A 63,537-nucleotide genomic window follows, 5' to 3' on the forward strand; every position below is an offset into this window, starting at 1 on the left:
CCATTTCCATTAACATCACATTTTTCACTCTTCTTTACGTAGTTTATCTTTTTTACGTAGTTTAGCCATATATTAATCATGCTTTGAGATTCCAGAACTTCAATATTTTATATGGAACTTTAGTTATATTTGTATAATTAATAAAACAGGCTCAACACATCAAGAATACGAAATACTTTGGATTGTCATTTTAGTGGTTGAAAAGTGCTCGAAGTCCTTTTTAAGTCATTTTTAGCTTTAAGTTATTTATATTTTAGGGTTTCGTCTTAGTTTTAAATTAATGCTTAACTTTATTTCGAATATGTCACGTTTTTTTTTATTATCAATTTAGGATGTGAAACTATAAACAATAATAAAGACTAAAATAATATTTATAAATATGCAAAAAATAGATAATATTTACGATAAATTGTACAACACTAATGTATATACACTATGGAGGATGGGTCCCACATGTAGTATGCCGGAGACTATCCCTAGGCCTAAGGCTCATACCATCCCCATTGCCTTCGCCATCGTCTCCATCGCCCTTTTTCCTCTTAATAACCGGGCGCTCCAAGCCATGATCATCTCCTCTTCCCCTAGCCCTTGCGCCCTTAACTAGAACGTGCTTCTTCTTGGGATCTGTTCCCGCTGGCACGCTCAGAACCTCAGGCTAAGCTGGGTCTGAAAACTCGACCTCCTCCTCGTCGGGAGTCGCCACCGCAGGCGCCGAAGGATGAACCTGAAATGTATATAAATATTAGTACCATTTCTTATTTATATTGAATACATTAACGTTATTTATTTAATCAAACGTGTGTGTCAACGGGCGCCTGAGTCGGCTCCTGAGATGGGTCTGTAGGCTCCTGAGATGGGTGTGGTGGTGAATATGAGGTAGTCTCCTGGACGACATGCTGTTCGAAGTCCAAGCAAATGTTATAAAAAAAAAAATTACCTTATATTGAATAAAATTAGTTTTAAGTAAAAAACTTACATGCGCCTCGGTAGTCTCATGAGAAGACACCTCTACCTCGGCAGGCTGATGAGAATGCTCCTGAATGGGCAGCTCCTGTGGACCCCCTGGCGTTGAATCCTAAAATATGAAAAAAATGAAATAATAAGTAGCATACATATTTAAAATAAGTACTTTAAATTATCAAATATGTATATTAAATATTGACCTTATATTGAATAAAACTAATTTTAATTAAAAGCATACATGTGGCTCGACAGTCACATGGGAAGACATCGCTCGCTCAGCAGGCCCATGAGAAAATGCCTGAGTGGGTGGCTCTGGTGGACCCGCTGGCGCCGAATCCTAAAATATAAAATAGTACTAAATATCCTACATCCCTAGGGGGACGCAAAGTTGGGTTGTCGATCAATCGGCGTGTGATCTGATGAAACCAGCGCATGTAATGTTCAATGGGAGTCAAATGGCCGACCACCGCTCAAGTGCCCAACCTGTTCTCCCAACAGTGGAGCTGGACATACATGAAAGCCAAAAAATCATCATCAACGGCAGCCCGATCGTCCCGCTGGTAGTGTCGGAACTCATGACGGACATTAGGGGGTATACTCTGTGTATGCCCAAACTGTCGTAAGACACGCTCGGGCATGTGATCCTCTACGGTGTCCAGGTGTATCAATGGACACCGCGACCTCCAAACCCCCTGACCTGCCCTAAGAAGGGGGGCAAACCATCTAATATAGCAGCGTACGGCGTCCATATAAATAGTTGCATAACATATAAATACAAATCAGTTATCACCAAGTAGAAAAGACGTTTAATTAAATTATTAATGTAAATTTAAATAGTTTTACCGCATCGTCCGTCATGTGATCAAGCTGGTCAATGGAAAAATATTGTGGTGCGTATCGACATCCCGGTCAAAACCCGTTGTCCACCTCCTCGCATAAGGCATGTCAATCTCGAGGTGATGCCTAGGTACGGGCTGAAAAGGCAGCATCCTCTCCCACGCCCATATCTGTAAGCGATATTAGAAAAATACGATATTTTAGTCGTCCTTTCAAGAGGTTTGTTGACATTAAAGGAACACACACTTAAATATTACCTGGAGAAAAGCAAAAAATCCACACACATCTCTGACGGCACCAATAGACGCTCGGCACAGGCATCTGTAAAGATACGCCAGAACAGCACCGCCCCAGCTGTATTCTTCCAAGCGGTCTAGATGCTCCAAGAAAACCAAGTAACGTAAACTGACAAAGGCACCCGATGAATTCGGGAACAAGATAATAAGCAGGTACAAACGGGCATGACGATCAACATCGTCCTGCAGGGTGCCGTCGTCAACCGGATCCAGACCCTCCAAATAAGTGCAGAGTGCACTAAGCTAAACCCGACTCTGTCCCGATGTCACACCCCAATCCCGATAGGGCGTGACGGGCACCCGACCCTTACTTAGAGCCGAGCGAACCCGTTGAATCTCATTGTACTCATAATCCTTAAGTCATGAACTAAAATGCATAGTGAAAGCTTTTAACAAAAACATTCTTTTCATTTTTATCAAATCAAGCAAAATCTGTAATCGTATGAAATTTGTGACATAATGCATAATGATACATCGGCTTAAATAGCCGCTTACAAGAATGACATACTATATACGTGACTCTGTCTGCAAAGTCTCTAACATAAATCATTATACCATGACATGGATACTCCGACTCAGCAACACTCCTGAAAGAAATGGAGCTCGCCAATCCCGCTGGAACATCTTCTAGCCATGCCCTCTATTCATCTGTATACACCTGCGTGACATGAAACGCAGCGCCCACAAGAAGGGGCGTCAGTACGAATAATGTACTGAGTATGTAAGGCATGAATAACAACATAACATAAACATGAAAGTAACAAGGAATAAGAGAGGTAACTTGTACATCTGAGTGCCTCGTAGGGCGGATGTCATGCATGCTTAACCTTTTAAAAAAAACATTTCAATACGTATACATAGTAACATGCCCGACCATTAAGGCGCGGTGTCATATATGTAATATCATGCCCGACCATTAAGGCTCGGTGTTATCAGCATTAGCCTGCGTCCAGGCCTCCCGCGTCCGGGGCAATATCATAACATGCCCACTGCAGTGGTGTGCACATCTATGTGCCTGCCCGGCCGACTATAGCGCGGCGCGGTGTGAGAAAATACATACATAAATATATATAAAGCATGCATAAGAGCCCAATCAAAAGCCACAACTATATTGGAGTGACGTAAGGTCGGTAGCCTCCGATTGTATTATGGAATAACCATCGTCGCTTTGTCTCACCTTGAAGAAACAATTATTATAAGGTGAGACTATCAATGAAGAATAGCATTAAGAGAAAACATAGAATAAGATCATAAATCTCATAAGGCATCAATTCATATACTTTGAAAGATTTAGAAATAAAGTCACCATTCATGAATAGATTGAGAAATCAATAAATAGCTCGACATTCTCATATCGTCATTGAAATCGTAAACTTGAAACCTTTAAACATGAGATCGTTCTCATCATAGTCATCATAATAATATTCTCATTTGTGACATCATCGTTGTCATGGAAAATATATTCATCGTCTTTATCATAAGAGCTCACATAATCACAAACTTTGGTTTAAAACATATGAATATTTTGGAAAACGCTTATGGATTATCAGGAAGGAAATCATGCCTTTGAAAGAAAGAGACGAGTCTTAACATACCTGGAACAAAGTTCTCGACTTCTAACTTACTTCCCGTCTTGCACCTCTCTTAAGAATTATTCGTAGCCTCGTAATCTACATATATAACCATTCATAATATCATTAGAATCATCATCATACGCTCGTCTCGAGACTTTAATTAAAATCCTTTTTGATTCTGTCGAAATTCGGGCAGCATCTCCTCTGTTTATATGCCTAGCCCAAAATTCCAATTCAACAACCAACAACATCGACAGCAATACCAATAGTAGCAACATCATTTCCAACACCAACATATGCCATACAACAGCCCACACGACGTTTCCTAAATTTCTCAACTAACCCACTTGTGATACGACTATTTAAAAATCTTTATTTCCGTAAAGAAGTTGAAATTAATACTAACAACATCAATAACAACATCCTCAACATCCTACAAGACAAATATGTGTATTTTCATCCAAATTTCTCTTCAAATCTCAATTCACAAATTAACAACATCAATACAACAAACTATCACCTTATTCTTGCAATTATTTCTTAATTCATATTGATAGAGAAAGAGATTCAACAATTCATACCTTGTTTTTCATGAAGGTAGCCAAATCTTCAACATTTACTTGTTTCCAAGCCACTCCAACACCAAATGAAATCATCATCGCGTCTACGTGTTGTTCGGACTTCGATTAGTACTCCAAGACTTTAAAATTTGCCCAAAATTCTCACTTTTATGTGAGATTTAAAAGCCCTTTAGTTGGCTGAAACTTTTGGAAGTTTTTGGAAGGTTTTTATGATGAAAAATGGGGTTTTAACCCCTTTTATAATAAGTTGGGTCGGGTACTGTAGCTACAGTACTATAGCAGTACTGTAGTAGTGTTGTTTCTGCGCGACAGTTCAGTTTGTAACGTCTATAATTCTCTACTCCGAGGTCCTATCATCGAGCGGTTTGCTGCATTACAAACTAAACTCGACGAACTTCATTTTAGGCTTTTGAAACGCTTTAAAACTCCAAATATACATGGAGATATACCCCTCCAAAGTTGACTAAAATCCTTTCAGCATTTCTCAAATTTTCGTCGAATTTATTTTCTTCAATTTGCTCGATCTCGAAATATTCCGAAACTCTCCATACATGATATTTATCATTTATTATACATGATAATGACCATGTTCTTGTGTTTCAAAATACTCTTTCCCGATTACGACTTACGAGATCGTAATTCACCCTTTTTCTTCGTTGTTTCGTACTTTCCATGGCATGTGCTTTTCAAAACATCATGGGACGTCTCTGACACTCCATTACTACGGTGAGGTAAATGTCATACTCATGCTCTGAAAATGCGGGGTGTAACACCCGATACTGGGCCGCGGCATCAGGCACGAAGTGGGTGAGCCTAGTCAACTCTGTCACCCACGTCTGACCAGGAGGAGGCTCGTACCGAGTGTACAGTGGCTCTCCATCAACCCGCAATCCAAAGAGGACCTCTACATCCTGAAGTGTAATCGTGGCCTCACCAGTGCGAAGATGGAAGGTATGTGTCTCTGGCCTCCACCGCTCAACCATGGCCGTGATGAGCGCCCAATCATGCTGTACCCGACCAACGGACACGCAACGGTAGATGCCGCCCCGAAATAATATCTCCAACACGCGAGGGTGTGGGGGGTGCTTGCGTAAAAGAGCCTACACTCTCTGCAATCTACGGGGACGGAGCCTAGTAGATATCCCTATAGTACCGGCCCATAATAACTCTGACCTATGATTGTCTTGCAAAGACAATACTGATTTATCAGCGGGCCCCGAGTGAACAGCGGGCCTCGGGTGATCATCGGGCCCCGGGTGATCATCAGGCCCAGGGGGAACATTCGAATCCATGAAAGAGTCCGGTCTGTACAAACTAAATTAGTCATTATTCTTGAAATGAAGATAAATTATATTAACTAATCGAAATGTAGCAGTAATATTTGTTTGGAACTCTATTTTGAATATGTGATACATTTTTAGTTGACCAAATAGCCAACACAACTACGATAAAATTAAACTAAAAGAGTATATTCGTCGACCACATATTTTCCTATAAACTTTACATTTTTTTCGTTAGCTTATGTATTTATGAAAAGAAGAACTTTAACTATTATTTTTAAGATAATTTTTTTATTTAACATATGTATTCACGCTTTTAAAATTGTATAGATTAACATTTCATAATCGTTTACAACTTGTTTGGATGGTTGTTACCTATTGTATTATATTATGTTGTTAGTTTAAATAAAATGTTTGCTTTGATTGCTACTTTAATTTTATTGGTATGTAACGACGAAAGGTTCTATTTTATGTAACTACTGATTTGGTCTGATACAATACAACACAATACGATAAATGTCAAAACAATACATAACAACCATCCAAACAAAGTGTTAACAATATAATAATTCATTACCAATCAACTTCTTTCAATTCATAAAGAATATTTAACAAATACTCAATTAACAAAATAATAATTCATTAACAATTCATAAATAATTAACCAAATTAACAACTCATAAACATATAACAAATTAACAATGCATAAACATTTAACAAATTAACAATTCATAAACATTTAACAAATAATGAATTAAACAAAAAAAAAAAAAGGGAACAGTGGCTTAAGCCACTGCTCAGCCCGATCAAACCAAAAAAAAAAATGAAATTTGATTTTTTTTTTTTTGAAAATTAACGACGATTAAATGTTAAACATGCATGCAATATAATGTATACAACAAAATAATAACAAAAGTTTATAATAGAAAACTTAATCGAAGATTTTTTGTAGAGTTATTTTAATCGAGTTGTACGCCGCTTTTTCTCAAAATTAGAACTTAGAATCTTGCTCCTTGACTTGAATACACCGAGAATCTAAACTTTCCGGATGAAATTTAATAGAAAACGATGTTTTTAAGACGTGGGGACCACCTTGGCTCGCCTCAAATGGCGTTTTGAATTTTTTTTTGCCACTGGAGGGGACCAGTGGTGGAACCCGATCGGGTTATAATTGAGTAATATAGCGCAGTATTTTACCGCGCTATAAGAGAGAGACAAACTCCTATAACACAGTAAAATAATGCGTTATAGGTGAGAGAAACTTTTGGTTAGCGCAGTATTTTACTGCGTTATAGCACTTAACGGCTCCGTCTCCGTCAAGTGCTATAGCGCAGTAAAATACTGCGCTAAAGGTACTTTGGTAATTATTTTTTTTGTTGGGGTATTTTTGTTCAAAATGTTTTTTTTGAAGGCATTTTGGTTCCGGACTCGGAAATGGGTTGGGCATCTAGGATTAGAACTCGTGGCAGTCCGTTTAAATTAGGGGTAAATTTAGACCATAGTATAATGGTAAGGGCATAATTGGCGTAATAGTATAACGAAAGGTATTGATAAACTATTTCTCAAAGTTCAGAGATAATTAGGGAGACAATATGCTTGTCAACAAGTTAAAGGATAAGAATTAGGATTAGGGTTGGTTAGGATATAACTTAGCAAAAGGTAAGGGAGGAGTTTCGAGTGCACGACTTCTAGGTAGTGGTGTACATGAACCGGATTGGTTCGGATTTTTTAAATACCAAACCAATTGCGTCGGGTTTTTAAATTTATAAACCAAACCAAATCAATAAAATTTGGGTTTTTCAACTTCGAATTTTTTCGGGTTATTAGGTTTTTACGGGTTTTTTCCCGAAAAAATCTTCATACAAAACATATGACTTTTACTTCAAATATTTCTTTAGTCCTGATAAGATACAACTATATAACTAAGGTGTTTCTTAAGAAAATAACACAAAATGTGAGATGGGTGATGACATCGTATTAAAATGTTCAACACAAGATAATAAAATCGGTTAAAATAAATATTGCTAATTAATAAGCCATAAAGAAAATGACTTTAATCTAAATACTAAGTTATGCTAAAATAAGTACGGCTATAAGTATTAATTACATGACAAAGAAAAAAAATTAAGCTATGTATTTTTACGCTCTAAACTAATTATGCAAAACTAAATAATTGATATCCAACATTACTGTCATTCCTAGTGTTAGAATTGAATTTCTTTTGTTACCATTAGTGTTGAGTTGGTTTTGATTTGGACTTTATTTGAGTTACTAACATCCATGGGATATAATACTTATTGGCATTCAAAATTCAAAATTCAAGTTTAAACTAATATGATCAAAAGACAAAAAACTATGAAAAAATTTAAGAAATATTTACAAATTACATTACAAATAAATATTTTTATGTATAAAGTATTTTAAAAATCGAATACACGTAATGTCAGGCCAGTTTGGTTCGGTTTGATTTTTTTAGCTAAAACCAAATCAAACCAATTATGGTCGGGTTTTTTTTTTTTCAACTCCAAACTAAGTCAAACCAAACCACTAGTCGGATTTTTTTTTCAGTTTGACTCGATTTATTGGTTTGATGCGGTTTGTCGGTTTACTTTGTACACCCCTACTTCTAGGATGTCATGGTACGTATGATACAAAATTGAAAATTTCGGTTCGCTAATATCAAAAAGTTCAAAATAGCTATTCCGAGTTAAATGTGGAGAAAGACATCTTGATATTTTAATATTTACCCTACATTAATAACTCTAAAATTATCATTCTGCATTAAGTGTATAAAAATAGCATCACAATTACAATATAACTAATTTCAGAATTGTTGATTTCAGAATAAAAATTTAGTCAAACACAAGATAAAATAATCAAAAAAGAGGATGCAACAAATCTACTTTTTATAGTTCACCATATAAGCGCAAAATTCCAGTTAGAGCTATTTTATACTAGTTATGGAAAAGGATCAAAATTATCCTTTATCTTTGAGTTAAGAATCAAGTAATCATTTCCTTTTAACATCGAGCACTAATAGTCTTCCATGTTTCAAGAATTGGTGCACTTCCAAACAACCGTCTACTTTTTAACGGAGACTTTTCTTTGCACGTGAGAAAATTTCTCCCCAGAACTCAGTTTTCCTTGTCCCTTCACATTCCTTGTCAAACCATGCTTCTGATTTGTCTCTTCCCCTTCTTCTTCAAATCAACCCCTCTAACCAAAAATTTATTCTGAATTTCATTAAAAATTAAAAATCGATTATTGGAGGCAACTATGTTTAAGGCGCAGTAGTGCCAGAGAATCAAGTCCTACTTATGGTGATTTTTTTATTTTATTTTTTTGTTACTTGATCATTGTTATTATTTTGGCTGAATTCATCGATAGACCATCGAACTTGTCCGTGAAATTTATTTAGATCCCCAACTGAGACTCCTACCAAAGTCTGAACTCTCTAAAAGCACTTTTAATGTGCCACTTGGACACAATTATTGAGGTGGCAAAGTGAGTGAATTACACTGCTTCAAAAGGGCTGAGATGCCAATTGTTTGTCCTTTTTTTCCCCTTTATTTTTCTTCTACTCTCTTATCCACAAGACCCCTTTCTTCTCCAGCGAACTCACCCGGAGCTCCGGAGACCACAATTAAAAAAAAAAAAAAAACAGAAACTAGAAAACAGAGAAAATGATTCTAAAGAAGAGATTATAGAGAGGTATTCACATTTTGAGAAGAGAAAAGGCACGTACAATTTTGAGTTGAAATCCTTGGATAAAATTGAATCTTTTTTCTTTTTTACTTTTCATGCTCGGGGAAGAAGAAAGGGAGTAACCAAGTTGTTTAGCTTGGATTATCATGGTGAAACTGTCGGGTTGGGAGTAACCAACTTGCTTGATTTGACCCATTTCTTCAACTACACCGATAAAAAGGGAAGTGATTGGGGTGGAAGAGGTATGACATTGTTGATGGGTTATAGGAGGGGTTATAAAAACATGAGAAATGAGAGGAGTGGATTTGAGAAAGAGGGTTGGGTGGGATAGAGTTTACGTCGGGCCGGCGGCAGCCATCACTGGCCGGTGGGATGGGGAAGATGAAAGGTGGGGACGGGGTGGGGTGTAAGAAAATAGGATTTTACTTCTTCTTTTTTCTGAAATAATTTTCTTATCAGTTAAATAAGTTTTATATTAGTTTTCTTTTTCTTAATTCAAGATTTATTAATTACTTTGGACCCACATGTCACATGTCATTGTTCCATTCGTTTTCTGCCACATCATCTGCGTGTGAGTTACACGCCCTTTATTTTTTGAATGGATTATAGTTTGGTGTTAAATTGGTACACATTTGTGGGGGTTGGAGGGTTCAGATAGTAAGAGTCTCAGTTGGGGATCCAAATGGATTTTACGGATAAGTTCGAGGGTCTATCGATGACTTTAGCCTTATTGTTTTTGAGAACTTATGCATTTTTTACATATGAAACAAAAACGTGGTACTTTGTAGGAAGATTAATACAAAAATTTGAAGTAATACACACACACATACCTGTTAGAGAATAAGAATGGCATGAGATAAAAGGAGAGGGAGAGACGAAAGTGACAAGCTAGAACAAGACTCTGTCGTCGTTGGAAAGATTGAAAAACTAGAATAAAATCCCCTGCTATGAGTACACTACTTTATGAATATTTTATATGGTTATGAGCATTAAATTTCCTTATTCTGGCTGCAACATTGTATTTGGTTATTAGGCTGAAGCATTTTTTGCTGTCTTTTGTATTTTATTTTATTTTTTTTACATATTTTTGTTAACTACAACACCTTATGTGATATACTTGTTCTTTAATTTCAGACCCGATAGTCGAGGATTTGTTTGTCAGTACGAAAATATATCATGGAGATGTCATGAAACGTATTCCAAACAAGCATTACATCGGTGGAAGCATAGACTATATTGATTGCATTAATATGGATGCGTTGAATCTTCAGGAGTTCAAAAAGATGGCGAAGATTTGTGGGTATACATCTGATTCAATAACTTTTTAGCATAAGTGTGGAAAGTCTGGTAAAAGATGGAGATTGGTCTCTACAAAATTTGTAGCCTGTGCAGTTAGCAAAAATATCCCAAAAGACTATGTGATTGAGATTTACTTCGAGCACCGGGATTCTTATATTAAAATGGACAATGGGGATACACCAAGTCAAGCAACAATTGAAGATAATGACAAAGAACAACTTGTACATGAAAATTCATCGGGTGGCGATTTTAGTGACATGGAGGCTGATTTTTTCTAATGATGATTTAGTCAATAACCATGGAAAGGAAAAGCAAATCACTTTGGGTGAAAGCGAGCTTCTTAGTGTTGAAGTAAAGAGAAAGATGGCAGTTGCAGAGGAGTATTCTGATTGTTGTGATTCTAGTGACACAAGGAGTTTGCATAGTGATTCTGAAACTGAGAGTCACACGTATCCTCAATTCAATCCAAATACTGATGGAAATAATCCAATATTAGCTATAGAGTTGACTTTTGCAAGCAAAGGAGAGTTTAAGAAGGTTGTAACAACGCATGAGATAAGAAGAGGAAAGTATATCAAGTGGAACAAGACAGAGAAAGAATCAAGGCGAAGTGTGTACATGAACAGTGCCAATGAAAGTGATGGTAACAATAAAATATTTTTCATTGCTTACGCCGTTGTTGAGAAAGAAAACAAAGAGACATGGACTTAGTGCGTGACTTATTTGACTGATGATTTAGATATACACGAGGAGGAGGCTGGTTTGACCTTTATGTCCGATAAACAAAAAGGTCTTATTTAAGCTTTTAATGATATTTTATCATATATTAGTCATAGATTTTGTGTGAGACACCTTTATAACAACTTCAAAAAGGCAGGTTTTGGTAGCTTCTCTAAAAAAACACTTTGGGCTGATGCAAAGGCTACCACTGTGCAACAATATAATAGATGCATAAATCGTATGTTTGAGTTAGATTCAAATGTTGCTGCTTGGTGTAATGACAAAGAACCTAGTCAATGGACAAGGTCTTATTTCTCTTAAGATGCTAAATATGACATTTTATGAAGTGTTCAATGACATGATACTTGATGCCAGAGACAAGCCAATTTTGACACTGTTGGAGAAATTAAGATATCTACTCATGCCTAGAATGCTAGCTAATAGGGAGAAAGCACAATAGTGAAATTTAGGTAATATTTGTCCCAAGATTAAAGATATATTGCTTGAACTCAAAAAGCAGTTGGAGAATATATTCCTAGAAAGTCAAATCAATGGAACTATAAAATTATAGGAGCTAGTATTGTGGATAATTGGGCAGTGGATTTGGAGAAAAGAACATGTAGTTGTAGAAGACAGAGCCTCATTGGAATCCCTTGAAAGCATGCTATTGCAGCCATTTGGGCTAACAATAAAGACATTCTTGATTATGTTCATGATTACTACAAGGTGGAAACGTACCGAAAAATATATGAAAATGCAATTTTCCCGATGAATGGCTCACAAATGTGGCCAAAATCTAATAAACTTCTTCCCTTGCCTCCAAGGAGTTTGACAAGAACTAATAGAGGAAGAAAGTAGAAGAAAAGAAGAAAAGAAGTTGATGAAGTCAGAAGAAGTCGAACAACGATGAAAAGAAAGCAAACATCTCTAGATTGCAGTGCTTGTCACAAGCCTAGTCACAACAAAAGGACTTGCCGAAAATATAATAATGTGCAGCCTGAGACAACCTCAATAGAGTGGAGTTACATTTTAAAGATACAACTTTTTTTTTTTTTTGGTAAAGAAAAATAGATCACCATGTGCTTTTCAGGTTTAAAGTATATTTGCTATTGTTTTCTAGTTACTTTTTTTTTTGCTGTGTAGTTTTTGGTGCGAGTGTGGTGTTGTTTTTGGTGCAATTCTAGTGTTGTTTTAGTGCGAATCTGGTGTTGTTGTTTTGGTCTAATCCCGAAGCTGTTTTGGTGCTTTTCTGGTGCCTTTTTGGTGCTTTTCCGTTGCAGTTTCGGTGCATTTCTGCTGCTGTTTTGGTGCATTTTTGCTGCTGTTTTTGTGCACTTCCGCTGCTGTTTTGGTGTACTTCCACTGCTGTTTTGGTGCTTTTCGGTGCTGTTTTGGTGTAATTTTAGTGCTTTTCTGGTGCAAATCTGATGTAATTCTGATTTATTTTGTGTTTGGTGAATATGAAAATTTCTTTGGGGAGATTCAAGAGACTTGACTCTGTGTGAACTGAAATACTTATCATGAAATATATTTTGTCCAAACTAGCTTTTGTATTTATATCCTTATCAAGAAATGTACACTTCATCTTCTTATTATATTGTTCAATGCACAATACTTCATCAAGATCTATTTATATCTTAATGAAGAAATGTATATTTTATCTTCATATTATACTGTTCAATGCATAATACTTCACCTTTAGAATCTATAGCATATTTGCACCATCCAAATGTACAACATTAAAAGGTTTTAAAGCCAACTTCTCAACAAATTGAAGCCAAACATAAATTACATGTTCACTCATGACAACATACGATCGGATTTTAAAAGGCCGTTTTTCAATTTCTTGATCTCAACTACTATTTGGCTCATTTTTCATCTTCTTTTTTCAGATTATCGATCTAAAGTTCCATTTGATAAACTTCCGCTATAGAAACTTGAATTTGCCCCAATTCTTTTCTCTTCAACTTCTAGGCTTCTCTAGATTCTTGCATGCCTCCAGTTGTCTTCAAGCTCACTAATTTTCAGCATGTATATGTCATAATTGGGGAAGCATAATGGACTATGAGGCCAAATGATCATTGGGACAATTAGTCGAGCACCTTGCGTGCAAGAAACTTGCCTGCATATGCACAACGAACCAACATGTTTAGTACCTTCCCAATTAAATTCAATTGGATATTTCAGTTAACCAGTGTGTTATCAACAACAAGAGCACACCCAATGATCGCTATAATCTTAGATTTTCATGGCTTTTTCTCTTCGCGTTTAAACAACCTATTGCAGAGGACAACGAAGAAGACTCGATGATGGTGAAGACAGCTTTGCATTCATAGAAATAGAGAAATTTTCTTTTGCTGGAGACTTTCATTCAAGAGATAAAACAAAAAGGAAAAGAAGATATTCCTCAAAAGCGACAATATACAACTGAAATGAATCTTACTTCCAGTTATCAATCTCTTTATTTTATTTTTGTTTGTCAATGAGACTAAATTTTGGATTTGGTCAATTGGTGGGGTAAGAAACAGAAAGTGATCCATAAGATCCCAAAAAGATGCAAAATAAAAAGAGGAATAAAGGAATGATTAGCAAATAGATGGAGGAATGGATAAAACTTGAGGGAGAACGAAGAAAGGGAAAACTGAGTTTTGGGGTTGGGGGGGGGGGGGGGGGAATTTTGAGCCTGTGTGGATGAGTTTAAAAAAAAAAAAAACTTATAAGCTGAAAATAACTTATAAGTAAAAAAAAAAAAAATTGGGGCCGTTCAACTTATTTTTTTTGGCTTATAAACTATTTTCATCTTATAAGTTGCTAAGCTAAACGGGTCCAATTAATTTTTTAGGCTTATTTTAAGCACAAAATGACTTTAAGCTGATCAGCCAAACACTCAAAAAAACTGAAAACAACTTATAGGCATAAGCCAATCCAAACGGGCTCTTTCTCACGTGCAAAGAAAAGTCTCCGTTAAAAATTAGACGGTTGTTCGGAAGTGCACTTAAAGTGCACCAATTCTTGAAACATGAAGGACTATTAGTGCTCCATGTTAAAAGACAAAGATTATTTTGATTCTTAACTCAAAGATAAAGGACAATTTTAATCCTTTCTCGACTTATAATATCTAATCAAAATAAATTGATTGAAGGAGACAATCCAGACTCATTTTCTTGAACAAAAGAGAGGGAACTGAAATAGATGTTGCACATATACTATTAATGATATCACTGACTTTGATGTGTTTTGGGTGGTCGAAAAATACACAGTATTTATTGAATTTACTAGAAAAATAATGCAAATTTTAAGTATAAAAATAGATAAAGCAGGAAAAATAAAGAAAGGAAAAAATACATTTCACCATTAAAAGGAGCACTACAATACCATTTATTTAAAGTTAGGATTTTGATGTTTAAATTAATTATTTTTATCTCTCTAAGTAAAACTAGCTATATCAGAAAAGTAAATCATATTACCCTAAGGATCATTTAAATATCAAAACTTTACCATTAGATACTTTAAACACCAAAATCCTATTTTTAGACAATGTTAAAGATTCACGTGCTTGATGTGTTGTGATTATAATATATATATTTTTATATAATTAATATAACAAATATATTGTCATGTTGAGATTGTGATACAAAAACAAGGAGTTCACTTTATTCTTGTTTTTTTGTTGTTACCACGCGTATTATTATTATTATTATTATTATTATTATTTCATATTCTCTTTCTTAAAAAGTACGTTATATAGGAATTATTTTTTCATCAAAAGCAGTATTTACAGGATAGTTGTATTCATAAAGTAAATGTCAGAATACCATTTTGTAGTTGTATTTCACGTGAACTAATATCTAACATTCACATCATCTGAAATTCAATGAGATCTACGGATGTCATTCTATCCTAAATTAAAATCGTGTAATCTTGATATGTCTGATTTACCACAACAGGCTCTCTTATTAGGGTTGAAATCACAAAAGGCTTAACTAGGAATCAAGTGATATTTGCGCATAATCACCTAAAATAGCAAGATTTTCAAAACATAAGTACTTGAGGGATTATGAATTCAAAACCCATGCTTTATATAGTTTTTTTTTTATTTTTTTATATTGCTTGGTGTTGTTTAGTATGAGGCCATCCTTTTGGACATTATTAGTTTGCACTATTTTTATGCATATAATATGTATATATACTATGTTCAAAGCACGATTGATATAACATTATAGTTTGTGCTCCGTATCTAAAACTTTATTATATTAGTGTTTGCTACGAATACAAAGTCTGCACTTTTTTTTTTTGACATTGTTTGTTTTTTTAATATGGGATTCACTTTTTTATTTTTTTTTATTTTTTATATATTGCTTGATTTTGTCAATATGGGATATTATTTTCAAAACACGATTAATATAACATTGTAGTTTGTGCTCCGTATTTAAAACTTTATTATATTAGTGTTTGCTACGAATACGCACGTGGCAATGAATCCATCATTATTGGCTTAATGAGATACTTTGGAAATTACATGAATATTGTTTGATTTTTTAATACGGGGTGCACTTTTTTTTTTGGACATTATTAATTTGCACTTTTTTTATGCATATATATATATTAGAATCATAATTTCACTATTTTTAACATTGTTTGTTTTTTTAATATGACATTCACTTTTTTTTTTTTAATATTGCTTGATTTTATTAATATGGGGTTCACTTTTTTTTTCTTCTATTTTTTTTTTTGACATTGTTTATTTTTTTAATATCGGATTCACTTTTTTTTTATATATATATATATATTGCTTGATTTTGTCAATATGAGATACTATGTTCAAAACACGATTAATATAACATTGTAGTTTATGCTCCGTATTTAAAACTTTATTATATTAGTGTTTGCTACGAATACGCACGTGGCAATGAATCCATCATTATTGACTTAATGAGATACTTTGGAAATTACATGAATATTGTTTGATTTTTTAATACGGGGTGCACTTTTTTTTTTGGACATTATTAATTTGCACTTTTTTTATGCATATATATATATATATATATTAGAATCATAATTTCACTATTTTTAACATTGTTTGTTTTTTTAATATGACATTCACTTTTTTTTTTAATATTGCTTGATTTTATTAATATGAGGTCCACTTTTTTTTTTTTTTTTGACATTGTTTGTTTTTTTAATATCGGATTCACTTTTTTTTTTTTATATATATATTGCTTGATTTTGTCAATATGGGATACTATGTTCAAAACACGATTAATATAACATTGTAGTTTGTGCTCCATATTTAAAACTTTATTATATTAGTGTTTGCTACGAATACGCACGTGGCAATGAATCCATCATTATTGACTTAATGAAATACTTGGGAAATTACATGAATATTGTTTGATTTTTTAATATGGGGTGCACTTTTTTTTTGACATTATTAATTTGCACTATTTTTTTAATATTAGTTGTTGTTTAATATATATGGGGCTCGGAACGGATATATATATATGTTAGAATTATGGGGCCCACATTTTTTTTTATTAAATTGCAACGGACGACGAGAAAGTGAGGCCAAGTAGAAAAATTTCTTTGGACCACTTATTAGCACTCCTACTAAATTTTCAATGGACTTTTTTTTTTTTTTTGGCAAGAGCAAGGTCTTGAAGAAATAATGGTTATGATAATTTTTGGTGATCGATATGGTAGCCTTTGTGGCGGTGGTCTGGTTGTGGAATAGTTGCATGTTGAATGTATGCTATTTGTATTTTTATGTATTACAGGTCATAAAATGACTCACACACGACATACAAAATATATATAAACAACGGAAAAAATTCATCAACACAATTGTATATTTAGTGTATGTATGTGTACATTTTTACCATGATATAACAACATAATTACATATCATGTGTATATTATTATTGTGATTATATATATATATATATATATATGTTTTTGTTAGAAAACCTCTCTATTTTTTGGAAAAACTTTACATCTCTAGGAATAGTTTCCCTTTTTTTTTTTTTCCACAAGTAAACTTTACGTTCAAATATAACTAAACTTTCACAAAATAATTCAACTTCACATCAAATACTTTTTTCCCCAAAAACTTCACCTCCAATATTTGTCAAAGAAAGAAAAAAAGGGTATGGTTAAATTTGCAGTGATATTTGAAAGACAAAAAATGGTCTCTCCCACTCACTAACTAGCACAGTTGCTCAGTCCTCAAGGACTTGCTCTTTTTACTTTTCAGTCCCCTTCAAAACCCCTTTCCTTCCCAAAAACCCCCTCTACTACTCTCCAAAAAAAACCCCCAAATCCTAGACGAAAACGCTGCTCAACATTTTATTCTCATTCCCCATTCCTATCATCCAATCCTTTCCCATTCAAACTTACTTTGACCTCCATTTTACTACTATTTCTCACTCTAGCGCTATTTTCCCCTTTCTATTTTGGTCCATATTTTTTTTTTTAGGGTTTTGCAAGTGAAGTGGAATCGTACGGACGATTCGTGAATGGAGGCCACGGCAGCGACAGGTGTCGCCGCCGCAGGACGCGGTGTTGCTCTACCGGTGTCGTCGTCTCAAGCGGCTGCTCGTAAAGAGTGGCGTGCTGTGTCTGAGCAATCTGTTCGAAATTCCAGTAGCGAAGTAACTTTAAATCCTTACTTACTCACATTGCATTTGTTTCTGATCTCTAGAGGTTACGTTGTAATCTCATTTTATTACACTGTTTGTGGATTGTATCAAAATGTAGGAAAGTGAACGGTCCAGATTAGGTCAATCGGATGAGAGACTCATATACGAGGTAATGATTTTAAATTAAGAGAAAATGTTATCGATGACCTTGCAAAAACTAGAAGTAGTATTTGCCTTAGTATTTTGCATACGATGTTAAATTAAGAGAAAACATTATAGATGAACTTGCGAAAACTAGAAGTAGTATTTGCTATTTTGCGTAGGACGTAACGATTCAAATTTAACAGAAAACATCATCTAAAAACTAGAAGTAGTATTTGCCTCAGTATTTTAACGATTTTAAATTAACAGAAAACATTATCGATGAACTTACGAAAACTAGGAGTAGTTTTTGCCTTAGTTATTTAACGATTTTAAATTAACAGAAAACATTATCGATGAACTTACAAAAACTAGAAGTAGTGTATTGCGGTTTGTAACCTGAATGAGAGTGTAATGAAGGTGATTTGATTTTGTCAAAGGTGCAGCAAGGGAGAGAGCCGGTTGATGTGGACTTCTGTTCGATTACTGTTGATGGAGCTTCAAAAAATGATATTCTGCAACAGAGATTGCTCAGTGTGGTTAAACAAAAAGATGAGTTGCAGCAAATGGAGACTGAACTACGGGCTCAGCTCATTGCAAGATCAGAGATTATGGAAATACGGAATAGTTTTGATGCTCAGATAAAAGAGCATGCTAATGCCAATGTTAAGCTTCAGGTACTATAGTCTATAGTCTTTGACAAATACTTTGAACATTGCTTAGGACATTAATGTGTTTACTGATTGAGTTGTTGGTTTAATGTTTCTCAAGGAGCAAATACATGAAAGGGACCAGAATTTCTATGAGTTGGAGAGGAGGATGGAAGAGAAAGAAAGGGAACTCCATGCAATTAGACTGGACAATGAAGCGGTTGTTTGATAATTCTAACTCTTTTATATTTCTTGTTTCTTTTGGTGTGTAGTTGATGTTCTATTTATTCTAATCCTTTTCGTTGCTTTTCCAGGCATGGGCAAAAGAGGATCTCCTTAGAGAACAAAGTAAAGAACTACAAACTTACAGGTTGCTTGTTTTTGTACAAATGAGGAAGACCTACTTTTTTGGATTGTGGTTGTCTTGCATTTTTATCACTCTAGTTATCTTCATCAAAAAATCTTTAAGACTTGCCAATTTTTAGGAGAGAGAGGGACAACTCTGAAGCAGAAAGAGCTCAGCATATTAAACAAATTCATGAACTCCAAGAGCATATTCAAGAGAAGGAGCGTCAGTTCATGGAATTGCAGGAACAGGTGCTTTTTTTCCTATTAGACTGATGGATGATGAAAATGATCCTTTTTTCTTTCTGATTCTTTACTTTTTAAAGTTTTAATGAAGACTTGTGTTCATCTTTTGATGTTATTAGTAATGAAGACTTGTGTTAATCTTTTGATGTTATTAATTGAGTTTCTTCTTTGTGCTTCATTGAGTGCAGTTCTCTGTTGTTTGTGAATGTTATCCATGGGTTGTGAAATTTAACATAAACTCTGGTGTAGTTATGTTCAGTTAACCAATCATGGTGGTTTGATTGTGATTGAATGTAATCAAACTAGGTTCGGATGAGTGTAGTAGTATTAAGTTGAAGTTAACACAATAAATCATTGAATATGCATCAGCTTGGTGCCACTTATCAATGCAAGCCTCACTTGTAAAAAAAACAAATATGTCATAGAATATGACGTGAAGTCAACAAAACTAGCCAAGGTCTTCAGGAGATTTGTGTGGTGAGAAATACAGTCCCATAGACATTAATGGTTGCGCTTGTTTTTTTTTTTTTTTTTTAAATTAATTTTTTTGCGACTTTTTTTTTTGCAAACTTGTGTTTGGGTCAAGAACTAGCTAATGAAATAAGGGTGGCTCAGTTGGTTGAGCACGGGGCTTTCATAATGGAGGTCTCAGGTTTGAGACCCCCTGCCTACGACAATAGGGGATTTGCCTTCTGGGTCGAGCTCGTCGCACGGGGCTTGCCTAGTGCGGGTTATCTCTCCTGTGTGGTTTGCGAGATATTGCACAGGAGCTGGGTTTACCCTATGTGCACCCGAAGGTTAGTGGCTGCAGGGTTCCCCTGTCATAAAAAAAAATTGTCTTCCTGCAAAAGATGAAGAAAAGTTTCAACTTTGAAATACTGTTTTTTCAAGTTCTTCTGCAACTTTGATTGAAATTCTTTTTTCATGTTCTGTATTTCTCTAACATATTTTCATTTTCAAAAAACAAAGAGTTGATTTTAACTCTTTGTTAAATGTTAGAAAAGTGAAAGATATACACCTGAAAGAATGATTTTAACTTTGAAAGAACGGGCAACCTAAAGTTCCTGTCATTTTAAAACCATCATCAACAAACATAAAGTTCAGTCGACCCTTTATACTTATCTTATTGGTTTTCCTAAAGTGTACTCTCTTGTAGTTTAAGTTCTCTTCATGGAGTTCTTAATTTGTTTTCTTAAATTTATCAAGTACCAGCCAATTTCAACTTTATAATTCTCAAGTAACATAAGTTCAAAATTGCAGCTTCTTAAAATTGTGTTAGGCTTGGGGAGCATCAACAACGTTTGTTCACCTCGATATTACGTGAATGTCTAGTCCACTTTCTAGGGTAGACGATATGATATGTAGAACTTGGTTAATGCTTTGCAAACATTTTTTTTTGTGTTCAATTTGTGAAATGTTTACTCAAAAAGTACGGGAGCCGTGGTATTCTGTTTTTAATTTTTAAAATCTTATTTTGCGTTGGAGCTTCTTCATTTGTTGTAGCGTAAGAAGGCTATGGTTATATTGCCATTTCTGGACTCTTTAAGTGGTATGTCATTTTCATTTTCTGACTGATGGTCGCCACTGCTATTTTTCAGAATAGGATAGCTCAGGAAACGATCCTGTTCAAAGAGGAACAAATAAGGGATGCCCAGGCTTGGATGACTCGTGTTCAGGAAGTTGATGCCTTGCAGCAAACTGAAATACGGGAGCGCACAGAACAATATAACCAGCTTTGGCTTGCTTGTCAAAGACAGGTGCTTCAGCGATGAATGATTCATCAACTTTAGTTGATTTACTTTCTCTAACTAGGAATATCCTTGATTATATGGTCCTAGTTTGACTTATTATGCTCCTAATTGGAATGATTTAAGTGCTGAGTATATTGCAGCTGCTTCTACTGACATTCTTTTTTTTTTTCCATTAGTTTGGTGAGATGGAGCGAATGCACATACACATGCAACAGCTGCAACTTGAATTGGCTGAGGCAAGAGGTGGAACTTACTCTGATGGTTCACAAGTCTCCAATCTGAATTCTAAAGATGCTAGTCACCTTGGGCAGAGCAATGGAAGCCAACTTAATGCTAGTGGAAGCAGTACACCTGGTGAAAGTTCCATAGGCTTACAAAATGGAAATGTTGAAAATGCTCCATCTTTTGCTTCAACTGGGAATGTGTCAACTCAGGTACAAATCACCGTTCTGTTCACATTATTCTTTTGACCAGAACTACATTTTCTAGACTCTGTTGGTTTATCAATGTTATAGGCACTGTAAAATAAGAGGTATGGTAAAGATTTGATGATTTGCTGTAGAAGTATTATGCAGGTGCCTCATGTGTCTGTTTTTCTTGGTCATTCATGGCGTAACAATACTTAAGGTTATTTTGTTTTCTGAAGAGTTTAGTTGGAGATAATGGTCTGAAATTGGAAAATGGGTGCTTATTCTCATTTTGGTCTTATTATATTGTATTTGAATTAACACTGAGCGTGGTCAAATCATATGCTGTATGTTATGAGTTCACTATGTCTATGATGCAATAACTTATTAGTTATTGCTGCTTTTGTTCTATAGCATTTAATTTCATTATGTCTTTTGCTATGAGCACATTGGATTTTTGTATAGTCTGTGTAAAAATCCAGCCAGGACTGCCAAAGAACTAGAATTTTTTTAATTTGATGAACAGAATTTCTAACTCCTTATTGCCCATAAAATTTGTAGTTTTATTAATAACTAAGTTCAATTGCTTTTTTGATAATTGAACCTTGAATTATGCTTTGCAAAGAAAACCATGAATTATGCCTAGGCTGTAGGTACCTGCGCTTCTAACTTGGTCAACGGATACTCATGAGAGATGTAGTCTTGTGTATCAAGGCTGGCTTAATTAGCTTGAGAAAAGAGAGCAAAGCTTTAACAATGTTTCTTGTGGTCTCAATATAACTTTTTTCCTCGAATCTTGCCAAGAGTTTGGTTTAAAGAAAAACAATAATACACTATATTTGGATGTTATCTGGAGCTGCTGCTGACTATGGATGTTGCGACACTAAATGCCTAATAATTAACCTAACCCCACCTCCACACCCTCATAAGGAAAATAAAAAAGAGAACGAAAATACAATGTTCTAAGTCTCTTTTGATTTTCCTTGCTTCTGTGCTCACAACATTTTATATTCTCTTTTCTGGTGTTCCACCAGTCGGATCATGTACATGGTATGCCAGTTGCTCCTTCGTCCTTGCTCGGGATGACAACCTACCTTCCACCCGGACAAATGGCCGCTCTGCATCCATATGTAATGCATCAACAGGGTATTCCTCCTCCTTTACCATCACATGTCCCTCAATCTCATGTTGGGCATTTTCACTCAGTACCGGCAGTATCGTCTCTTCAGCATTGGCCAAACCAACAGGTAAATTGGAGAACTTGGTCTTGATCTCACTGTTACTTTTGCTTACACTGGAAAGATAAATTGCTATTCCTTTGATGTTCAAGGCTGTACCAGAGGATTCACAGATCTCTAGTCACAATCAGTACCTGCAACCTCAGTCAACCTTGCCAGTATCAGATTCTCAGTATGATCATGAAACAACTGTCAATGGGCAAACTCTTCGTTCAGATTATGGTGATCTCAATGTGAACCAAGGAATTGAAACTCAGGATCCAGTGGTTCCAGCTTCAAGTGAAGAGGGACAGGTTGAGCAACAGACATCTATTGCTTGCAGTTACCTGCATTTTTCTCCTGTTTTGTCTAATTTCTTGTCTACCATAATTTTTAGGAACTTCAATCTGTGGATAAGAATTACCTCTCAGGTGTCCAGACTCAGCAGACTTTGCATCAAATCTCTTCTCAATTTAATGGTGCTTTAAGATTGGATACGCATGAACATAACAATGAGACAGAGGTACTCCTAACTTTCTCTGAAAGGGGCAGACATCCAAATTAGTATTGCGTGCTACTTGTGTTTAAGTTGTTTATGTTTGGTGGAAGGTTTTCTTTTTCTTTTCTTTTTTTTTCGTATTTTTTTGGGGGTGGGGGGTGGGGGGTGGGGGGGTGGGGGGTGGGGTGATGATTAGACTATGCGAACAAGCAGAATCATCTTGCACTCGTTGCCAATGCTGCAGGTGAACAATGTCAACTCTTCAGCTAATTACATGCTAGAGTCTCAAGGGTTAAGAATGGGAGAATTTAGTTCGAATGTTGATAAATCATCGGCCGAAGTTCCAAATAATGTGCATAATTCAACTGAGTCAGTGACAGATACCCTCTCAGGCACTGTGTTGACAGAAACATATGTTGCTGGAGGGCAGAAGAATGCATATGCAGTTGGTAAATCAGTAGATGTTAATCTCCTGGACGAAAAGGCATTGCTGGCTTGCATAGTGCGCACAATTCCTCCTGGTTCTGCTGGTAGAATCAGGATTAGTTCTACGGTTAGTAATACTTAAATGGTGTGGAAGCTGTTCTTGGCTTCTGCGACTTCTTGCCTATAGTCGTTCTTTTTGTGTCTATTTATGGTTCCAATTCCTAATGCATGACCTGATGTGCAGCTTCCTAATAGACTTGGTAAAATGCTTGCCCCCTTGCACTGGCACGACTACAAAAAAAAGTATGGGAAGCTTGATGAATTTGTGGCAAACCATCCTGAAGTATGTGTATCTATGTGTTATCTTTATGTTTTGTTTAGCGGATCTGTAGTGAGCTGGTGCTTTGTCAGTAACTAAATTGATCTTTCTACGTTTTTAGTTATTTGTAATTGATGGAGACTTCATTCAACTTCGAGAAGGTGCTCAAGAAATTATAGCAGCCACAGCTGCAGCTGCTAAAGTGGCTGCTGCAGCTGCAGCACCTTCGTCATACTCCTCTCTTTTGCCTCCTATTGCAGTCACCCCTATGCCACAAAATCACCGTTTGAAGAGGGTACCGTCAGTTGAACCAACATCTGAGAAGGCAGTTTTCAAAGACTATGCTGTTGTCAGACCTGCAAATTCTAGTGACAACCTTCAAAGTCAGATTTCTAATGGGGCCTCTTTTAATGTTACTGGGGGCATCTCAAATGTAAAAATTTTGACAAAGCCAAGAGATCAGATGGAGCTAAATGCAGGTGAACCTAGAGCTGCCTCATCTGTACGATTGACCCTTGGAAATGGAATTAATGCTGGCAAAAATGACGTGGGTAGTTTACAAAACAAGGTTTCATCTCATGGGAGACCTGGCGCAAATTTAGTCAGTAAACAGGGCAGGTATCTATTATCAAGAAGTTTTGAACTTTGAAGAGCTGTTGTTTTGTTTCCAGTGCCACCATTAAGAGAATCTAATACCAAGTGTTGTTTATTTATTTTTTGTGTTTTCAGGAATGCTGGGATTTCATCAGGCTCCAGAAGATAGTAAGTGTTCATAAACAATTTGGACAATGTTTTATTTTGTGTTCTTTATAAATCTATGAGCTGTTGCCTGCTCAATTGTTGCAAGTTTATATTTTAATTGACAAACCTTCGATCCTTTTTGAGTACTTCACTTTCCTTTTGGATTGAAAAGGAAAGCTGAAGGATTGATTATTAGAGAATGCAAGAGAGAGCTATGATACTAAAAAAATGATGATGATTATAGAGGTTGAAGTTGCCAGTTCCAATAAAATAAAATAAAATAAAATAATAATAAAAAATAAATGAAAATGATAGTAGATGTTGAATGGCAGTTCTTCTGTATCAGCAGAACTTTTGCTTTTGAATTTTCGTCCTACACCATGGAAATTTTTCTGCACATTTGACTTGGAATGATGGTAAGCGCTTAAAGGTTTAATAGAACGATCCAAGCTTACAATCTTCAAGTTCTGATGTGGATGTTACTCTCGAGTGAAGTTTCCTACTATATATTGTCTGAATTGTGTTTTCAAGTAAAGTTTTGGCAGGTGAAGTTCTGTGCTGCTGAAACACAAATCTCTCTCTTAGTTACTGTTATTCCATAAGATAAATTTGTTACTGTTATTCCATAAAATAAATTTCTTTATTTATGGTTTCCCAAAGCTAGCTGCTTGCGTCGGTTCCTTCAGTTTATTTGGTGATTAACAAGTCATCTTTGGCCTGGCAGGGCAGATATTGGATGCTGATGAGTATGGCTGGGCAGATTTTGGATGCTGATGGGTGTTGCAGGACATATATTGGATGCTGATCATTTACATTTGAAATTATTCAGAGGGATAAATTCTATTAAATTTCAAATTGGAATGTACCGTAATGTTCCCTTTCATATATCAAGTGGAAACAGTTGTTCATCTAAGTATACATCCTCCGTTTTGTTGGAGATCTTGCTGCTTCATAGCCACTGATCAACTCTTAGGAGTGTTCAATTAAATTGTCCACAATGGCTTTGATGTGCAAATTGCATCTTGTGGAACATTAACGATTAGAACAATGAGAGATCTGCATTCTGAATTTGATTAATTGCTGGACTCGGCTAGGGGTGTCAAAAAATGGGTTGTTTTCCCACCTAATGTTTGCTTCATGAGTGGGTCATTTCAGAACCTTATTCCATTTATTCATTTTTTAATACTTTGTTTAATTATCGAATCAAATTAATAGAAACTTTTTCTTATATTTATCATCGATATATCAAATAAAACTAATTCAAGCCAATTAATTGTTACGTTTTGTTAAAAAATTTATCTGTCAATTTGGGTTATATTTGCAGTACAAATTGGTCCGAGCTTTTAAATGGTTAACTGGGTTATGCCCATTGCCCAGAATGGTCCATATTATGTTTGTAAAAATATAAAGACTTATCGTTAGAGAAAAGGCATGTTTTAACCTCTGAACTTGGCACGAAAACTCACTTTAGCAACTAAACTTAAGTTGTATTTATTTACCCCCCTAACAACTTACGTTTCAATTATTTTTCACTCCAAATGCTGATGTGGCAAAAAAAAAAATAAAAAAATTAAGAGAGTGAAAAACAAAAAAAGTGAACCCGCTCATAATATATTATTATTATAAATTAAAAAATAAAATAAAGTTGCTTCTTCTTCTTCTTCACAGCCCCCCCCCCCCCCCCCCCCGCCACAACCTCGCCCCCCTCCCCCAGCCACAACTGCTTCTTCTTCACAGGCCCCCCCCCTCCCCCGCCACAGCTGCTTCTTCTTCTTCTTCATCTTCACAGCCCCGCCCCCACCACCTTCCTTCTTCTTCTTCACAAATTCCTCTTTCTCTCTATATTCTCATCATTCTTTTCTTTTCATTTTCACCATTTTTTAGTATCTTGATTTTGATTTGATTTTCGTCCAAATTTGTGTTCTTTCAAAAATAAAGTTATGGAAGAAATGGGTTTGTTAATAATAATAATAATAATGGCCAACAATAACAACCAAAACAACCAATTTGGACGAATTTAAGTGTAAGTGGGACTAATTTGAGAAGGAGTTGGATGAAATTTGTTGGGGGAGATGATGGTAGTGGTTGTGGATGTGGGTTAAAGATACCGTTCTTGATTTTGATTTTCTTTCAAAAATAAAGTTATGGAATAATGGTTATGGAAGAAATGAGTTTGCTAATAATAATGCTAATAATGGCTAACAATAACAATCAAAACAACCAATTTGGACGAATTTAAGTGTAAGTGGGACTAATTTGAGAAGGAGTTGGATGAAATTTGTTGGGGGAGATGATGGTGGTGGTGATTTTTTTTTTGGATTGATAATAATAATGATTTTTTTTTCCGGTGGTGGCGACGGAGGTGGCGGCGGCGGCAGTGGCGGTAGCAGCGGCGTAGTAATTGTTAAAAGTAGGGTGAGGACGAGGAGAAAGAAGAAGAAAGAGAAAGAGAAAAAATAATAAAATAAAAATAAAAAATGAAGTGTTGGTAATTTTGACATGGCAATGATGTGGCAACGACGTGGCAATGATGTGGCATTGATGTGGCAATAACGTGGCGCGAGTGTAATACACCTCCCATTGTGAGAGTGGTATTATTTTTTTAGGGTGGAAAATAATTGAAACGTAAGTTGTTAAAGGGGGTAAATAATACAACTTAAGTTTAGTTGCTTAAGTGAGTTGCGTGCCAAGTTCAGGGGTTAAAACATGTCTTTTCTCTTATCATTATTATAGTTATTTTTATTCTTATTTGGTATGATGTGACATGAGTTGAGCCTTAGCGGGGACAAAATATTGTACTGATAATTTATGGGGTGGTCTTTAAATTTTGTCCCTCATATTTGAAATTTTTAAATTTTGCCCTTCGGCTAAAACCCATAGGTTTCAGGTTCGAATCCCCACTCAATCAAAAATTTTAAAAAAATTCGCAAGGCAGAGTTTAAATTTCGCTATGCCCCCACCGGCATACACTTATTAAAGAATTAAAAAAGTTATGCCGGATTCGGCATACTTATGCCTTATGGGTAGACTTGGCATAAGTATGCCGGATCCAGCATAACCTTGGTAATTCCTTCACAAGTTTATGTCGGATCCGGCATACTTATGGTCAAACTTTTAATGGGCAAACTTTTAGGTAAGCCTTAACTAAAAGTCATTTCCTAGTTATGCCTTATGGGGCAGACTTTTAGTTAAGGCATAACTAAAAGTATGCCCCATAAGGCATAACTTTTCCTTAAGACATAGACTTTGTTTTATAATCCAAATTTGATTAGTTCTGTTATAGCCCGTATTTTGCACGTTTGGATATTTCAAAGTCGTCGTGGAAAGTTAAAGGCTAGACCATTTTCAAAAATTTTTTGTGCACAAGTTAGTTATGAATATCATTTATGAATATTATTGGACGGAAATATTGAGAAAGGTTAAGGGCAAAAAGGAGAAATTTCAAAATGGTAAATGGTAATATTGAGGAAAGTCGAGGGGCAAAATGGGAATTTCACAAGGTATTCAAGAAAGTTCTTGAGGGACCAAAGTGTACATGGTAAGATATTAGGTCATCTTTTATTCTAAGAAAAATTCAAAAAAAAAAGGGGGGAATTCTCTAGAGAAAGAAAGGATGGCCAAGTGTCCACATTCTTGCTTAAGGGGCCTAAGTGTATATATAAAGAAGTGGTGGCTAAAATGAAACAAGTAAGTCATCTTTTATTTAAGAGAATTCAAGAAAAAGGATGAAAGCTCTAGAAGAAGAAAAGAATAAATGAATAAAGAGAGCATGTGCTTCTCACATGCTTGAAGAAGCCAAGTATATATATATAGTTAGGAGAGGTCATCTTTTTAAATCAAGAAGTTGTAGAGAAAGGAAAAAAAAAATATAGAAGAAGGAGAAAGAGGAGGGGCCAATTCGGCCAAGAAGGAGGGGAAAGAGAAGACCAAAAATCTTGCCCCAAAAATTCATTTCTCATAGTATTTCTACTAATTCAAAGATGCTCTCCAACATGGTATAATTGTTGAAGCAAGAGAATTACTCTTTGGTGCAAAACTCCAACCTTAGCTAAGTTGAGAAGTTGTGAAGGAAAGGTAAGAATTCATCTCCTTGATTATGTTATGAATGGTTTGGTATGTTGTAGTATGTGGGAAAGAATAGAATTCATAAGAAAATATGGATGTTGAAGTTGTAGCCGAGCATGGTGTGTGTGTGGCCTTGTATGTGTTGTTGTATGTAAGTATAATGAACTAAATTTATGTAGTAGGTTGGTTGTTGTTGTAATGCATGAAAAAAATGAAAATCCATGGAAATATGCATGATGTAGTTGTGGCCGACTAAGGGGCTGTTTTGGTAGCTATGGTAAATTGATTTTATTTGATATTCTAATTGTTGTTAATGTGGATTCTATGATGAAAATGATGGTTTGGTAGTTTGAAATGAAGTCGTCGATGTGTAGATTGTTGATGTGGTTCTTGAAGTTAAAGGTAAGAAATGTGTTATTGATGTTTCATTTAATTTGGAAGGTTGCGGATTATGTTGTGGTAGTTGGTTGGAATCTAAACAAAACGCCGTTGAATTATGTGAAACGAGTTATTAATGTTAGAAGGTGTTTTGAGTAAAATTATTGAAATTGTTGGTATGATTGTTGTCATTGTTGTTGATATTGTGGCCGGGTCAAATTCCCGGATTGTTGTTGTCGATTTGGGGCCGAGCCGTATTCTCGGGGATGGTGCATTTACAGGGGAAATGCTGCCGAAATTTCGGCAGACAAAGTGTTACTTTAAAGAATCAACTTCTAAAGGCTCTAATCAAGTTTTGGTAAACATGACCAATTTATAGATTTTGGCGGATTTGGAACGTGAAATTGGAGTTGCATAAGGAGCGGAAAAGGTATGTAAGGCTTTACCCTTCTTTCTTTGGCATATCTTAGATGTAATAGGATTGGATACGGGCCTCGGGGACGATTCTATCCCTAGAAATCCGAAATTGAATTTGGCCCTTTTTCATTCAATAAGATTGAATTCAAAATGTTATCAAATGTCGGGAAACTACCTAAACAACTAGAAATTGCACCAATGAGATCCGACTACCCTAAAACCCTCACAAGTGACGTCGTGAAGTGTAATGTACGTAAATTTGGTACGCCGCCTCATTTGACCCGAGGTGGGCCCATTGTCCTCGGATTTTCCTTATTGTTCCGTTTGATCTATTTCGAAGCAGAATCCAAAGAAAACTTTTGATCCTTATTCCGTTCACCGAATGACAAGTACTGTAACTATGCTAACGAGAATACTCCTATGATGATAATGATAATGATGATGTTAAGAAAGAGGATATGCCTATGATAAGTACGACAAGCATGATTCCATGACTAAGAGTCTTGAGCTAAGAATCTAATGTGAATGTGAAAGTGTTATACTAGTTCTTGAACCTCAATTCTATTCTTTAGCCATGACACTAGTTTCTAAAAGACTTCAAAGCATATGAGTTGGCGGTTATAATGTCCATGATTTCATTCTATGCTCTCTCTTAAGGCTATTTTCCGTTGGTAGTCTCGCCTTAAAATACTCGTTCCTTCAAGGTGAGACAAAGTGACCATGATTATTCCATAATGTAATCGGAGGTCACCGACCTTACGTCACTCCGATGGACACATGGCTTTCCTTGGGCTCTCATGCATGCCAATTGTATGACATATGCATATGAATGTGAATATGTATATGTATATGTATATGTATATGGGGAAAAGGGGAAGGGCCACTGTTATATCACCACCTGATTCAGCTGGATTTCGTCCCGGACGCGGGATGCCCGGACGCGGGATATGGGAGAGCCGGATACGGCGTCTGTACATGTGATATATATATATATATATATATATATATATATATATATATATATATATATATATATATATATATATATATATATATATATATATATATATATATAATATGTTGGGACACTGTTGGGGAGGGGGGTGGGAGAGCCGATTTACTCGGCGTCTGTGAATGTAAATAAAGAACACCGTTTTCTGAAATGTTCTGTTTTCTGAAATGTTCTGTTTTCTGTATATGTAAATAAGAAGCACCGTTTTTCTGAATAAGAAACTAAGCATGCATGGCATCCGCAGAAAGGCATTCATATGTACAGGTTACATCTGTCCCAGAATAAGCTCCATATGTCTATTCCGTTATTATTCATACTGTATATTCCTTTATTATGTTACTATTCATGCTTTACATACTCAGTACATTACTCGTACTGACCCCTCTTCTTCGGGGGCTGCGTTCATGCCGCGCAGGTACACTCAGATGAGCCACAGTTATCATAGAAGATGTTCCAGCGGAGTTGGCAGGCTCCACTTGGTCTGGAGTGCTGCCGAGTCAGAGTATAAGAGCCATGATGTTTGTTTGATGTTAGAGACTTTGCAGACAGAGTCGTGGGTACAGAGTGTCAGCCTTGTAGACGGCTTCGCCCGTCGATATGTCATTATGTTTCATGTTACGGGCCATATATGACGATAGACTTTACTTAAAAAAAAAAAGAAAAAAAAGGAACAACTCACTATGTATTTTATTCTTAATTGATTCAAGAGTTTACATATGTAATAAGAGTCAGCGGGTTCGCTCGGCTCCAGATATGGGGTCGGGTGCCCATCACACCCTTGTACAGTCGGGGTGTGACAAGTTCAAACTCCGCATATTGGCAACCAAATTGAACTTAACGTCAGCAAAGCAGTAACGCTGGGAAAGAAACAGATCATACATTCGCAGAAACAAAGCATGCTCATAAAGGGCTGATATTGTTTTTATATTTTATCTACTGGTGCATCGTAGGATGTGTCAAATTGCACAACTTTGTAAGTGCAAATACTAACAGACAGAGGTAAATTTGCAACATTTTAAAACCTGAATATGCATTAAGATACATTTAGTTAGAACAGAACATCCACATTCTTTATTGGTTTGTTATGATTTACTGGTCTGGTCCCATTAAAAGTTTGTCCATAAATATGGCTCACCCGACATAAACTTGTTAAGGAATTATCAAAGTTATGCCGGACCCAGCATAAACTTGTTAAGGAATTATCAAAGTTATGCCGGACCCGACATACTTATGCCAAGTCTGCCCATAAGGCAGAGTATGCCAGGTCCGACATAACTTTGGTAATTCCTTAACAAGTGTATGCCGGGTCCGGCATACACGCGACCCAAATTTTGCCTTGCAATTTTTTTTTTAATTTATGCTTGAGCGGGGGTTCGAACCCAGAACCTCATGATTTCTGTGTGAACGCTCAGGGTTGCAACGCAAAGGGCAAAAATTAAAGACCAGCAATATGAGGAGCATAATTTAAAGACTACAAATATGAGGGGCAAAATTTAAAAACCATTCCAAAAGAAGGGCAATCCGCGCAAAAAAATGATAATTTATATAGTTAATCTTAACTTGTTTGAAATTGAAGCACAATTCTTGTTCAACCTATCAATGATATATATTTCATCCTAACGTGCTAAGTCTGGGTGGACTTGGTGAATCATATATTCATTGGTTAATTCGATACCCTTGTGATATGGGTGGAGCAATTAGCAACAAGGGTAGCTCTACTATTCCTTCAATGCAAATGTGGTACTAGTATTTATTTCTTTTGGTCCAGCCGGCCAGGCAATAGAAGAGTAGTACGATGCATTTACTAGGCATTCCTACTTCCTAGTTATGATCGTGAACTTCAGGTCACACATCTGAAGGCATTTTGACATAACCCTTTTTTTTTTCTACTCCAAAAGGAAACAAAAAGATAAACTGGACAAGAAGTTCCATTTATCACTTTACATCCTTTCTTTTCTTTCTTTATTTAATAACCTTATCTAAGACTTGAAGAGTTTCAACGCTTCTAATTTATTCAAATATTAACTCTAATCATCTTTTTGTCTAATCATCAAATAGAGCCCGTTTGGATGGACTTACGACTTATAAGTCAAAAGCCATAAGTTAGGAATTCTAAAGTTATGGCTTTTGACTTATTTTGTTGTTTTGACTTAAATATTAAGTGCTTAAAAGCAATTTTTATTTTTTATTTTGCCAAACACTACAAATATTAAAGTTTTACTTTCACCATTGCCAAATAATACAAAAAGTAGCTTAAGTTTAATGCTGAATCAAATGACATCAAGTATAATTTTTTTTTTGATAACCAGTAAATCTTCGAGGACCAACTGAAGCACAGTTTAAAATTCGACTGAACTCGCTCATCTGCCCGTCTCCGTTTAGATAACAATTTTTTCAGTCCCCTACAAATTTGAACTCGTAATGCGCGCATAATCCACATATCATGCTTTGAACGCATGCCATTAGTTCAGTTGATCGAAGAAATAATGATTTCAGACTATAAATATGACCAAATCTTTATATTTCATTGTTCTGATTCTCTAGGAAAGATAGTTTGTTCTTCTGAATTTTTAATTAATAAATGTAATCATCCTTATGGTTTTGATAACAAGAATACACGTCACCTTGAATCATTCATTGCATGCCTATCCATTTCACTATTTTGTTAACAAAATAATTTTTGTGCAACCATTTAAGAAGTTGCTTGAGTAGTCACATTTTCATGCAAGTCAACTTTAATTCTTAGTCCTTACGCTCAATCAGACAGCCCCATATAAAATATGATAGAAGTGATGGTTAAGAGAATGGTCTACTATGTAGACTACACAAGGCAAGTAGTAGATTAGCTCTGAAACCTTGCCGGTTCCTTTTGATATTTATGGGAAAAAATAAATAAATATAGCTACTAGTCATGATGCAAAGATGAAATTTGAAACGAGAATTCAGAGGTCAACAAATCCATGCTATCATAAATAAATAGCAAGACCTGATCTCTTTCTTCTCACTATTATTCCACAAGCACGTGGCCGTGCGAAAAGACCAGCTTGGCCCTAGGGAGGGGTGGAGATTGGGGGGTGGGTGGCCAGTATTCAAAGGAAAGTGATATTATCTTGTATTTCGAGGAACACCCTTCCTGTGGAAGGGAAGGTAAACTTGATGCCAATAGGTCAAGATTTAAGAAACTAGAACAAAGCTTTGCCATCAATTGGCTTTAACGGACATAATGTTAGGCTCCGCAGTTTAAAAAACATCCTTATCAAACATACCTACATAGATAAATACGGTGCATAATCATTTAACAACAAATAAAAAGTTAAATGCCTATTCCCTCTCACCATTAACATGCCTCGCAGCTGATTTTCCAAGGCCATCACTAGGATTACCTTCTAAGCTGCCTTGCTTATTTCCTCGTACATCCAGAGTTCCTGTGTTGCTTAGTCCAGGTTGCATAAGTTGACGCATGGCATTGTTGGCAGTAGGTCCAAAGCTATATTGGCCTTGGAATTGTTGCTGTTGCTGATACTGGAGCATTTGCTGTTGCTGCTCCTGGGACGGAAGGGAGTTGAGCTGGAAAGGCAATTTGGAAACAGAGACGCCCTGTTGCTGTTGCATAGTAGCAGCCTGACCTTGCTGCATCTGGTTTCCAAGTTGGGGAGCAGATGGAGCCTGCAACTATTTATCTATTAGGGGAAGACAAGTAAATTCATAAGAAACACTAAATCGAACATCTAATCCACCTGTGAGGTTGCTGCTGATTGTTGTGGTTGGGCATCAGCAATAGCAGCTAAATACATCAAATTCTTCTGAAGCATGGCTTGATACCTATGACATAAAAACAACTTTAATAGTGTAAAATAATACCCGGACATGAGTTTTGACAATGCAAAGCAAACAGAGTATCTGGAATATTAAGTGAATATGCAATCATATTTCTGTTAGCCACACTACAAGTTTTTCTTAATCCAACTTTAAGGAAGAGCCAAGCAAAATCAACTTCTAAATACATGTCTCATGAAAAGACATTATTGAACAAGATTAGGAAATGCATTTTCTAATGCGTAGAACTAAATGAAAAGTAGAGAACATGATTGCAAATCCCAACAGCACGTCAGGATCACTAAATTGTCTATTCTCAATTTCATTCATATCAAGCCTTTTTGGAATTTATGGACACTTTCACCAGGAACACGTCCCGAGAGGCGAAGATGGATAACCCGATAAGCTTAGTGGTCCAATCAAACTTGGGAAATATTAATTAATTTCCTCATGCAGCAAATTGTGCAGAACAGATAATCAACTACAGTCTGTGCAGAAGATATTTCCCCTATGCTTTTGGTACTGTAGCTATCTGTTTACTTACTGTTGTTTCTTCTACATTAAACTTCTGGTTCAACTCTGGATGTCTGAACAAGTTTCCTCCAGGAGCTTTTACAATTGTACCCCCGAAGTAACTAGCCTAGGGCAATATTTATTTTTCCTTTATCAATTTTCTCATTTTGAAAGTCAATATTTTGTTAGAAAAGCTTCCAGAGATGCAACGAGTGCAGAAACTAGTACACATAGCAAGCATGCTGCATACTACATTTACGTGAACCATCCACCCCTATCTATTTTATAGCATCATCACAACTATGTCCTGCATACCAAGCTATGCATATGTCCAAAGTACAATTTGTTCCCTGCATTTGACATTGTAGTAGCTTCATTTCTGTGTGGAAACTGCATTGAAAACTTTAATGTTCACTCTTGTTTGTTGCTTCTGTTTTTGCTATACTTATTACTTGGTTCACTGTGTCTTGCCTTCTCCATTATATTTGCTTCATCAGTTCCTTCGCCTCTTCCTCATCTGACCCCCAACAAGATGCCTAAACCATTTCTGACCTGCTAAAGTTTCAGACATGGGACATGTCTGAGATCACCAGTTATTCTTGCTTTCCAATCTCATTCATCAGTTCTAAACCATTCTCTTTCTCTGCCAATTGCTGAGTACTTTTTGTGATCTTACAAATTATGTCGCAAGCTCAAACATGGATTTGCTCACTTTCTATTTTGAGATTTCTAAGGCCACACCTTTTACTGTGTGAATATTACAGTTTCTGAACCCAGAGCAATGCTATTCCGCTTAATCTTAATTGTAGAGCTCCTCATTTAGCAAAACATTTAAGTCTTAGAATTCAAATAGGGATAGTGTTTTTTATATAAGGAAATATGGACAGATTCTGATATTAAATGTCCAAAAGAAACACAGGAATTGGAAAATTACAAAAACAATCTAAGAGTCAATTTACTTAAACACACTGATCACACTTCAGTGCTGCAATAATACTTCAAATGTTTCAAGACGGCGGCGTGAGCTTCCAAAATGAACTTACAGATCCAATTCCTTTGCCTCTAGGCCGTTTAATGCAGTTAGGGTTTTACAACTGGAAAACCAAATTATCTTTATGGCAATTATGTATAGACCTTCAAAATCAAGCTGCAAAACTTGTGATTAAGAAAAAGAAATCAAATGAAGTACCATATGTAAACTGTTAAAAGAGATTATCTAGCAAAGTGTGCGCGCCCAAACATCCCTGATCATCGAACAACAAGATATTACCATTATTTTTTTCGGTCTGACCAGCCATTTCTCTACCATTCAGTATTTTCGAAGAAACACATTTCTATATGTAGAGGCAATGATGTGTTACAACAGGAAAACAATATGTAGATACACAAAACTAATCACACCATTCTATAACACAAATAAATATCAACTTTATAGTAGAAGTATTAAGTTTTAACTTACTGAGCACATTCTGAGAGTTTTCCAAGATTCTGGTTTTCCAGTATGGCAAGAATCAAATTTTTGTTCTCATCCAAGAACTGTATCAAGAAAAAATCCAAACTATTAGAGACAACATATTTACAGTCCAAACATAATATACATGTCTGTGTGTGTATTCCAGCTGAAGTACATTGGGTAGTCAAAACATCATGTTCTTCACAATTGTAAATAGTAGACCCTTAGTTTTGGCACTCCAATAAATTACTTTAAAGATTTGTATTAATAAAATGTCAAAACACAAACAAAGAGGAAAATGTTGACATTAATAGCTCTTGGGGCAATCAGAGAACAAATAAAAACAAATATGGGCCAAAAACCCTTTCAAGAAATAATCTTTTTTTTTTTATTTTCAACTAACCATATTTGACTTCACTAGGGCTAGAAAATGAAGAGCCTTTGGACACATTTTTGAGATATTACAAAAAAAAAAAAAACAGAGAAAAAAAGATTGTACCTTTTGAATCTGCTCAGTGGTAATGGCATTTAGAGGCAAAGAAGGAGCAGAGTTCAAGACTGGTGGTTGTGGCTGCTGTTGCTGTTGTTGCATTTTTGCTAAAGAAAAATAAACCCTAGAAGTAGAAACTTAAACCCTTTACTTGTGATTTTTTCTGACAGAAGAAATAATGAAGGAAGAGAGATAGATGAATTAAAAGGGGAGGGACAGAGACAGAAGAGAGAGACGAGTTAAATTTCTTTGGGTTGAGTGGGTTTTCGGCAAAATATCAAAATATACCCTATGGTCGGCAAATTGATTTTTCGGTGAATATTTAGGAGTAATTATTTACGGTATAAACAGCTCAATTATTTGGGACAAATTTGCAAGACCAAGGTGAGGTCCAAGGCGATAGTTACGGACGAAAACGCCAAAATGCAAATTTAGTCACTTCCGCGTGACCCGAAATAGTAAAAGACAAGAGTACATTTAGGCCTCATTTATTTGCACTTATTAGAGGTCTGAATGAATCTGAATGGTTTAGATCTCAAGCCATTAAGTGCATTTGTTTGCATTAAGATCTAAGCACTTATTGGGTCTGAATAGATCTTAATCATTAAGATCTTGAATCAAGTCTTAATATCATTAAGAGGTATTTTTTTATATGACTTTTTTATCACCAGCTCCAACCCTCCACCTCAACCCCACCCCCACCCCCACCCACTCTCCACTCCAACCCCACCCATCCACCTTAACCCCACCACACCACCCACTCACCTACTACTCCAACCCCCCTTCCCCGCCACTCTCAACCTACCACCAACCCCAATCCCACCCCACACCGCCCACCCCCACTACCCCTCCCTCGCACCACCACCCCCACTCCCCACCAACCCCAACATCAACCCCTACCCTACACCACCCACCCCCACTCCCCACTACCCCCACCTCCCACCACTAACCCTACGCCCACTTCCCACCAACCCCACCCCCACTACCTTCCACCCCTCACCCCAACTACCCACTCACCCCTTCACCCTCACTCACCACCCACCACGACTACAAAACATCTCCACCATTACTAGTGAACATAAATGTTTCATTTTTTTTAATCAAATAATATATTTTTTTATTAAATTTGTATTTATTTTCTACTATTTAGTTACTTTTTAATTTGAATTGTATATTTATTATGTTTAAATAAATACATTATTCACATTTAGATGTTGAAAAACAAACAGTCTTAATCATTCAGTGTTCAGACCTAAAGACAACATCTTAATCATTCAGATGTGCATTCAGATTCAGACGTCTTAATCTTAATGAAAACAAATGAGGCCTTACCCACCTTGGAATATATTTTTACAGTATCATCTAAGATGCAATTATTGCCTTTTAGGTAAAGTTAACGGTCAGAAACACACTTGAATTATTATTTTTTCGTGAGTTTCCTACCTAAATTAAAAGGTGTGCGAGCTTCCTGTTTAAACAATCGGCAACTATTTGATATAAATAGAAAAAGTGAATAACTAATAGTTCAGGTGTGCTTTTTAACATTATCTATCTTAGGTAATTACTTTGTTTTACATATATGTTGGTTAAGAATTTTCAGAATTAAAAATAATTGCTTAACATTACCCATCAGACATTTTTTTATTTATTGTTTGTTGCTCAAAGTAACACTTTTCTTGCACACGTTTTATGAAGTCGACCTTTTGACTTGTAATTTTTCAACTAAACTCATCAAGTGGGTTAATGCCTCATTTGTCAGGACTTAATGAAGGTATTGATTTTAATTATTCAGGTTTCAATCATTTATTTTTGAGGTATAAATTTTAATCATTAAGTGCATTTTTTTTTTGTACTTTCCAATCACTTAATGGATCTAAATAATTAAGATGTATAACAAAGATCTAATATCATTAAGATATTTATTCAAATATTTTTATAAAAATGCATTTCATCACTACTCCATCCATTTTCATTGCTAATCATCACTGCCCCGTTATCATCTATCACCACCTGCGACCACCATCATCGGCCACAAATCACCACCATCGCCAATCACGTAAGTCAACAATCACCATTATTAGCCATCACTTACTAACATACAACCTAATACCATTACAATCACGAATCACTAACGACATTCATCATAATTAGCCACCATTATATTCGTTAATCACAATCATGTTTAATGCCACCATTTAATTATCACTATTAGACTTCGACTTCAAAATTGAATATTTGGGCACTTCACCATCAGATTTGCGGTCCCCAATCCCCATTGATTTTATATATTCGCATTCATAAGGTCCATTAAAACAAACAAATGAGGTGATTTACGAGAACAATCTTGGAAGTGCTGGATCTTGAACTTTTTTACAGCACGAATTACCTATAAAATAAGCAAGATAAAAATTGAAGACCGCCATTTTAAAGATAATTGGGTGTAATATCATTGTATCAAAATACTGAAACTTTCATCAAAGTGGTAAGGTATGGATATCGAAATTGAAGTTCATAAGAGAAAATAAAAATTCTAGACTATATATTCTGCCCCTTTCTGCATGGCTGCACCCGACTCCCACACTAGTATTATTACCCCTTCCTCCAATTTACTTCCCATGCTTGAGTTTCCCTCATCATAATTTACCCACAAATTAAATTGAAAAGAACTTCACAAAATTATGTCAATCCAATCTATTTTATGTTTAGAAATGAAAATTTATTTATTTCAAATGAAGTACTTAGTAGGACTAATTGTTTTTACTATGCATTGTCTTGGAAAATTTGAGTTGCTTCCATAACTCCATCAATCAACAGGTACAATGTTGTTCCCAATTGTACTTTATTTCTGTTACATCCGTTTTGTAAAAGTCCTATGTACTATTGAATCTTGTGATTAACTGGATAATTTGACCTTCTAGTGCAATGTTAGTTTTCTAATGGTAGTTAGGGATTTCAAAATTAGAAGTTGCCAGGAGTAAATTGATTTTGAGTGCTCTTCTATTTCAATTAGGAGATCTTTATCTTTCTCTCATTTATTTTTCTCTAAATGAACATGATTCTGAGATGGCTTGATATTGAATATCTAGGTGAAAAGGATCCATTTTCTGTAAATGAATGCATATCAGGCTATTGCCTCTTGATTAAAAGAAATTGGAGTTGCAAAGGATGTGGAAATTAACCAAGTAGATGGCTTACTATGATTGTGACCGAGTTTTAGTGTTGCTACAATCTATTGCGTGTGTTGATTTTATTGCTGAAACAATATTTATAAGATCTTCCTTTTCTCTTCATTCCTTGCTAATTTGTTTCGTTAAGTTAGCTGGTTAAACAATTAAACAAAACATTTTGAAATCTCCAGTAGTTAAACTCTCAGTATACTGAAATAGGAATTTAGAAGATTCCAAGTCTACTGGGGTGGGGACTACTGCTTTTCCTAAGATTTCTACTCCTCAATCATGCAAGAGAGTCGATGATTGTGCTGTTATTTATGTTTCTTGATTAGTCTAGTTAATTGTTTTCTCAAATTTCAGTTTTACTTTGTAAGAAGACACATTTCATAATGGGGGCAATGGACTTCAATATGGTGGCGGGGAGAGGACTAGAGGTTTATTTGGTTCTGTATCTTACATAGGCTTTATTTATGACGTGATTGAGGACATCCTTTTGCTCCGTGCCTCAGTCGATAGACCATGTATATTAATGAATTATTCTTCGAGTTAGCTGGTGTTAAGTATAACCCAAGAACACCAAGTCTATGCACATTGAGCTGTTAATTTAATCTAGTTAGTCGTAGGTAACATAGCCAGTAATGGAGTAATTCTCTAAATTTGTACGGTCTCTTCAAAGTAGACAAACTCCTGAACCCTGCTTTATTTAACTGAGGATTATTTCTCCTCGAGGCTATTTCGAAAGCTATTCAGTAATTTGAATTTTTTCTTGGTTCGCTTTTGTAGCTTCATGTTTCTATTGACCCTATCTTTGGACAATAGGGTTTTCAAACATTTATCCATACTCTAACTTCAGCAATGTGATTAGATGTAGAATATGATCAGCTCTTTTAGAGAAATCTCACCTGTTCTGCTAAAAGAAACTATGCGAATCCTGTTCAGTTTTGGTTTTTGCTTATCCGAGCTGCTATTCTTTAACTTGGTGTAGTGTTTTATATTTCTCTTTTGAGCTGCTTGTAACTTTGTAATAGAGCAAGCAACAAATTTCCTGGAGTTCCTCTCAAATCTTTACGGACAAATGTGCACTTGCTAAGAGCAGTAGCTTGGGATTCAGTGGATCTGACTCAGAATGAAAGCTCTATTACTAGAAGTATGAGACTTGTCAGCATATGTGGCGTTGCACTGTGAATATGTCCACCGCAAATTCTGGTGAATATTTTAACATGAAAAGTTCTCAAAATCTTGTCAGGATTGGCTTGTATTGCACATCCAAGTCCACTAGATAAAAAATAAGAAAAAGGAATCTGGAACCTTTAAGTTGGCTTTCTTCTACTCTGATGATTATTTAGGTGTGCATTGTATTGTGCTCTGGTGTGGCAGTTTCCATGTCTGAGATATGTCTTTCATCTATTTGTCACTTACTACAGAATAGCCCTGGCAGTTTATTCTTGCACCTCATATTTCCGTTCTACTGAATTCTGGTTAATTCTCCAAAGACTATTATTGTATCTTCTTATCTGATATTCCTATGTATTTGCCATTCCTCTGTCAAGTCTTGTTAGAAGTCCTGTTGGTAACCCATCTCTGAGGTATATCTACCTTATTTAAATATCTGTATTTGGATGAAATACAACGATTGCCCACAAGGCATTACTATTTTTTTTATTTTCTTTTCTGAAAATAATCCGGAATGTCATAGCCCTTGAGATAAGGACTAGCTTGTAGCAAAGCATTGTTACTTCGCACTCTCTGTTCAATATTGATACATGAAAACTGGTCAGATTTTGGAGCAGCTGGAGAAAGTAATAAGCAAAAACTGATTGCGGACATTGATCCATGATTAAAGGAAGCTATGGCTAGAAGGTGAAAACCGCTTTTACCAAAAATTGATTTGAAACATCATGCATTTTCTTTGTCTATGTTGTTGCATTGGATGTCACAAAGTTAAACTGAAACATCATGCATTTTCTTAGTCCAATTTTATATGTAAGCCAAAAAAAAAAAGAGATGTTGGTATTTGGGAAAGTTGATCATGGGTTTCACCACTAAAAGTTTCATTTCTTCCCTTTACATCTATTATTTAACTCGTCAAGAGACCTTACTACATCGCTCATTGCAGGCCTGGTGCTTGCCTCGAGTTGAGCACATTGAAGCGCCAAATCCACTATTTTCAGGGCCTTCCATTGTTCTTCTACATCCCAGAGACTAATTTCTTCATCAAGAAAACAATGGAAATTGTTGCTTCTCTGCAAGTTCTTTCTCACCCAGAAAACAATGTCTAATCCTTCTTCAAAGCTGGGGTCTACTGGCATTTTTCTGCAGAAGAGCTCCAATAGAAGAACTCCGTAGCTATAGACATCACTTTTCTCTGTCAATTGAACTGAGTATGCGTTCTCTGAATAGATGGAGGGACAAGAAGAGGAACGGGGCCGGGGAAGAAAGTAGTAAAAGTTAGTAATTCATCAAAGTTATTTGCCAACTGAATTATACTGAAAATTAGCATAGTAATGTGTGGCTAACCTGGAGCAATGTATCCTAGGGTCCCAACAATTTTGGAGTTTGTCGAGTTTTCATCATCTGATACTATTTTAGCAATCCCGAAGTCTCCAATCTTTGGCACCATCTCAGAATCCAACATTACATTATCTGATTTGAGATCTCTGTGAATGATTTGAGGGACAGAATCATGGTGAAGATATGACAGACCTTGAGCAATACCAAGAGCAATGCTATGGCGGGACTCCCAGTCCAGGATAACAGGTGGTTTTCTCTGGTGAAGGACATCATGAAGAGTCCCTCCAGGGATAAATTCTGTTAGAATGAAGCCATATCCATGTTTTATGCAGTATCCTCCCAATCTTACCAAATTCCGGTGTCTGACAGAATTTAGGCTTCTCATTTCATCGTTGAATGCTCCCTGAGCTAAGTCAACCTTCTTGACAGCCCAAAGCTTTTTGGATTTCTCAGTTTCCATCTTATAAACAGTTCCATGCTTGCCTCTTCCAATAACATATTTTTCGCTCCATCCTTCTGTTGCATGTACAATGTCCTCAAAATTTATACCATCAGGTAGGTCTTCAATTCCTGATTGACACTTGATGAGCCGATGCTTATTCAGCAGGGACCGAGTCACTACTAAGTAAATTGCAGCAACTATGATTGCCATGGAAAGCACAGATCCACTAATTATACCAGCTAAAGTCTTCCATTTTACATGTGATTCTGTCACATGCTTGCAGTTGCTACCTTCAGTGCCTGATAAGCAGAGTCCTGGATTTCCCAGGGCAGATCCTGGATGTGAACTTAATAGTTTTTCCCATGTATTGGGTATCTTCCCCGACAAGTTATTAAATGATATGTTGAGAAATGAAAGAGACCTCATGTTGTCCATTTCTGATGGTATCGCACCAGACAAGTTGTTGCTTGATATGTCAAGGATCTCTAATTTATCTAGATTGCCTAGGCACCTAGGAATTTCACCCGTAAACTTATTCATGCTCAGATTTACTGAAAAACCAGGTTGCATAAGCTTACTCAGACTGCATGGAATTGGGCCTTCGAGCAAGTTATTCTCCAGCTGCAGCTTTACAAGCTTTTGTGAGGAGGAGAAAGTGTCTGGAAGAGCACCAGAAAGTTTGTTGTCCTGGAGTAGAAGATTTGTCAATACTGAAGATGATGCAATTTCTTTAGGAATTCTTCCTGAAAGATTGTTGTTGCTGAGATCCAACTCTGCCAGTTTTGCGGAGTTACTCAAATGAAAGGGAATTTGTCCAGTCAGTCTGTTTGAAGAAATGCTGAGTCTTACAAGATTTTGAAGCTTTCCAAGTTCTGCAGGTATGGAGCCATAAAACATATTTTCTGAAAGATCAATCGTTGAAAGATTGGTCCAGTAACCAAATGCTGCTGGAATCCTTCCACGAAGCATATTCTGTCGAACATCCAAGTAAGAAATATTCTCATTTTTTTCGATATCATCAGGAATATTCCCCTGCAGACGGTTATTGAGAAGGTTCACCCTATATACAGATTTGCATTTTGCTATATTTGTTGGGAAGCTTCCGTTGAAACGGTTGTATTCAAGAGTCAGGACTCCAAGCCTGTTGCCATTACACAGTTCAGAAGGAATCTGTCCACTTAAGTTATTATAACCTAAATCAACCTTAATTAAGCCAGGAAAATTATTTTTGCCAAGTTCAGGTGGCACCTCCCCTGTAAGGTTATTATGAGCCAAAGAAAGAAATGCAAGTTTTGTCATATTTGTAATTCCAGGTGGTATCTTGCCGGTCAATTGGTTCTCATAAAGAGCTAGCTCCTGCAGCCCGCTTATTCTGCCTATGCAATCTGGAATTTGGCCCTGAATTTTATTTTTGAATGCATTGAATGTTACTAGGATTTGAAGGTTGCAAAGCTCTGTAGGAATTTCCCCACTGATGAAGTTGCCGACGAGACTGATTTCAACAAGAGAAGTGCAGTTTCCAAACTCTGCTGGTAAGGAACCACTAAGCATGTTATCATACAGAAGAAGATTGCTCAAATTCTTCAGACGTCCGACAGACCTAGGAATGGAACCAGTTAATTTGTTGGCTGACAAATCAATGTAAGTTATCTGATGACAACCACCAATCTTTTCGGATATGCTTCCATTAAACATATTCCAGGAAAGAGCTAACTCTTGTAAGCTCCCATTCCATAAGGTCTCAGGAATTTCCCCTTCAAAGTTGTTATCATCTAAATAGAGATATTCGAGATTTGAAAGGCCCCTAAAAACCTCTGGGGAAATAAATCCTCCAAGATGAGCAGATGTTGCATAGAATGCAGTAAGGTTGTGACAATTACCTAGGGAAATTGGCAAAGAACCTGAGAATCGATTCTGATGAATAAGAAGCAGGGAAAGTGAGCAAGAGGATGGGAAGTCCGGGAGAGGTCCCGTTAGATTATTTGTGTGGATGTAGAGCTCTGTCAAATTTGGCAAATCAAAGAGTTCTTTTGGAATATTTCCCCTAAGGAAATTATTCCACAGCCCAAGATATTGAAGGCTTGCAGAGAGGCCTACCTCAGATGGAATGGTGCCATTGAGCTGATTGAAACCCAAATCTAGTTTTATAAGCTTGCTTGATTTGAAAATCTCTGGTGGGATGGTTCCTGAAAATTTATTGTCGTTGAGGAGAATCGTGTCAAGTTGGCTGCAGTTTGCGAGCATAGCAGGGATGCCACCAGTGAAGTGGTTGCCACTGAGATCAAGGTAGACCAAGCGAGAAAGCCGGCAAAGATTGGGAAAGGCCTTGTCCAAGGTTCCAGATAGAAGGAAGTCCCTGAAATTCAATGATTCGATATGAGTAGTTCTGTCTGAATAGCAGGAAACACCTTTCCATTGGCAGTGTGAGACAGACTGATTCCAAGGAAGCAGTTGTTGAGAGGGCTCTGGAAGACTGCTTCGAAAACCAAATAGATGAACAGCATCTTGAGGCAATGAGGCCGAAAAGACTGCTAAAATGCTGGCAAAGAAGGTGAAAAAATGAACAAGAAACAAGAACATTCTGACCTCTTAAACACTTCCTTAAAGAAGCTGCATCCAGTTAGCACCTAATGCGGTAGAGTAAGGAGCTAGTTTAAGAACTGATTTTGGGCTGGGACCTGAGACTGTTGTTTACGTCTAAGTTAAGAGCCTGTTATTTCAAGACACGGCAGTTAATGATGCTTATTCCGGTAGTAGGTAATGAATGTCTGAGTAAACGACAAAAATAGGAGAATATTTTATGTAGTGCTTTGGATGGTTTTTGAAAATTATTTTAGATTAGATTTCAAAGGTCAATAATTATGAATGAAAGGTGGAATGAAGCTTCAATTGAAAGCGAAGTATTTAGTTGTAGTTATTTCAATACATGGGGCGTTGAAGATTCCCTTCCATAAAAGTGGATTGAACAATGGCCATGATCATGAGGGGCAGCCCCATGCTTTTCACTCATTTTTATATAATATAGCAGGTTCTTGAGATCCATGCAGTGGATTATTTTATATGGCTGTCGGGGAATGAGCATGTCGAGTCTATATTTCAGGTCCCCAACCCATTCAAGAGAGACGCCACTTAAGACTAGGACTACCAACTACCAAGTGGCCACTATTGCGTGTCGACCAACTTCACATTTCCGAAGTAGTATCATACACCACTTGAGTGAAAAGCACGGTCAACTAAAAACCATTCATCCACTTAACAAATGAGATCAATTTTGTACAACGATAGTATATAGAGGTTTGCTACTTAAGTTGACGTACAAATAAAGGTAGCTTTTCATGGTAAGCATGATATCGGTACCTGAAAAATAAAATAATATATTATCATTAAATTATTGGTATTGTCAATTTATATTGTTAGCGTATATAATTTAAATCTTTTCACCCTTATTGTGCTTTGATTCTACAAACTGCTTAGGGGAATTTGTAGCTTATTGCAGGTGTTGGGGACTTTGGGTTCGGTATTTTGATCTCATGGGTTGGATTGCGGGAATGACTACGTGAGTAATTTATTAAGATAATTTTTTTTAACAAATGGTTGTATTCCCAATGAAATTGACGGAAAATTACAAGAATAATATTATCTAAAATAAAGTGAGATTGAGTAATTAAACAAATTGATAATTTTACGCAATTAACAAGTTGAATGACTAAAAAAAAAACCTCTTTTTGATCTGGTTGTCCAAAAAGGCCTCGCTTTCAGATTGTCTTTCCCATTTTCATTGAGGTATGGATTTCATTTTGGTAGTGGAGACCTCAATTGCCACTTTGTTAATAATGTGATGTGTTATTTTTGTCATATTACGTTATACGTATATGATACGTCATCACATCAAACATAATTGACAAATAGGTTAAAAAATACACGGTGTTTGCACCAAGCCAATACATGTATGTCATATATTTGAACTAGATAACTCGTCCGTGCGAAGCGCGGTCAAACATATCACTTCATAAAATTCGATTTGATATATAATGGATTGAAGTTTAATGTACCAAAATAAATAATGTAAATTATACATACGAAAAAAATTAAGATCAAATATAAAATTACATATATAAAAAAAATTAAAAAACAAATTTCAACAAGGCATGCAGGCTAACTCCAGTTGAGCTCATAGATGGAGTATCACAAGTATTTACGATTAAGATAGTATCTGAATGGTAAATATGCTTAAGTCTCTTAATTTTCGTTTTTTCTTTAATTTGCAATTGAAAGCTAGTCAAATACTGAAAACCAATAATAAATTATTTTATTCGATAACTCTTGTCCGAATTTAGAGGTGGAAATAAATAACTAATTGGCAAATGAGTGGTTGTTCTACACAATGTTATGAAGTTTATAAATGAACTTCTTATAACCAATAGTGGCTCGTGTTGAGTGCTTTGGTTAATCTTAGCCTGTCCCATATTTCTTCTTTATGGAAGGTAAATGTGATTTGGTGTTTAGGAGTATATTTTTCGTGTCTTTTTGCTTTGATTTATTGTACTTGAAAATTGTAGATGGCCATGAATATTGATGAAGATATCATACTATTAGCAACGCTGACCTAAGTAGGAGTGCTTTTAATCAATAATAAACGATTTGATTCGATAACTCTTGTCAGAATTTAGAGGTGGAAACAAATAACTAATTGACAAATGAATGGTTGTTCTACACAATGTTAAGAAGTTTATAAATGAACTTCTTATAACCAATCAGGGCTCGTGTTGAGTGTTTTGGTTAATCTTAGTCTCTCCCATATTTCTTCTTTTATAGAAGGTAAATGTGATTTGGTGTTTAGGAGTTTATTTTTCGTGTCTTTCTGCTTTGATTTATCGTACTTGAAAATTGTACATGACCATGAATAGTGATGAAGATATCATACTATTAGTAGCGCTGACATAAGTAGGGGTGTTTTTAATCTGTATTCCTAAGCAACTGCACTTTATAAAAAAATAAAAATAAAACATATAATTAGTAATAGATCTTTCATACTACCAAATCTATTTAATCTCAAGTATTAATTAATTAAAATTGCTAAAATAATGAGATGATGTTGAAATCTTGAAGGACTTAAATGTGCTTTTACTCTAAGAAAGCAGAAAATTGAAAAGTAAAAAATCAACTTTATCAATCTGAATTACTAGTAATTGAATTGTTTTATGCAGTACAACTTCATGTCTAAATAATCTAAAAAATAATAGTAGCACATCAAACAATATTTATATTGAGTACAATTTAAACATTACAGCCACTCAAACTTAAGTTATTACAAGCCATATAAACAAATCCAAGCCTGATCAAGATACCCTAAAAAATAAAAAAATAAAAATCGAAAATAGAGAATCAAAGAAACCGAAAACTTAAAACATAAACAATTGTAGTCTTTTCGAAAAAATACTTGTTCAAACATTCTTTGTAGTCACTTTACAAAAAAAGTCTCTTACCATTGGTCCAGTCCTGATGAACTCTCAAGTCACTTATTTCATAAACACATTTGATTCCAAAAGTTGCAAAGTAGTTAGCTAAGCAACTGCACTTTACAAAAATAAAAAAATAAAAAACAGATAATTACTAATAGATTTTTTATACTACCAAATCTATTTAATCTCAAGTATTAATTAATTAAAATTGCTGAAATAATGAGATGATGTTGAAATCTTGAAGGACTTAAATGTGCTTTTACTCTAAGGAAGCAGAAAACTGAAAAGTAAAAAAATCAACTTTATCAATCTGAATCACTAATAATTGAATTGTTTTATGTAGTATAACTTCATGTCTAAATAATCTAAAAAATAATAGTAGCACATCAAACAATATTAATATTGAGTATAATTTAAACATTACAGTAACTCAAATTTAAGTTACTACAAGCTATATAAACAAATCCAAGCCTAAACTTGTCAATCGTGCCGGTTGAACTGGTCAAAAACGGTAACCAGACCTGGTGGACCGGTTTACTGGGGTTCAATACTGGACCGATTTTCAAATATTGTGCCTGATTAACCGGTTAATCGGACCCGGCCGGTTAAAATCGATAATTTTTTATTATTTTTACAATGGGGGCTGCCTATTGGACCGTTGGCCAACAATTCATTTTGTAAAAATGGCCGTTGGCAACGGCTAAAAATGGCCATTTTGGCCTCCCTTTGTTCCCCAACTCCCCCAAACCTTTTTTTATACACTTTAACCCATCCCCCACCCCTATATAAACCCCTCTCCGTTTTATTTTCATCCACACCAATTCACTCTTCTCTTTCTCTCAATTTCTCCCAATTATAGCTACTTTGCAACAATTAACCACTTTAAATTTCTCTCAATTAAATACTATAAATTTTTATTCTAGTTTCAATTTTATATTTTGCAATTATAAAAAAAAAATGTTGGTGGAGTTGGTGATTTTGCAACAATCCGAAGTAGCTCCAAAGCTTTGGTGGATTTGCAATTCTAGCCGCCTTCACTTTGGTGGAAATTAGTCCGGCAATTTGGTACCTCCGTTCCAACTCTATCTTTATTTTCCGCTATTTAATTCTAGCAATTTAATCTGTTGCAATTTATTTTCTTGTGATTTATTTGCGTGTGATTTAAATTATTGCTATTTAATAATGTCGAAGAGAGTGAGACATGGTTGCGGTAGTAGTGGTAGGGATGGGTTTATGGAGGAAACATTTGTGAACGAAACACCTAATTTAGGTATTAATATTGGTGGAAATAATCCACTTTTAGATCATGATGTAATGGAACACCAGTTCGACACTTTTAATGAAATTGATAATGATGATGAAACACAAGCCCTCGAAAATCCCATAGGAGATACACATCCTTCACAATCACATACACAAGACAAACCGCCAAAATCTCGTAAGCCAACCTTTAGAATGTGGTGATGCAAAAATCTCGTAAGACAAACCTCTGGTTTTGATGCTCTACCATTTTCCTTTCCTTCGGGTTTGGATTTTGTTACTTATATTCAACGTTGTTATAATCCGTTGTTTGAGGGTATTCCTAGAAGTACTTGTAGATCGGATATTATTGATTTATATAAAAAATATAGATTTTATTTGCGCAATGTATTTAATTCTTTAAATTGTAGTGTTTCTCTTACCGCTGATATTGGTCTTAGTCTTAACAAGTTAGATTTTTTTGCTATTACATGTCATTGATTTGATGATAATTAGGTGATGCAAAAAAGAATTATAGATTTTTTATATGATGAAGGGAAAGGTCGTCGGGACGGAAAATATTTAGCGGATTCAATGTCAACTATTATGAATTTTTTTAACATTTATAGAAAAACACTTTGTATTGCTTTCGATAATGCTTCTAATAATACAAGGGTTGTTGGTCCTTTAAAAAGGGAATTAAACCCTCCGCTAGAAAATATTTTTCATGTGAGATGTAGTTGTCACATCTTAAACTTGATTGTTAAAGATGGTCTTAACTATTTTGAAGATTCTATTCAAAGGGTTAGAAATGCAGTTGATTTTCTTTTTTGTAATGCTAATAAGGAAAAAATGAGAGATTTTAAGAATTTTTGTTTGCAAAATAACCTTAGACCTAAGAAAATTCAAATAGAAGTTGACACTAGGTGGAACTACACTTACATTATGTTACAACAAGCATATGATTATAGGATTCTCATACAACAAGTTCACAACTTTCACAATACGGAAAATGATGAGTGGTAAATAATAACGATTGGGTAGATGCTAAGGAATGTATTGAACTTTTACAAAAAATTTATAATGCAACTCTTGCTTTTTCTAGACAATTCTATCCCACGGTAACAAGAATCTTAGCCTACTTAACGGAAATAACTAGAGTTTTATATGAGTATAAAGATAAATCCGGTTATCAAGCGGCTATTTTTTCTATGACAACAAAATTTAAGAAGTATTTTTTTTCCATCCCAAGTTTATTTATATTGGGTTCTCTTTTAAATCCTTGTTTTAAAATGTCTTATACTATAGGATTGGTTAGACAAATTTAGAAATTTTTAGAAATTTTCGAGAGAGTTAAACCATCTTTAATTGACGTCGAGCTCGCGGTTGATGCTGAATTTAGAAAAGCTTTTACTCATTATTCTACTTTGGAAGAAAGTGCTACACTCGTTGCTTCACGCCCTAGTACTTCTCAAAGTAGCAAAAAGGGTTTATTGGGTTTGTTGAATTTAAAAGTTTTACATTCACATCCAACTCCTTCTCATAGTGCAAACTTTGATGAATTTCACCTTTATTTGATGCAACCAAATGTGGATATCTCCCCACTAGATGATTTAGACGTCTTAGCATGGAGGAAGAAATATAAGGTGAGTCATCCGATACTTTCAAGAATGACTTGAGATATCCTTATGGTTCAAATATCAACCGTGGCTTCAGAAAGTACATTTAGCCAAGGAAGACAACAAATTGGAGACCATAGACACTCATTATCCGGATTTAGCTTGCAAGTACTGATTTGCATTCGCGATTGGATTAGATCGGAGCAACGCAACCAAAGCTTAGGAGCGGTGGAAGGTGAAGAGGAAGAGATTGAAAATTTGATAGCAAGTGGAGGAGACCAAATTGAAGACTTTGAAGATATCTCAATAACCGAATTTAATATTGCGGAGATTAGCGAAATGATTCAAACTTTTTGATTTTATTCTTGTACTACTTTTTTGCAACTCATGTATTATTTGCAAGTTAAAAAAACTACAACTTGCAAATAAATGTTATCCATTAATGAATAAAATATATGTCTCTTTGAGCTTTCTTCTATTTACTTGTGTTCATATTCTTACTTATATTAAGTTAGGAATGTACCTAAAAATATTAAGAATATACTTATAATATACATCTACTTAAATTAAAAAATAGAAAGTTTTATACTTGGAAAAATAACTTAAGTTATAATACATATAACTTAAACATATATATATATATATATATATATATATATATATATATATATATATATATATATATATGTGTGTGTGTGTGTGTGTGTGTGTGTGTATTATAAGTAGCTAAGCATATAAGTTAAGTTTTTTTCTAAGGTTATAAATTTCTATTTTATAACTTAAGTATATTTATATTATAAGTATATTCTTAGTATATTTTAGGTATATCTAGTATAAATATACTTAAGTTATAAATAGAAAGTTATAAACTTAGAAAAAAAAAACCTTAGAGAAAACTTAACTTATATGCTTAGCTATTTATAATATACACATACTTGAGTTATAAAATAGAAATTTATAAACTTAGAAAAAAAACTTAAGTTATATAGTAACATAACTTATAAACTTAGAAATAACTTAGACATAGTGTATATATATAAATATATTTATATATAGTATACTTGACCTTGAGTTATAAAATAGAAAGTTATATAACCTTAGAAAAAAAAAATCTAGAATTTTATAATATTCATAAGTTTTTAGTTAGTAAATATATAAACTTAATTTATGATACATATAACTTAAGCATATAACTATATATATATATATATATAACTATATATATATATATATATGTTGTTAGTTAGTAAATATATAAACTTTAGTTATAAACTTATTTAACATATATAAATATACCTACAATATACTAAGAAATACTATAATATACATATACATAAGAAGAAAAAAAAATAATACATTTTTTACGTTTTTAACCAGCCGGGTACGGTTTCCACATTTCCACCCGGTTAACCGGTGACGGGCGGCCGGTTCCAGATTTTTGACCGGAAACCGGCCGGTTTCAACTGATTGACAGGTTTATCCAAGCCTGATCAAGATACCCTAAAAAAAATTGGAAAATAGAGAATCAAAGAAATCGAGAACTTAAAACATAAACAATTGTAGTCTTTTCGAAAAATATACTTGTTCAAACATTCTTTGTAGTCACTTTACAAAAAAAGTCTCTTACCATTGGTCCAATCCTGATGAACTCTCAAGTCACTTATTTCATAAACACATTTGATTCCAAAAGTTTCAAAGTATACAAAGTAGGTAGCTACTAAATTTGTGTAGAACCCTAAAAGAATACATGTAAGTATCTGATAAATTTTTCCGAGAAATCAGATAATATTTTTGTAAGAGAAGAGACAGAATAAGAAACAAAATAACCCATACCTAACGCTAAATCAAATGCTAATCTTCAAAATATTGTTCATAATCATCATTTTTCCTTTAACTTCTTTGTCGAGAATTAACTTACTGCAATGCTCATCGGAAGATCACTTTTTGTACATAATACATAGTTCAATCCAAGTTTAATACAAGAGAAATTGAAATAAAATAAAATAATTTATTTAAACAACTAATACTCTATCATACACACAGAGAGAGCAAACCAAAAAATTTATGAGAAAAGACTTTAAGGCATAAGATGAAAAGTGAAAACTGCAAGACTGAAGCATTGCAGAGACAAATGAATGAAAAATATGAGGAGATATACTAACTATAGAAGAAGATATAAATGTATGGACATTAATATGTACTAATTATTCACTTTAATTGGAGATTAAAATGTTTAACCCATGAACATGAAATGAGCAAGAAATGGTTGAAAGATGGAATAGACATTAACACGTATTAATTGTCCATTTAATTGGATAATAATAATGGTTGTGGTCTTTCTATAAAAGAGAATCTGAAAAATAATGAAAATATACAAATGAAGAGGAAAAGATCAAAAAATTGAGAAAAAAGATAAATGCCAATGGAGGCTATAGAGAGGTGCCACATAGGATTGTCTATGCCTAGCTTTATATTTGTTTACCCCGAATTTAGGTAATCAATTGAATTTGTAAGTGAGGTATAGGATATGTGGATGAACTTTAATCTATTTTGGGTTTATAGGAAATAATTATAGATTTGCGTGCTATAGCATGTGTACGTGAATATATACGCTAATGATTGAAATAAAGATATGGATGTTTGTGACTAAGCCAACTATATTGGAAGAATAAGCATAAAATGCCATTGATCCGGACCAAAGGAGAGAGAGCTTCAATCTATAATTTCTATTACAATGTTCTTGATCTTGAAAAAGCTAACCTTTAAAAGTAGGGAAATGTCTCCTATTTATAGTTTTGCCTTATGGGCCTTACATACAACATAAAGCCCCTTTAGAATAAAGAAAACCCTAAAAGGATAAAGTTGGGGTCATACGGTTTGACACCCGTACGATTGGTAGTACAATGTGGCAGAACGGTCTTGACGCGTGACAATTTTGTAACTGATCACCCAGACTAACGGCCACGATCAACTCAGCCATGGAGAAACCGGACTAACGACTACGATCTACTCGGCCACGGAGAAACCGGACCAAACGATTTCCTCCGCTTTCTTCTGATCAACCACTTCTAGTGCAATACCTCTGGTCCGAAAGAAAGTCTTCATGCTCGTGCTTGTTTCTTTCTTCCCTCGATTCCCGGTCTCACCGGTCTAGCATAAATCCAATTTTTACCGTATACAATTTTATATATAGATATAGATATAGATAGAGTTCTTTTACCTAACCATGACTAATTAACATGTATTTTTATTCATTTAATCACTTAACCCTTGTAAGTCTTCTTACCTGACAAATATGTGCTATTCCCCGGGGTTAAAGCTGTTCCGTTGGAGAATATCTAAATAAGATGGTTGGTTTTTGCAAAATCGTACTACTACTAAGTTAAAGAGTGTCAGTTTGCATATAAAATCTGCTTCTTTATGACAAGTTCCCACTAAACCTTTAACCTCTTCTTTGTTTTTGCTCTATATGTAATTCTTATATACTTACAGAGTTGCGTTATAAAATTATTTACAGAATCTAGATACTCAATATTTGTTTTTAAAATTAGTATTTTTCGGGTAAGTTTTGTTGGAATATTAGGGAAGAGAAGCACGCTGTGTCTCTCAAATTCTTTCTATATGTAATTCTTATATACTTACGGAGTTGCGTTATAAAATTATTTACAGAATCTAGATACTCAATATTTATTTTTAAAATGAGTATTTTTCGGGTAAGTTTTGTTGGAATATTAGGGAAGAGAAGCACGCTGTGTCTCTCGAATTCTTTCTTACAGATAGTGGAGGAAATATTTTTTGATCAACTTGACTTACATAAAACATTATACTGCCTAGGTATTTATAAAAACTCTTCCAACATGTACTTTTTCTAGTACATATATCTTAATTTAATTCTAGATTTTCTATTCTCTAGTTCATGAATAAAAGCATATGTGCATCAATTAGCATTAATTTTCTAATACATGCATGAACTAGGTAAATTCTCATGTACTTGGATAAATGTAGCTTTTTTCAACTAATTTTGGGTCACATGAGCGCAAAACGTAGATGTCCCCTAAGTAAAACTATAATATGAATTAACTAAAAAAGCCTACATTATTTGAGCCAGTTTTTCACACCTCGACTATTCTATCATGTTATATCTACTAAATCACGAGGTGACTCTTGTCCACCGAAATTTAGACAAATAAAAACAACGGAAAAGGGCCAGATATGTCGTGGAACATACGATATTACGCGCTTTTTCCCATTGGTTAAACATTGTCCTAGATGTGCCCTTACCATTATGTTTTATACCTACTCGTGCCCTTGATTTAACGGAAATCCGAAAAAATATATTGATGAGCATATTTGTTCAGTTTCGCATAGTATAGGGGCATGTTTGATTCATTGAAGTTCCTGAACTACATATTGTACTTACAATTCTCAGTTTTTTTTTTTTTATAGTGCACTTTATGCTAGCCAATGTTTTTTTGATACTGCATTTCGAAACTCCACACTTATCGTGCAACTCCGCACTTTGTTCTCTTATTCTTTCAGTTGCTTATGAAATGTCAGAAGTTTTGAGTTCTTCAAATAGCCGTGGAAGGGTTTGTGGATGTGGAGTTGCTGCGCTCCATCTCACATTATGCACTCCAAATAATTTTGGGAGATGTTTTTTCAAGTATCATAAGTCTAATGTAAGTTATCATTTTGTCCTTGTGATTTTTTTTTTTTTTGCGATAGATCTGTAATGTTTTATTTTTATTTTTATGTTTATATTTTGTTGCAGCAAATTTATTTCCTTGTGATTTTTGTTGCATGTATGATTGTGTAGATATTGGGACTGGAAAGACGAAAAATGTCTAGAAAGAACCATTCAGGTGATAAACAAATTAAAAAATAAAAAGGATGTTCCCATTAGTGAAAACAATCTTTTAAAAAGGGAAAATGGCGCTCTTAGTGAAAACAATCTTTTGAATGAAAAAATAAATTCTCTTCTGCTTGAAACTTTAAAGGAAGTAGTGATTGAGTTTGATACAAATTCTTCTACTATTAATAACGAGGGTTTTAAGCAAGTTGTGCCAGAAGTTGAGGCTTCTTCTTCTATTAATGGAAGACTTGAGAATACGAGGGGGGAAATCTATCTTATGTTAGGTTGCCTTGTTTGAATTGTGGTTAGTTACATGTTATCAGGGAAGATTTTAAAAGATGGATGTAATTGCATTTGATCTTTTTGTTGTATAATTTAGATGCAATATAATGGTAGATGGATTGTAATTGCAAATGTTTTTTATGTTTTGGAATTCAATGATATTTTGAGTCATATTATTATTTTTGTACCATAATATTAAGGAATTTCAATAGTTTTAAGATGCCCCTATACTATGCAAAATAGAACAAATATGCCCTCTAGTATATTTTCATTAAATTAAGGACAAGAACAGGTTCAAAACATAACGGTAAGGACATGTCTGGAACAACATTTAAACGACAGTGCAAAAGCACCTAATATATATCGCATAGTTGAAGGACAGATTTGACCCTGTTCCGTAAAACAAATTACTTTTGTGTCTTTTACCTTGGAATTTGAATTTAAACCTGATCTACAAATTCTACCCACTTTATTAATCACTTACCAACAATTTTGGATAACCAGCACTAGGCCTGTGCACGAATCGGTTCGGTTTGGTTTTGGCCATCATCGAGTTGAAATTTCGAATTTCGACTTTCTAAAATTCTCAACCAAACTCTATCCATTCTAGGTTCAATTCGATTCGTTTTTTATTATTTCGATTCGGTTACACAAATCGATTTGTACGGTTTATTCGAAATTTAAACAAGTAACTATTTCATTTCAGTTTTAGAGTAAACATAACAAAAAATAATGAGATCCTAAATTTGCAGCCTTATAACCAAGATATTAACCAAGAAAAAAAGCATAAACTTGCAAGCATAATAGCATATAAGTAGCAAAACAAGAGCTTGACAACTTGTGCAAGCATACAAATCCGCCAACACCACATTGCATATACCAAATTAGTCATATTAGTCACTAGTGGCATATAAATTTGATTTGTTCGGATCGGTTCGGTTGATAATTGAAGCCAACCGTATCCGAACCGTTAAACCGTAATATTTTACAATTGCATTTGTAAATTGAAATCGAATTGTATTATCCAAATTGAATTATCCGAATTGTTTCGAATCGGTTCGGAAATTCGGATTGAACCGATTTGTGCGCAGGCCTAACCAGCGCAGAAAACTTTAGAGGCAACATTTTTTCGATTACGTCTCCAAAGAGAAACTTTGGTCAAAAGCGGTAAGGTCGAGGTTTTATTTTATTATGAGTAATAAAAGAAGCTAGGAATTTACACGATATATTGTGCCCCTTATGCATGGCTGCACCCAAGTTCCATCTAAGGATTCTAGTTGTAGACCTTCAACTCTGTTGCCCCGCGCATGTTTGATTTTCCCCGCATCATCGCTCATTCACAATCAAATTGGAAAAAGAAGTTTACAAAATTATACGAATCCAATCTATTATATCATGTTCAGAAATGATTTCTCTCAAGTGAAGTTGTAATTGCTATGCATTGTCTTCGAGCTGCTGTTGACTCCATCAATCAACAGGTACGACGCAATTTCAACTTATTTTTTGTTTCATCCTTTTCGAAAAGCCTAGAATTGAATCTTGTGGTGACATTATTACATGGGCAATGCTAGTTTTCTACAGACCCTTAGAATTTCAAAAATTAGATGTTGCCTGAGTGCGGAGTATCTTGATTTTGAGTTTTCTTCAATTGGCCTTTATCTCTCTGTCGATCTTCTCTTTTTATCTTATTTTTTGTTGTATATCTAGGTGAAAGGGATTCATATATCTCTAGATGAACGTATATTAGCTGTTGAATTTGAAGCAGCAAAGCAAGTGGAAGGAAAAACATCCAAAATAGATGGACTGTGACTGAAGTTTAATCTAAGGATTTAGGTCCATAATGTCTCTATCAAATAATGCTTTCCATCTCTCTATTTGATTGCTCAATAAATAGTTTTGTGAGATCTTCCTTTCCTTTTTATTAGTACTTGCTTATTTCTTTCACTTGCCAGCTACTTAAAACAACAAAGAGACCTCTTGACATCTCTAAGTTTGGAATCAACTGGTAGATTTGGTGATTAAACACTTAGTATACTGAATTAGGAACTTAAAAGATGCCAAGTCTAATGAGGAGAGGACAAGTGCTTTGAGTTTGTTTAATGATCATTAATCTGTAGTGTCATATTCCATAAGATCGGGATTAGCTTGCAGCAAAGCATTGTTTCTCACTCTTATTAATTTTGAAACCTGATAACTGTACAAATTCTGGAGTAGATGGAGAAAATAATAGGACAAACATTGATTAGGGACACTGACCCGTGATGAAAAGAGCTATGCTTAGAAGGCGAAAACCGCTTTTGCCAAACAATCAACATGCTTATTTGAAACAATATGCATTTTCTTAGTCTATGTTGTTGCATTAGATTTGAGAAAGTTAAACTGAAACACCCCGGAACACAATTATGTTGGAATTTGGAAAAGATGAACATGGTTTTCACTGCTATAAGCTTCATTTCTTCTCTTTACATTTATGATTTAACTCGACAAGAGACCTTACTACATCCCTCATTGCAGGCCTGGTGGTTGCCTCGAGTTGAGCACATTGAAGAGCCAGATCCATTATTTTCAGGGCCTTCCATTGTTCTTCTACATCCCAGAGACTAATTTCTTCGTCAAGAAAGCAAAGGAAATTGTTGCTTCTCTGCAAGTTTTTTCTCACCCAGAAAACAATGTCTAATCCTTCTTCAAAGCTGGGGTCTACTGGCATTTTTCTGCAGAAGAGCTCCAGTAGAAGAACTCCATAGCTATAGACATCACTTTTCTCTGTCAATTGAACGGAGTATGCGTTCTCTGAATTGATGGAGGGACAAGGAGAGGGAGGGGGGCCAGGGGAGAAAGTATTAAAAGTTATTAGTTCATCGAGGTAATCTGCCAATTAATTATACTGAAAACTAGCATAGTAGCGTGTGGCTTACCTGGAGCAATGTACCCTAGGGTCCCAACAATTTTGGAGTTTCTCGAGTCTTCATCAGAATCTGATACTATTTTAGCAATCCCGAAGTCTCCAATCTTTGGTTCCATCTCAGAATCAAGCATCACATTATCTGATTTGAGATCTCTGTGAATGATTTGAGGAAGAGAATCATGGTGAAGGTGTGGGGTCCAGTCCCCTATTTTAAGGAAGAAAGTTTTTTCTTCCTTTTGACAAAATATACAATTGGCAGCTATTGTTGAAATGAGAAAATCGGCTACTGAATGTGTTCATAGTGAACATCTTGACTTTCTACATTCAAGTGATGTCACTGATGACATCAATAGTTCCATTTCATCCCTATAAATAGGGAAGTTTTCTATCATTTGTTAGATCATCAAGATCATTTGCTATACACACCAAAATCTCAGACAATACATCTGAGTGAGAGCAAAGTGAGGTGTTCCATAGACTGTGAGAAAATAGTCTGTGAAGAAAAATAGAGTGTGAGTGATATTGTAGTAAGGTGGGAAATCAAAAGAGTGTTATTTCTTTTGTGGGTGTAGTGGTCTTAGGAGTATTTATACTCGTTACTATACAGTGTAAAATTCCTTACTATAGTGATATAAGTTGCTCCTCTTGGCCGTGGTTTTTTCCCTTATTCAGAAGGGTTTCCACGTAAAATCTTGGTGTCATTATTGCTGCATTTTATTCTTGCTGATTTAACCATAAGTTAGTGTTCCGCGTTTATCACTAATACCGTGAATATTATTTTTGCGGGTCTATTTTATTCCCATCAAGTGGTATCAGAGCCAAGGTTCTGTCTGAGTATGCTCTGTGGTTGCAGCACAGTCTGAACTTCCACATCAGAAAAGAATTACTTTGGTCTTCGAATAAAATAATATTTGTATTTGTGATAAACGATGGAAGCCAACACTAGTAGAATGGTTACTTTGAGTGGCGTAAATTATGCCATTTGGAAGGGCAAAATGGAAGATTTGCTCTATGTCAAGAATTTTCATCAACCTGTCTTTGGAAATAAAAAGCCTGATAATAAATCAGATGAAGAGTGGAATTTGTTGCATCGGCAGGTTTGCGGCTTTATTAGACAGTGGGTTGACGATAATGTGTTGAACCATATTTCTGGAGAGACACATGCTCGGACCCTATGGGAGCATCTTGAAAGTTTGTATGCTCGAAAAACTGGTAATAACAAGATGTTTCTGATAAAGCAAATGTTGGGTTTAAAATACCACGATGGTTCCGCAATGACAGATCATCTGAATATTTTTCAGGGGATCATGAACCAGTTATCTGCTATGGGTATTAATTTTGATGAAGAAATTCAAAGCTTATTTCTACTTGGTTCCCTACCAGATTCTTGGGAAATTATTAGAACTTCATTATCAAATTCTGCTCCGGATGGTGTGATCTCTATGGATCTTGCCAAGAGCAGTCTTTTAAATGAAGAGATGAGAAGAAAATCTCAAGGTTCCTCCTCATCAGATGTCTTGGTGACTGACACTAGGGGGAGAGACAAGAATCGTAGTTCTCAAAATAGAGAACATCATAGAAGCAAATCCAGAAGCAGACTTAAAGATATTGACTGCTATCATTGCGGGAAAAAAGGGCACACAAAGAAGTTCTGCCGGATTTTGAAAAAAGAGAATAGAGAAAAGGAGGAAAAGAAAGAAGATGGCAATCGTGTTGCCGCTGTCACTACAGAAGATCTTGTTACTGTCCTTGATGCGGATCTGATAAATATTGCTTGTGATGAGTCAAGCTGGGTTGTGGACAGTTGTGCCGCATCTCATGTGACATCAAGGAAGGAATTTTTCTCATCCTATACTCCGGGTGACTTTGGAACTTTGAGTATGGGTAATGAGACTGTATCCAGGGTGGCTGGTGTTGGAACGATTTGTTTGAAAACTAGTATTGGAACTAAACTAGTTTTAAACAATGTAAAGCATGCACCTGATGTTCGTTTGCACTTGATCTCTGTTGGTGTTTTGGATGATGAGGGATATGTCAGTACCAATGGTGCTGGAAAGTGGAAGCTTACTAAAGGTTCCATGATTGTGGCTCGTGGCGAAAAGCGTCGTGGTCTATACTGGACTACGGCCTCTACCTGTGTTGATATGGTGAATGCAGTTGAGAGCAATAGCTCTTCAACGTTATGGCATAAGAGGCTTAGCCACATTAGCGAGAAAGGACTAAATGTTCTGGCCAAAAAGAAATTATTGTCAAATTTCGAAAGTGCTAAATTAGAAAAGTGTGAGCACTGCTTGGCTGGAAAACAAAATAGAGTTTCTTTCAAGTCTCATCCTCCTTCAAGAAAGACAGAGTTGCTTGAGTTGGTGCATTCAGATTTATGTGGTCCAATGAAGACAAGGACTTTGGGTGGTGCACTTTATTTTGCTACCTTTATTGATGATTGCTCAAGGAAACTTTGGGTCTACGTCTTAAAGACTAAAGACCAAGTGTTGGGTGTCTTTAAGCAGTTTCAGGCCTCAGTTGAAAGAGAAACTGGAAAGAAGCTGAAGTGTATTCGTACTGATAACGGTGGTGAATATTGTGGACCGTTTGACGAATACTGCAAGCAACAGGGTATTAGACACTAGAAGACTCCTCCTAAGACTCCTCAGCTTAATGGTTTAGCAGAGAGGATGAACAGGACCTTGATGGAAAGAGTCAGATGTTTGCTTTCTGAAGCAAAGTTGCCGAATTCCTTTTGGGGTGAGGCTTTATTGACCGCTGCATATGTTATTAATATTTCCCCTGCGGTTGCTTTGCAAAGTGATGTTCCAAACAGAGTTTGGTATGGAAAGGATGTTTCCTATGACCACTTGAAAGTGTTTGGTTGTAAAGCTTTTGTACATGTGCCTAAAGATGAAAGGTCGAAATTAACTGCCAAGACAAGGCAGTGCATCTTCATTGGTTATGGCCTTGATGAGTTTGGTTACAGGCTATATGATCCAATTGAGAAGAAGGTTGTGAGAAGCCGTGATGTTATCTTCATGGAGGATCAAACCATTGAAGATATTAACAAAGCGGAGAAGATAAAATCTTCAAGTTCTGAAGGTTTAGTTAATCTTGATCAAGTTCCTCATACAAATGCTGATGAAGTTGGTGGGCTCGATGACGATGGTGATGCCCAGAATCATGTTCCAGATCAGCATGTTGATGATGATAACGATGCTGCTATTGATGAAGTAGATGCTCCTACTCATGAAATCGTGGATGAGTCAGATATTCCACTTAGAAGGTCTACTAGACAGCATGTTCCTTCTTCCCGTTATTCACCTAATGAGTATGTATTACTCACTGATGGGGGAGAAACTGAATGTTATGAGGAGGCCATGGAAGATGAGCACAAGGATCAATGGATTGAAGCCATGCAAGATGAGATGAAATCTCTGCGTGAGAACCATACTTATGAGTTGGTGAACTTGCCTAAGGGCATAAGAGCATTGAAGAACAAGTGGGTGTTCAAAGTTAAAGCCGAAGAACACAACTTGAAGCCCAGATACAAAGCTAGATTGGTTGTTAAGGGATTTGGTCAAAGGAAAGGTATTGACTTTGACGAAATATTTTCTCCTGTCGTGAAAATGTCCTCCATTCGGACAGTTCTTGGTTTGACTGCTAGTCTTGATTTGGAGATTGAGCAGATGGATGTGAAGACTGCTTTTCTTCATGGTGACTTAGAAGAGGAGATTTATATGGAACAACCTGAAGGCTTCAAGGCAAAAGGTAAAGAAAATCTTGTATGCAAACTCAAGAAGAGTCTCTATGGATTGAAGCAAGCTCCCAGACAGTGGTACAAGAAGTTTGAGTCTGTTATGGGGGAGCAAGGCTACAAGAAGACTTCTTCGGATCACTGTGTGTTTGTACAAAGATTTTCTGATGGTGACTTTATCATCCTTCTGCTATATGTGGATGATATGTTGATTGTAGGCAAAAATGCTTCCAGGATTGACGAGTTGAAGAAACAGTTGAGTAAGTCTTTTGCAATGAAAGACTTGGGTCATGCTAAGCAGATTTTGGGCATGAGAATTACTCGTTCGAGAGATGAAAAGAAGCTTTATTTGTCGCAGAAAAAGTACATAGAACGTGTACTAGAGCGCTTCAATATGAAGAGTGCTAAGTGGGTTAGCACACCTCTTCCTGGTCATCTGAAATTGAGCAAAAAGATGTGTCCTACAACAACAGAGGAAAAACAGAGAATGGCCAAGATTCCTTATTCCTCTGCCGTCGGAAGTTTAATGTATGCAAT

At 35.4% G+C, this 63,537-nt stretch overlaps 5 protein-coding genes and 2 long non-coding RNA genes across 13 annotated transcripts; 2 read left to right on the forward strand and 5 right to left on the reverse strand.

Annotated features, from left to right (window-relative positions):
• Positions 1-442: 442 nt before the first annotated feature.
• Positions 443-9,413, reverse strand: LOC132632148 (uncharacterized). The gene is made up of 6 exons (XR_009579264.1): positions 9,277-9,413; positions 2,058-2,754; positions 1,807-1,970; positions 977-1,075; positions 798-896; positions 443-724 (listed from the first exon to the last, which is right to left on the reverse strand). It is a non-coding gene; the product is annotated as an uncharacterized LOC132632148 (long non-coding RNA).
• An 8,070-nt stretch (positions 9,414-17,483) lies between these two features.
• On the forward strand, positions 17,484-25,709 carry LOC132632149 (uncharacterized). 4 transcript variants are annotated; one of them, XM_060347985.1, is made up of 16 exons: positions 17,484-17,902; positions 18,009-18,059; positions 18,472-18,708; positions 18,803-18,901; positions 18,996-19,051; positions 19,167-19,278; positions 20,871-21,029; positions 21,200-21,457; positions 22,465-22,677; positions 22,761-22,961; positions 23,045-23,170; positions 23,391-23,699; positions 23,817-23,915; positions 24,013-24,509; positions 24,621-24,653; positions 25,362-25,709. In XM_060347985.1, coding segments are annotated over exons 1-16 (2,586 nt in total). In that variant the 5' UTR covers positions 17,484-17,767; the 3' UTR covers positions 25,363-25,709. The 4 variants fall into 4 exon arrangements, with proteins under 4 accessions (XP_060203968.1, XP_060203967.1, XP_060203970.1 ...); XM_060347984.1 differs by having other exon boundaries at positions 17,487-17,902; positions 25,357-25,709; XM_060347987.1 differs by having other exon boundaries at positions 17,487-17,902; positions 18,478-18,708; positions 25,357-25,709.
• A 7,883-nt stretch (positions 25,710-33,592) lies between these two features.
• Positions 33,593-37,130, reverse strand: LOC132632150 (GRF1-interacting factor 3-like). Of its 2 annotated transcripts, none has more exons than XM_060347989.1 (4): positions 36,786-37,130; positions 36,293-36,369; positions 34,242-34,326; positions 33,593-34,176 (listed from the first exon to the last, which is right to left on the reverse strand). In XM_060347989.1, the coding sequence occupies exons 1-4, from the start codon at positions 36,876-36,878 to the stop codon at positions 33,826-33,828; spliced, it is 606 nt and encodes a 201-aa protein (XP_060203972.1). In that variant the 5' UTR covers positions 36,879-37,130; the 3' UTR covers positions 33,593-33,825. The 2 variants fall into 2 exon arrangements, with proteins under 2 accessions (XP_060203972.1, XP_060203973.1); XM_060347990.1 differs by having other exon boundaries at positions 33,593-34,170; positions 36,786-37,118.
• Positions 37,131-39,114: 1,984 nt separating this feature from the next.
• Positions 39,115-42,200, forward strand: LOC132632153 (uncharacterized). Of its 3 annotated transcripts, none has more exons than XR_009579266.1 (3): positions 39,115-39,590; positions 40,975-41,806; positions 42,063-42,200. It is a non-coding gene; the product is annotated as an uncharacterized LOC132632153 (long non-coding RNA). The 3 variants fall into 3 exon arrangements; XR_009579267.1 differs by having other exon boundaries at positions 41,725-41,806; XR_009579268.1 differs by lacking the exon at positions 39,115-39,590 and having other exon boundaries at positions 39,597-41,152; positions 41,725-41,806.
• Positions 41,818-43,871, reverse strand: LOC132632151 (LRR receptor-like serine/threonine-protein kinase GSO1). The gene is made up of 2 exons (XM_060347991.1): positions 42,464-43,871; positions 41,818-42,338 (listed from the first exon to the last, which is right to left on the reverse strand). Exons 1-2 carry the CDS (start codon positions 43,866-43,868, stop codon positions 41,998-42,000), a joined length of 1,746 nt encoding a protein of 581 aa, XP_060203974.1. The 5' UTR covers positions 43,869-43,871; the 3' UTR covers positions 41,818-41,997.
• A 46-nt stretch (positions 43,872-43,917) lies between these two features.
• On the reverse strand, positions 43,918-45,479 carry LOC132631231 (leucine-rich repeat receptor protein kinase EMS1-like). The gene is made up of 2 exons (XM_060346833.1): positions 44,012-45,479; positions 43,918-43,931 (listed from the first exon to the last, which is right to left on the reverse strand). Exons 1-2 carry the CDS (start codon positions 45,477-45,479, stop codon positions 43,918-43,920), a joined length of 1,482 nt encoding a protein of 493 aa, XP_060202816.1.
• A 13,191-nt stretch (positions 45,480-58,670) lies between these two features.
• On the reverse strand, positions 58,671-59,469 carry LOC132632152 (leucine-rich repeat receptor-like protein kinase PEPR1). The gene is made up of 2 exons (XM_060347992.1): positions 59,269-59,469; positions 58,671-59,143 (listed from the first exon to the last, which is right to left on the reverse strand). Exons 1-2 carry the CDS (start codon positions 59,387-59,389, stop codon positions 58,803-58,805), a joined length of 462 nt encoding a protein of 153 aa, XP_060203975.1. The 5' UTR covers positions 59,390-59,469; the 3' UTR covers positions 58,671-58,802.
• Positions 59,470-63,537: the final 4,068 nt, after the last annotated feature.

The sequence above is a fragment of the Lycium barbarum genome, chromosome 3 (genome assembly GCF_019175385.1).
Source record: "Lycium barbarum isolate Lr01 chromosome 3, ASM1917538v2, whole genome shotgun sequence".
Taxonomy (NCBI): domain Eukaryota; kingdom Viridiplantae; phylum Streptophyta; class Magnoliopsida; order Solanales; family Solanaceae; genus Lycium; species Lycium barbarum.

Bases quoted from the DNA above. Each gene is read 5' to 3' on its own strand.
- LOC132632149 (XM_060347985.1), top strand. From the start codon at position 17,768: ATGGAGGCCACGGCAGCGACAGGTGTCGCCGCCGCAGGACGCGGTGTT. The intron at 18,902-18,995 runs GTTGTTTGATAA...TTGCTTTTCCAG, and splicing joins TTAGACTGGACAATGAAGCG to GCATGGGCAAAAGAGGATCT. The intron at 22,678-22,760 runs GTAAATTGGAGA...TTGATGTTCAAG, and splicing joins AGCATTGGCCAAACCAACAG to GCTGTACCAGAGGATTCACA.
- LOC132632150 (XM_060347989.1), bottom strand. From the start codon at position 36,878: ATGCAACAACAGCAACAGCAGCCACAACCACCAGTCTTGAACTCTGCT. The intron at 36,370-36,785 runs GTACAATCTTTT...TTCTTGATACAG, and splicing joins CCACTGAGCAGATTCAAAAG to TTCTTGGATGAGAACAAAAA. The intron at 34,177-34,241 runs GTGGATTAGATG...ATAGATAAATAG, and splicing joins AATCAGCAGCAACCTCACAG to TTGCAGGCTCCATCTGCTCC.
- LOC132632152 (XM_060347992.1), bottom strand. From the start codon at position 59,389: ATGCTTGATTCTGAGATGGAACCAAAGATTGGAGACTTCGGGATTGCT. The intron at 59,144-59,268 runs GTAAGCCACACG...CCATCAATTCAG, and splicing joins CCTAGGGTACATTGCTCCAG to AGAACGCATACTCCGTTCAA.
- LOC132631231 (XM_060346833.1), bottom strand. From the start codon at position 45,479: ATGTTCTTGTTTCTTGTTCATTTTTTCACCTTCTTTGCCAGCATTTTA.
- LOC132632151 (XM_060347991.1), bottom strand. From the start codon at position 43,868: ATGCTTCGTGGAAGGATTCCAGCAGCATTTGGTTACTGGACCAATCTT. The intron at 42,339-42,463 runs GTTAGCCACACA...CCATCTATTCAG, and splicing joins CCTAGGATACATTGCTCCAG to AGAACGCATACTCAGTTCAA.